The sequence below is a fragment of the Neolamprologus multifasciatus genome, chromosome 1, assembly GCF_963576455.1.
Source record: "Neolamprologus multifasciatus chromosome 1, fNeoMul1.2, whole genome shotgun sequence".
NCBI lineage: Eukaryota > Metazoa > Chordata > Actinopteri > Cichliformes > Cichlidae > Neolamprologus > Neolamprologus multifasciatus.
The window spans coordinates 14,560,618-14,632,706 of NC_140439.1; the positions used below are offsets into that span (position 1 = coordinate 14,560,618).

General features: G+C 38.0%; 1 long non-coding RNA gene and 1 pseudogene across 2 annotated transcripts; both read left to right on the plus strand.

Annotated features, from left to right (window-relative positions):
* The first annotated feature begins 28,880 nt into the window (after positions 1-28,880).
* On the plus strand, positions 28,881-34,587 carry LOC146525484 (uncharacterized). The gene is made up of 3 exons (XR_014874909.1): positions 28,881-29,516; positions 31,209-31,293; positions 31,769-34,587. It is a non-coding gene; the product is annotated as an uncharacterized LOC146525484 (long non-coding RNA).
* Positions 34,588-43,567: 8,980 nt separating this feature from the next.
* On the plus strand, positions 43,568-45,022 carry LOC146525485 (E3 SUMO-protein ligase ZBED1-like; annotated as a pseudogene). The gene is made up of 2 exons (XR_014873008.1): positions 43,568-43,842; positions 44,000-45,022. The product of XR_014873008.1 is annotated as an E3 SUMO-protein ligase ZBED1-like (transcript).
* The last annotated feature ends 27,067 nt before the right edge of the window (positions 45,023-72,089 follow it).

Genomic DNA, 72,089 nt, shown 5'->3' on the forward strand with positions numbered 1-72,089 from the left:
AAAACGAATGTCAGAAACCATTGTGAATCCAAAGGCTTCCTCTTCCTGCTTTTAAAGGATTGAAGTTTTGAACACAGACAGCCACATTTTGTGGCTGTTGCATCTATTTACTGCCAGCAGACTTAATGACACATTTATAGATGCAATCTTGTGCAACAGCCAAGAAAGGAAACTCTAGCTTTGTTGTTTAGATAATATTTTCTGTTGACTTGCTAGAGACATGTTGATTCAGTTGCGGGGTAAAACATTAATCTTTAGAGGAAGTGATGGTGGAAGGGATGGTTAAAATACAACATTTAATCAAAATCAACCATCTGTAAATTCAAGAGACACTGTGGGTTTATCTAACACCGTGGCTTCACAAATAATACTTACAGTTACAGAACTTATTATGATTCAAAAGGAACAAGGCATAAGCTCAATGATGAAAATGTCCAGTCTGTTCATTAAAAGCTCGTTTACTTCCAAAAGAAAATGAGCTGGATCATTCAAGGTCTGCTAAGCAATTCAGAGACAGAGCAAAGAAGACAGAACATTCAGCCCTTTGCAGAGAGGTCTTTATTAATATTTTAATTAAGAGAAAAATGCACCCTTGAAATCTCCCACACTCTAAGATACCGCGTGTTCGCATTCCAGAAGTATTTCGTGAATTATGAATCTAATTAACAATTTTGATGTAGCAACTCAAAACGAAACCTGAGAGGATAAACATATCATCGCTCAGATGAGATTTAGTAGATCTAAAAATGTAAGGTGACATCAACTTAATGAGAGTTACCAAAAAGTTATTGTTGAACTAGGGTGACTGTGTTGGAGTTGATGCTAAGGATACAACCAGTAGCGGTCCTAGCCTGTTTGGCGCCCTGGGCGAACACCCCCTCTGGCGCCCCCCCCTCACACACACGAAGAGAGAGACAGAGTATGCATTGTATGCAAACGTTGTATGCAAACGGCTACTAAACAGACATCATAATTCGTCATACAATGAGAACAGGACAAATCAACAATTGACACTGACTAATTAATATTATATTATTGTATATATTGTTTGGAGTTTAGTCTGTTACTGTTACTATTTTTACCATTTCTTCTTGGAGGAACTGTGACCCAAATAATTTCCTTAGGGATTAAGAAAGTATCCTGATTCTTAATGTTTTAGGATACATGACCTGCCATTATCCAATGACACATCTGCTTATCTGTATCTTTTGCTCGTTTCTCCTTGTAGGAGTCATAATTAAATGTATTGAATTTTAATGATCACTCGGTTTTTATTTGTTTGGTTGCTATGGTGATGTGTAACGGGAGTCACGTGGGTGCTAGCGGCGACATTAAGAGGGCGTTGTCAGTCTGTCTTTCACTGGTTTGATTTTGACAGAGAGGAGGGCTGGGTAGCCATAGTTTTTGTTGACCGCAGCACAACGAGTTTCCCCTTGTTGCATTAGAGCCTGTGATGTTTTAAGAGTTTGAATCGCGAGCCGATCACATTGCTCTGTAAACTTTTCAAGCACTTTAATAAACAAGCAAGCAATTCCACCTCTGGCATTATTGCGTAAAGTTGAGAGGCAAATAGACAGGCTCAGTCCCCGGCCTCTAGCGACTGTGGAAGTCGCTACACTCCTCCTCTTCTTTTCTCATTTAAAAAATGAGAAAAGAAGTTTAAAAACGGGTTGTGTGTGAGACTTTAGATCAACAAAATATAAAATATACATTTTAAATTGTTATTGATCCCTTTACCCCTGGTCCTAAAGTGTATATTTATTTTCTTACTCTTCTTATATATATTGTTTGTTTACTTGCACTGTTGTAACTGGAGCCTCGTCGTCTCGTCTCTCTATATACTGGACTGTATGTAGCGGAGATGACAATAAAGTTTACTTTGACTTCAGCAGCGAGCAGGCGCACCGAGGTATGAGGTGCCGTAAGGGACATTATTACTGAAACGCTCTCACACACACTACTGAAATTTTAGCTCTCACACACACTACTGAAACGCTCTCACACACACTACTGAAATTTTAGCTCTCACACACACTACTGAAACGCTCTCACACACACTACTGAAATTTTAGCTCTCACACACACTACTGAAACACTCTCACACACACTACTGAAACGCTCTCACACACACAACTGAAATTTTAGCTCTCACACACACTACTGAAACGCTCTCACACACACAACTGAAACGCTCTCACACACACTACTGAAACGCTCTCACACACACTACTGAAACGCTCTCACACACACTACTGAAATTTTAGCTCTCACACACACTACTGAAACACTCTCACACACACTACTGAAACGCTCTCACACACACAACTGAAACGCATTTCCGCTGAACAGGAAGTTGTTTCCTGACAAGGAAACTGATGGAAAAAGTGGTATATTTCAAAACACTATAAGGATGTCTACTCAGCAACCTGCTAGTACAGCAGTTCCCAACCTTTTTTGTGCCACGTAAACAATATAAAAATAAAAAAAAATGATAAATACCATGAAAACCATAAATTTTAAACTCAAGCCTCAACTCTTGCGACCCGGTACCAAACGACTCACAGACCGGTACTGGTCCAGGACCTGGGGGTTGGGGACGGCTGTGCTTGTAGCCTAAGTGAAGCAGCCGCATTACTTAACAATATTTTAGCTTCCTTGAATCAAGGAATGGATTCAAGGTGCAACAGGGAATTCGGCAATTATGTCCTGTTTCCCCTAAGCTTTTTATATTGGCAACTCAGTTGTTAACACTATTAATCAAAAATTCTAACGACATACAAGGAATATCAATTTTTAATAAAGAATTCAAAATAAGTCAATTCACAGATGATACATCTATGTTTTTGAAAGATAAATACATGGTAGAGAAAACTAAAGCTTCTCGTTTATCTTTCAGTATCAAAAAATGTGAACTTCTCCCGATTCATACAAGCTCTGACTCCTCAATAGCTTTGGTTAGAGTTGAATCTAAAGTTAAATATATAGGGCTGATAATATCTAAAAAACCCAATTAGCAGAAAAGACACCAATATTTCTAACTGTATCATCGAGATGAAGAAATCACTTAGCCACTGGTTAAGCAGAGACCTCGCTTTTTTTGGCAGAAACATCCTATCTAAAGCTGAAGGCATCTCCAAATTGATTTATCCTTGTCACTCTCTATATATCTCCTCTAAAAGCATTAATAAGGCTAACACAGTTATTTTCGAATTTTTGTGGAGGAATAAAACCCATTACATAGAAAGATATCAGCTTGTGAAGGAATACAATAAAGGTGGTATCAAAACTCCAGAATTAGAATTTATGGATGGCACCCTTAGAATTAAATGGTTAAAATCTTGTCTGTCACAGCCAGACTCTACATAGCTCCACATCCTATGATCCTTGTTTAATAAAATAGTATACAGGATTAGACTTTATTTTGAAATGTGATTTTGCGGTAAATAAAATCCCCATAAAGATATCAAACTTTCCAAAACAGACTGTGCATTTTTGGGAAAATGAGATTTACCCACAACTTCTCCCCATAATTCAACCTTATGGAATAATAGGGTAATAACACTTAATCAAAAATCAATTTTCAAGAGTGACTGGTTTGAACAAAAAGATTATATTCAAGACAGATTTGTTGGATGATAACGGTGTAATTCTAAGTTACCCAGACTTTTCAGAAAAATATTGTCTAAACTGTTCTCAAAGAGAATATAACAAATTTTGTGAACTGGTCCCACTGCCTCTGCTTCATTTGATTAAAATTTTTATGATATACAATAATTTCTCATCAGTGCTCCCAAATTTATTGCTAGGGCAATGTCAGCTGTTTGATAAAAATGCAATAAGAAATTTGTTAGTAGTTTCTTCAAAGACAAAAATATTTCATAGTTACAACAGAATGGTTACATTGCATGGTTCTAATTTAGTTATTTCATATACACTGGATAAAGCATACTAAAAATTTATGAAATAGCCTATTCTACCTAAAGTTAAAGAAACACACTTTAAAAAAAATTAATCCTGTGGCAGAATTTCTAAAAAAAAGAGATTTGGCTTTGAGGTGGATCAGTGTTCTTTTTGTACTGATGAAAATGAAACCCTAGAACATCTTTTTTTTTTCTATGCCCTATCACACAATGTATTTGGTGCAACTTAAAAAATTGGATTTTCCTAAATATTAATGATGTGCCACTATTTGAATTACATCATAATTTTTTTTATATGGATCATCTGTCTCAGACATTATTAACATCATCATACGTTTGAGTAAATATCATATCCATTGTGTTAAATGGAGGAACGCTAAGCCTTCTCTCCCTGGTTTTATTGATGATTTTAAGATATTTTTTTCTTTGCTAAAAAAGACGAAAAGCACATATGCCAAAAAAAAAAAAAAACAGGATAATGCCCGTCTCCTGCTATTCTAAATTTTGACTTATGCTGAGGCTAATATATTTTTAAGTAATGCAGCTGTCTCACTAAGACTAAGCTGTCTAACTTATCGTTCCATGATTCGATTCAATTAGATTCGATTCAATTCAATTCAATTTGATTCTGGGAAATTTTGACAGTCAGCAATATTATAATTCAGATCAGTACATTTACATATTTTTGTATCTAAAAAAAGGAAGCTGACACAAGCAAGACTTTATCAAAGGTGTAAGCGTCACAGCAGATGCCTTTGTGTAAAAGTAGCTGAAGATAAAACACAGAAAAACATGAAGGTGATTTTTCCTGGCCTGGGATTTTATAAAAAATATTCTGCAGTACATCAAAAACGAAAGAAAACCATTAATCAACATATGAACGTTACCTCTGACGTTCCAGCGGTTTTATTAGAGACACGGCTAAGCGTTTTGCATTTTGCATAATTTTTAAATGTTTAAATTTGTTCAGTATTGAAAGGAAGAAATAAGATTTTCTTTTCGGAAGTATGTAAAACGAAAAAAAAAAAAACAGCGGCCGACAGCGCTGTAAACAACAGTAGACTTGTGCGTAACAAGCAAGCGAATAATGCAGAAAACAGATTTTTAGACGGGAAACAGTTCTTGAAGTACAGAGAGAGAGAGAAAGAGAGAGAGAGAGAGCTGTGCATGACGTGTGATTTTATTGTGGTGGAAGCAAAACAGTAAACGTCAGAGGAAATTCATGACGATGTTTATGTGAAGCGCAGTTTGGATCTTCTTTTGCTGCTGGTTCAGTCAATATTGTTTGGAGAGAGATCAAACTAGCAGCTTTAGAATCTGCGCAAAAACGGTGTGAAAACAAAGCGCGGACCGCCGACAGATCAGAATCAGCCAGCTGTTGGCTTTCAGCCCCGACCGTGTCTGTGCTGTCGGGTGAGAAAGGCGACATCCCATTGATTCTGATCCGCAGGTCCGCGCTGTGTGTTTACGTCTTTGTGCAGAATCCGTGTTCCTGCTCTCATTTACTGTTTTAGCTGTTTGGTGGTTGTTGAAATTTTGTGCGGTTTCACCTGAGATCCGGGCAAAATTAATTTATATTAAAAAATCGATTCAGGATTTTAATGAATCGATTTTACGTTATCCAAGCCAGAATCGATTTTAATTGATAAATCGATTATAAAAACCCACCCCTAACTAGCAGGTTGCTGAGTAGACATCTGTGTAGTGGTTTGTTTGAAATCTACCACTTTTTCTTTCAGTTTCTTTGTCAAGAATTAACTTCCTGTTCAACTGAAATGCCTTCCTGTTCAACTGAAATGCCTTCCTGTTCAACTGAAACGCCTTCCTGTTTAACTGAAATGCCTTCCTGTTCAACTGAAACGCCTTCCTGTTTAACTGAAATGCCTTCCTGTTCAACTGAAATGCCTTCCTGTTCAACTGAAACGCCTTCCTGTTCAACTGAAATGCCTTCCTGTTCAACTGAAATGCCTTCCTGTTCAACTGAAATGCCTTGGTTTTTCAGTAGTGTGTGTGAGAGCGTTTCAGTAGTGTGTGTGAGAGCGTTTCAGTTGTGTGTGTGAGAGCGTTTCAGTAGTGTGTGTGAGAGTGTTTCAGTAGTGTGTGTGAGAGCTAAAATTTCAGTAGTGTGTGTGAGAGCTAAAATTTCAGTAGTGTGTGTGAGAGTGTTTCAGTTGTGTGTGTGAGAGCGTTTCAGTAGTGTGTGTGAGAGCTAAAATTTCAGTAGTGTGTGTGAGAGCGTTTCAGTAGTGTGTGAGAGTGTTTCAGTAGTGTGTGTGAGAGCTAAAATTTCAGTAGTGTGTGTGAGAGCGTTTCAGTAGTGTGTGTGAGAGCGTTTCAGTAGTGTGTGTGAGAGCTAAAATTTCAGTAGTATGTGTGAGAGCGTTTCAGTAGTGTGTGTGAGAGCGTTTCAGTAGTGTGTGTGAGAGTGTTTCAGTAGTGTGTGTGAGAGCGTTTCAGTAGTGTGTGTGAGAGCTAAAATTTCAGTAGTATGTGTGAGAGCGTTTCAGTAGTGTGTGTGAGAGCTAAAATTTCAGTAGTGTGTGTGAGAGTGTTTCAGTTGTGTGTGTGAGAGCGTTTCAGTAGTGTGTGTGAGAGCTAAAATTTCAGTAGTGTGTGTGAGAGCGTTTCAGTAGTGTGTGAGAGTGTTTCAGTAGTGTGTGTGAGAGTGTTTCAGTAGTGTGTGTGAGAGCTAAAATTTCAGTAGTGTGTGTGAGAGCGTTTCAGTAGTGTGTGTGAGAGCGTTTCAGTAGTGTGTGTGAGAGCTAAAATTTCAGTTGTATGTGTGAGAGTGTTTCAGTAGTGTGTGTGAGAGCGTTTCAGTAGTGTGTGTGAGAGTGTTTCAGTAGTGTGTGTGAGAGCGTTTCAGTAGTGTGTGTGAGAGCTAAAATTTCAGTAGTATGTGTGAGAGCGTTTCAGTAGTGTGTGTGAGAGCGTTTCAGTAGTGTGTGTGAGAGCGTTTCAGTAGTGTGTGTGAGAGCTAAAATTTCAGTAGTGTGTGTGAGAGCGTTTCAGTAGTGTGTGTGAGAGCGTTTCAGTAGTGTGTGTGAGAGCTAAAATTTCAGTAGTATGTGTGAGAGCGTTTCAGTAGTGTGTGTGAGAGCGTTTCAGTAGTGTGTGTGAGAGCGTTTCAGTAATAATGTCCCTTACGGCACCTCATACCGAGGGCTCTCTCGCGCTCACTTTTTGCGTATAGAATTTTGAAAAAACATCGGTGCAAATGATAAGTCTGTATCATGATGTCTGGTGTTTTCGTGTTTGTTGGTTTGTTTGTAATTTGTTTTATTTTGCGAGTTGGTAATTTTTGCTGCTCCAGCCAGCCAGAGCATCCCCCGCCGCCCCGCCCTTTCCTCCCTGTACCGCAAGCAGCAGGCGCACCTCGCAAACGGAGGGCGCCCTTACTCCCAGCAAATGGGCGATAGAAAACCAATGCCATTCCCAATATGCGCTGGCATGATGTCGGGGCAGCATGAGAACGAGCCGCGATGCCGCCCCCACCACGATGCCGCCCCGGGCAACCGCCCGTGTCGCCTGTATCTAAAACCGCTACTGGATACAACCATGCCAACTGATGTTTCAATAGACGTTGGTCTCTGTACAGATCTTTTTTTCATACTATTAAACTTTTAATTATGCTTCTTTCACCTGTTATGATATTAGATCAGACCTTTAACTCTCTGTAAATTATGTTTCCATTTTATTTATTTTATCCTCTCTTTTTAATTTAAATTGATGCCATGTCTTTACATTTTTTAATGTTCCTTAAAGGAAATTTTTCAATATTATTTTATGTACCTAATTATGAATTTTCGGTCTGTTGGTATATGACTTTGTGGTTTGAATTTTCTTCATTTTTACAGCAGAGAACTAGGTTTGACTCATAGATGTCACATTTTTTCACACATTTTAGGTTTTTAGCTGTTATTAATTAAAAAGTTAGTTTAAAAAGCTGTTTTTGATTTGTTGCTCAAATCAAAAGATCCCACAGGAGATTTAGCACTCTTGACCAACACCAAATGTAGGGATATCACAAAGTGCACTGAGGCTGATCTCTCATGTTTTTTTATTTATTTTAGTTTCTTTTATCTAAATTGATAAACTTTCCATACCACATTGATAAAGGGCTCTATATTTAAAATTTAAGAAAAGTGATTTTCTGTATAAATAAGCCTTAATCATTTTTACTGTCATTTCCTGAATCAGCTTCTTGCTCTTTTTGATTATTCCAGTCCCGTGTAAAACAAAAGGGATCTACTTTGCCTTTAGGAAAAGAAGAGTTTCCCACTTCTTAAACATATATTTTTTGTGAATGGATTGAGTAGCAAAATAGATGCTTTGTCTAGTACACAAGGCATCCACACAAAAAGACCCATGGCTTACTTGTAGTTCCTACAATTTAAAATGTATTTAAAAGTAGAATGGGAGGCAGAGGTATCAGCTTTCAGTGCTGTCTTCAGTAGAACGAGCTCCCAGTTTGGATTTGGGAGACAGACACTCTCTCTTTTCTGTCTATTATTGTAGGCTCTTTACCTTACAATATAAGGCACATTGAGGCAAGTGCTGTGTGTTGCTATATAAATAAAATTGAATGGAATTAAAGTGAAATGAATTGAAACATGGAATTGAAACAATTGGTTTCAGTGCTTTCAACTTTTATTCTGAAAGTAAACTTTCTTCATTTCTGGTTTGACTCACACTTGATAGACTTGTTCTACCATTTAGCTAGTACAAACATAGAAAACTACAGGTAACTGTGGCAATATGCTAACAACCAAAGTAACCACTATTACTTGTTTAGGGCAGTGCTTTCATTGCAACCAAAGTACCCCAGCAACATACAACAACCTCCAAAGACCACTACCAACCAAATGGGGAATATACATTTTACTAGCAACCAGTGGCTGTATCATGTCCAATAGCTGGTGGACAACTCTCAAGCTTTGTCTGTTTGGCACCTGAGTAGTTCCACTTTGAATAACAGCGATAAGTTATCGAGCACAACTAAATTTGTTTCGATAAGTGTAACGTTTCACATTCACATTTTTTTCTTCCACATACTCCAACACATTTGAAAAACTTAGGAAATAGGTATTTTCAGGGTATTTTCCTGGATGTGGTGATCTGAGACACGTAAAGTTTCAAGAATTTGGGGTGCTGGTGAAAACATAACTGCCAAATATCACAATGTGAGAATCCAGTCATTGATCAAGAGTCCAGTCCACTCATTGAATAAATCTGACTTCTTAAGTTCACATGTACCACCCTACTGTCAATGCAGAGTTATTAAAAAAATAGACAGATTTCTATGCGGGCTGAGTTTAATACAGCTGAGAACACACTTAACTCCTCCCACTTCTTTGTCAAGAGTCCACTGGTATGCCTTTACATAGTAATACCTGTCAATCTTAAAATAAAACAACTCCACACAGTGGCATGCTGCCTCCTTGATTTTTTTTAACACTCTGCTGTTTCTGCCTAGCACGTTCATGACCCCAATGATCACTGTGCCTTCACGGCTTTTCAAGTGTAGCTCCAGCTATGTAATCATATAGTCACCCTTTAATTCCAATAGTAATAGCCACACTAAATAACAAGTCCTTCACAGGTTTATTTTCTTGGACATAGATAAACCAAACAAGTTGTTTTTATGCACAATCTGATATCTGTCATCAGCTCCTTCTTATGTGTGTCATTAATTGTTCGGGACACAATGTTATTAGTCAGTGGCATGCATTTTATTTATGTATTTTTATTTTAGGTTGAAATTTCATCAGTGATTGATATATTTCTGTGAAGTCTCGAGAGTCGATCTTCTTCTTCTGTCAGAGTTACTGTTACAATGTATTGTTTTGGAATATATGCAATACAAACATCTTAGTAATCTAAAGGATGTTAAAAGATGACATTATGGGAACATTGCATTTGCCATATTAGTGATACAGTCAGTAAAACTCCATCGGACCAACACAGAACAGTCTGGTTTTTGAAGACTGTTCACTCCTTTCATGATCAGCTGGCAACTTATGAAGTCTCCAGTAAAGCAGTTTGGCCCACAGGCTTTCATCTTCACCTGGCTAGTGATTTATCACTGCCTTGCAGAGCAGAAAGCAGCACCCCTCCCTCAAGGTACTGAAGAAAACACACATAGAAACTTAACACTGTAGATTTGCAGGATCTATATATAGTGCAGCCACTGGTGCACAGATATTGTAAAGTGTAGTTTATATTTCGAACAATGATCCAGACAAATTTGTTCAATGCAACCGCTTCTCTTTGTTCACCTGTCAGTTGCATAATACCCCCATTAGTCATGTCGACTACAAAGCTAATGCTTGCAATAAGGTTATAACATTACAACAATGTTCAACAATGTCCAAAGTTATTTTTAGTGTAATTGTTTTAACTACAATAGTGATGGGTTACCACATGATTGAACAGTCAACTCATCTAACATTGCATTAACATCACTTGCTGCTATTGCGTTAGAATGGGGCCAGGCACTATGCCTTGTAGATTCTTAATTAAAGTGCTGTTCTTCTCAGTCTGCTATGTGTTAGCTCAGCCAGGATGAAGTGAAGCAACATATAACCAGATGGAGTTCCTTTTAGGGAGGCTATTTTATTTCTATAAAAAAAAAAAAATCAAAAGAATGATTAGTGAGAAACCGTGGGATAAAGTTTAAAAACAACAGAGTCAAACAGGATTTGTAACGGAGAAGGAGGAAAAAAAGTCTGAACCACCTGTCCGCTGAAGCCTGTACGCCCCCCAGAAATCTAACTTAGACTAACAATCTTCTCAACATTACCAAATGACAAAAAAGTAAACCTCCCCTCCAACACAGTTGACACACACACAGCCATTCATCACCGTTTTTGCATATAAATAAATGCAGATAAATATGATCCATATGATATTTTACAGACTTAACAGAACCCAACACTGTCAAAAGACAAGCAACCCTTATCTTCCCAAGAGCTTTACCCCTGCACTGATTTTTAACTAACTCAATGGCTGCTTTGAGTGCCCAACATGTAATGGCAATGAAGGTCAGTATGACCCTTTTATGTACAGGATCCTATGGAGAGCTGCTTTCCCACTTCATAGATATAAAAGTTACATTTAAATACCAGAAAGCAAAAATAGGTACACCATTTTTTATTCAGCGTTTTTTGGTAGCAAAGACGATCTTCCTGATTTTACCACGATTTTAATTTTACAATAAACTGTTTAAGTTATGTGTTCTAAGAAACATGCTAACTCTTGTTAAGCCACTTTCTCAATTTTGATACTGACTCCTGAGAACCTAGGGCACTAAGACAGCATTTTAGCCTAAGGTAAACACAACTGCTGTGTGTTAGTATCCAGAACAAGACATATTAACTCCTACAATCTTTGGGGTCAGAAGAAGGGGTCGACATGCACATCCAACCATCTTCCAGCTTAGTTTTGAATGGTTGGATGGTTCAAAGGTTTGTTAAGTACGTCCAAATGTGACCCAGAACCTCAAATTTTTAGAGTAGTAATGTGTTTTTCATATTATATCCGTTTGTGCACATAATATCTGAAGTACTGACTTGTGAACATCATTCATTATTCTGTGTATATTAGGGTCTTAACCAATGTTCCCTCTAATTTTTCATGTGTCTGAGCGAACACACAAACTCCCTGAGTGGTCCCTTGGACCACTGTGAGCGACATCAGACGTGTGCACTGTGGTCACGCCACCATCAAATCCATCAAAGTTACTAAAATTATTAAAATAATCAAATTACAGCATTTACATTTATGTTAGACTACTTTTAATTAACTGCTTTAGCCCACTTACAATGAAAATGTAAAAAAATCTAGTCATTGACCTGTGCAGTATGTTAACACTATTGGAAGTAAAAATAACTTGAACTCCAATTTTGAAAACACAACTTTCTTTTTTTATTTTTTTTTTATAAAGCTCTGACTTGTATTATGAGTCTGTGGTCTGGGAGAGAGTCCTGTAACTCTCTGTCTGTAAAATACAATATATAATGACCAATGTTGGGCAATTAATTATATAGTTACTTCTTCAAAAAAGTTACTCAGTTTGGCAAACAACAATGTTTTTTGCAGCTATTTTTTTAAATGCAGCCAAGGCATTTTTAAATAAACATTTCAAACTATTTACAGAACAATCAGCTGTTCTGCATTAAGTTTGATGCCACACAAATTACTTGTGCCACTCCAAAAAATAATTTCTGTCCACTATGAGATAAAGGAGAACAACAGCCTGATACCTGCAGGCCTGACAACAGGAGATGTATCGCTCCTGTAACACCTGTAACATTCAGTAGTCGCCTCATTGTTCTGACACACACAACAAAACTATTGACTACACACTAACTACACAAGATTTGCGCTAAACGTCGCAAATCTCTCACATCTCAAAACACCGCCGTCACTCCTAAAACTTCCCCCCGTTTCTTAACAACTAGATGCCACGTTGCCATATCATTTTTTGATTGGTCGACATGGTCATTTTTTGGACGAATAGGAAAGTGAGAGGGGGGTGGGGTTTGTTTTTGCTCACAGGCGGAGAGTGCTTTCGCGCCTTTTTTCTTATAAAACACAGTTTTTACCGTTTCTTCCCGCACAACAACAGTATTCAGGAAGAAAACCAAACATTGCATATATTTTTTTATCACAACTCTGGTTTTACGTGGCCTATCAACACAATTTAAAAACTGGTATAAAGTCCACACTGTCCTGCTCACATCTCCAATTGTTGTTCACGTTGTCATTAACGTGGCTTCACTCCACATCAGCCACGCCGCTTTGCTAGCTAAAACACCGGTGTCGGCACATAAGGACACTGTAGCCTGTCAGTGACGTAGATTGGCTGCGTATATACGCATTATTGGCTGAACTATGGGATAAGGTGGCATTGTTGTAATCCCATATGGGAGCAGCCAGTCACTCACTGACTAACACTGCAAAACAGAATTGTTAAAGTATTAATAATTAATTTCAATTCAGGTTAGATTTTTTTTTGTGCGCAACGCAGATTTCCTGTGCGCAGAGACCGTGCCAGCAGTGTGCAATTGCACACGTGCACAGCTTAGAGGGAACATTGGTCTTAACCACCTGGGTGCTTGGAACCTATCCAATCTGTCGTAGGGCGAGAAGTGGGTTACACCCAGGCAAACCATTCACACATTCACACCTATGGAAAACTTAGAATCACCAATTAACCTGGCAAACATGCTTTCGACTGTTGCATGAAGGTGGAGTACGCAGGAACTTCCTGTGCAGGATACAAGCTTGCAAGATGCAATCTTCACACAGAAAGGCCAGGATGCTCTTTCTGTGTGACAGCAGTGTTAATCACTTCTCCACCATGTTGGTGTCGTGGTAAAGACTTAAAAATAGGTATTTTCCTCTACCTTAATCACATTATAATTTTTGAATGGTGGTAATAATTGCTGATAACTGGTAGGAGATTCAACTTTCAAAGCCATGTTAAATCTCTTTCAACACAAAATCATATTACTCAAATTTCAAATTAAATTAACCTTTCTTAATGCTCGTATTTCCCCTCTCTTGTCTTACATTTAGGGAGGGTGTTTGTGTGTTTCCTCCTCATCAACATTTCCTAATTAATAGCCAATCCAGCTCCAGGATGACTTTGAATGGTCATTCAGTGGTTGTAACCCCTTCATTTAAATGCCACTCAGCACAGTCATTTTTCTCAAGAGTGATATACTGCCCAAAATCAAAACATTAATTAAAAAGCCATTTTCTCACTCCTCACCAGCATGACATTTTCCCTCACCAGTTTGTTGATTGCCTTGCTTGGCAGAGCGCTGGCTGCAGCTGTTCTTCAGCTATACAACTCAACTGAGTAGCTGAAGACCTGAGGGAAGAAGACAAAAAGAACAGTGGGTCTAAGACGAAAACGGAAGAGGGGTGGGAGCTGTATGTGGATGAGATGTGTGCAACATTCTGGTATCAAGGTATAGTGCACAATGAGCCTGTGTGGAATTTGACTGCCCACTAGTGTTAGAGATAGATATAAAAGGATAAGTGTAAAGACAAACAGCAGCTAAAAATAATAAAGAATAAAATATATATTTAAACAAAGAAAAGAGAGAAAACTGCATTTAAATAAAGACGCAATTCATTGATTTAGAATGAATGATTTAAGTCTTTGTGTTTAAATAAAGGTTTTCTCTAATGTCTGCCCCTTAAAACTGTAGGTTTTTATGTAGTTTATTCTAAAAACAACAGAAAAAGAACACGTCTCATTAAAAAAAAGTAAGTCCCTGCACCGCAATGAGAGCGTTAATTAAACTTAAAATGGCTTTTGGTGGTAATATTTTGTGAGGCAGGTATGGAAAAAAAATAAAGAAAACAACTGCATAGTACAAGGTTAAATTTAGCTCTCATCACTTCCTTTGCTTACTCTCTATCTCACAAAAAAAACCAAGCAAACGTGTCACTGGGTTTTCATGGGATCCATGATTATTTCTATTCCACTATGGAAGTGCATTCGCTCGTCATTATAAGGAGAAAATGGCAATGCAAGCCGCCAAGTTCTGATAAACACATGAATACATGAATATATGAGTGGGAGCCTTAGCGAGCAAATGTGTTGTTGAGTAGAGATGTTTGGGCCTGAGCTGTTTACACTGTAGAGAGCATTTGTGGAGATCTGCTCTTTTATGGTTTCTGTTGAAAACTGTGTGTCTAGAAGAAGAGTCTCTGTCAGTGAATGCCATTAAACCTCTCTTTTTCCCCAACCTTTGTTGCTATGTACAGTTTTTATGAAATAAAGATGGAAATCTCCTCATTGAGGTGAAAAGCAATCAATATGATAATTTCTATATTTTCCATTCACCTGAAAGAACTACAGTGGTGTACTGTGTTTATGTCCCCCAAAAGAGTAATTCATTTTAATGTGTCCACTGAAAATATTTTTCATTGTTTCTCCATCCTGACTGACATAAGACAACACATATATCCTTTCATTGTTTGCAGCTATGCTGAAATTCATTACCCAGTGAATTGTAGACAGTATTTCCAATAGGCTTTTTTTTTACAGGGGTAAACATTTGCCTTGTCAATCTGACTGCATGTTGTAAAAGAGTAGTATTAAAACAACAACAAAAGAAACAAAAAAGAAAATAAAACGATCGTGATGATTTATAAACTCTCATGAAAGCACAGTAAAACCTAGAAGGTTACTCAAGGGCATTCAGCCTTCCTGCCTGGCTCACTGTTTGAGGTGAGAACACTCCTGTCCCTAAACACACACACACAACCTTCCATCATATCACATTTTACAAATATCCCATGATGCGAGGACTCTATGACCCCGATGTGCAATGTGCTGGTGTGTGAGTGCTGGCAGGTGGGGGGGCTTGGTGATGTGTGGAGTGCATTTGCAGTACTACCGTTTGAGTAAGTTTTATGTCACCATGTGGTTGCGCATACATGCATTTACATACCTCTATCCTGAAACTTCAGAGGACATTTTTAGGATAAAGGGTGTAGCGTAAAACATTCGAACATGCTCTGCCTATTTGCACGTAAACTCTGCAGTGGAAATGCCTCCTGGTGACTATGATGTATTACATGTCACTGGATCGCATCCCTGTAGAATACTAATGCAAGCATCTGTGAAAATTGTAGCAGCATTTGTGTGTTGGTGAATTTCTATCAAGTTATGAAAAACAGAGATTTCAGAGGAGGACATCACTCTTTGGTTTTGTACTTTCCTTTAGATGTTAATTGAGGAATTAGAGTGATAGGGTCACATTTCTTGTAATATGCCTTTAAAAGAGGAAGGCAATGGTAAAAGTTAACCTGGAGTTTCTGGATTTAAAATACTGTAGGAGGCTGTAAATTACTTGACTACAAAGGCTGAAATTTGATGTTAACAGGAGCCTATGGCTGCGTTCAGCCTGTCATTTCTTTATCTTCTTCTCCTGTGTGAGCAGCCTTAGAAGGACATTGAAAGGATTTGTGGTGGTTAAACTCCATCTAACCGCCAAACCCACCTGAGAAGGGTCATTGAATGTTTTTACATTCAATAAGCAACTTGTGGTGTATGCTGTTGACAGTGCTGGGGCATTAATCATAGTGAAGTAACAGAAAGAAGTGGGAGTGCAGTGAAGGATGAGAGAAGACTGAGATCTGCCAGTCCAGTGATTTGCAGTGCATGTCAGCTGATGTCAGAATAAGCCTGAACTTACTGGCATCATGAGTATACCTTTGTGTCTGTCGGCATCAGCTTGGTGTCTAAGACAGTAAGGGCCACAAGATTTTGGAAAATTGCAAAATTGCAGAAAGTGCAGAATTTCAGTTTTATTTTAAGTATAGCGTTAACTGTTTAGGAATTACAACCCTTTTTATACAATGAGCCTCGTTTTCACAGGCTCAAAAATAATTGGACAATTGGATGGCAAGCAGTTTTATGGCCCTGTGAGGGGTGCTCTCTCATTGTTTCATGAATTATCAAGCAGACAAATGATTTGGAGGGATTCAAAGTGTTCGTCTTTTCGCTGGAAATCTAAATATGAGGTCAAAAGAAATGTTGATACAAATGAAGTAGGACATGATGGTGGGGCATGTATGGCTGCAAATTAAGCCTGGTCAGTAGTGTTTATTGATGATGTAACTGCTCATATAAGTAGCAGAGTGAATTCTGAAGTGTTCAAGGCTATATACTCTGCTCAGATTCAGCCAAATGCTCTAGAACTGATTGGATGGTGCTCCACTGTGCAAATGGACAATGACCCAAAGCATATTGCAAAAGCAACCCTAGAGTTTTGCAAAGAAATTGGATATTCTTCAATAGCCAAGTCAACCACCTGATCTCAAACCAATGGAGCATGCTTTTCAGTTACTGAAGACATAACTGCATGTAGAGAGACCCACAAACAAGCAGCGAATTTAAGTGACTGCAGTAAAGGACTAGCAGAGCATCTCGAGGAAAGAAATATGGTATTTGGTGATTTGGTGGTCTTTGGTAAATACTAATTTAATTACTAAAGCAATATTCATTTGAAAATTATGTCCAACTACTTTTGAGCATTTGAAAGAGAGGATCAAATGTAATTCTTAAACAGTTAATAAAGTACTTTCCCAGCTCTTTAAATCCAAACTAAAAGTCTTGATTATTTAATCTGCATTCCCAATAAAATATTATGGTGGTGAATAGAGGCAAAATTAATATTTCTTTATATTTTGCTCCAAAGGAACAAACTGTCTTATAATAAAAGAGATCTTTAGAAATAAGTTCCAAAAAAGCACGGGTTTTCTTTGGAGTTTTCCGACTGCTTTTTCACTCAGTTTTTGTGGAGACTTCATCAGGGCTATTGCTGCTCATATTAGCTCTTTTTCTTTTCTTCCCTGTGAAAAACAAAATCGTGGCAACTGCAACTTACTGACATCTGCACTCGTTCCGGTGTTGCACCCAAAAAACACAAAACAGTTGTTTTTAAAAACCACCAACCCACTTAAACCCCTGACTATGCCACACAGTTCGTCCTCTTTCATCTCTTTTTATGCGATATACCCTGGTGATTATTAAACAAATAGATTTGCCTTTCACGTGTTACTGTTCAGCCTCAAATCTGTTTGATGTTTGAAGGACCGCAGTGACATGGAAAAAAATATATAAATATATATATCTTTATTTTAATAGTTATGTCAACTAGTTGCTTGGAATTAGTTGAAACACTTAACATTTTGATGGATTGATTTTGCAGTTATTGACTATGATGACAGCTACAACTAGATTAACAGACAGTGTCTGCATTAACATTACTAATAATTTTACTAACATTACTAATCAGTTTATTGTGCCCCTCAGTTTTTTTGATTTATTTCAGTTGTTACAGCTAGTGAAAAAACAAAATTTTGTAACGTTTCATTTTCACCATAGATAGTCAAAGAAATGAGAACAGGAAAAGGGATATTTATAGTCTATACACATTTCAGTTAGAACATATTATTGTGTAACGTAAACCAAATTGAATGCAGTATGTTGTATTGTTGGGATTTTCTAGGACACTTTTTTACATTCTCACTGCTGATTCATATAGATATGTAATGTTCAACTGCTTTCTGGTCACCCATATTTAATATTTATACTAAATATTACAGATAGATAGATAGATAGATAGATAGATAGATAGAGTACGGCATCCAGATAATAATGATAATTAAAATGAATGGTGTGACATGCAATTGTGAGTAAAAATAGAAAAAAGGGGGAAAAGCTGTAATTTTTTTAAATATTTTTTTAAAAAACCTTTAAGCTAAATTTAATGCAGATGTGTGCCTTGCTCAGACACAGTGTTGTTTTATTTTATTTTCTTTACAATGATGGTAAATAAAATGGAAGCAACCAAAATTTGATTAAATGGTTATAATAAAAAAAGTGGTTGTAACCAATGATGTGCTACAATTTCCATAAAAGGAATGATAAATCAGGAGAGCCAGCTGGAACTTTGCTGGGCGGGTGAGTTTGTGGACTCAGAGGGTGTGAAGGAGATAACAGTCCTATAAAATGACCAGCCTGATCCATGATCTAACAGAGGCCGGTTTTATATTGTTCCAGTTTCTTCTTTTTCATGTCAAGTAGTAGTTGTGTAAAATTGCACATGCACATTGTGTGAAGACACTTTTAAATGCATCACAAATATTTAAATTAAAAATAGTGGCTCTGGGCACAGGTTTCATTTTATGTGATTAAAGGTGTGAAAATCATTATTAAGTTGTTCTAAGCAATCACCTTTATTCTATAAAATATTTAAATATTGTTATAACATTTCAGTAATGGTTCAGGTCAGTAATAGTTTGAGCATGACAATGACATCACAACTACATGGTGTCTTGCCTCAGTGGTAACCAGTTGTCAACCTAAATAAAGGCTTACGGTACCTATCTTACGCAACACTCTTAGACTTCTCATCTGGAAATTACACAAGGGACTATATTTTGAACAAATTGTGTTCCACCCCTCCAACACACTTGTAGAATCAACACCAACATACTTTGGTGGTCTTCCAGTGAAATGTGGTGGCCCAACACCTTACTAAAATGTATATGTTGTTCATCCTAATTTACTAATGTGAATACAGTGCAACAGTGATATTTCTATCTAATCTCTGACCTAAACCCTCCCCGCATTAAAACATATTGTTTAGTTCAGCCCAGCAGGTAGAGCGACATTACTAACCTTCCCTCCAGGAATAAACCTGGACTGGGCTTTGGCATGAACATAGTATTCTATACCTTCATACTGTGGTTTGTTGCAGATGAAGCAATCTAATGCTAGCAAAGGTTTCTCTGTTTGTATTAAACCAGATGGCAACGCTTTAATTTTTTTTTTTTTTTTTTTTAAGTTTGCATACAGCCTAGAACATATTGGTTGAGAGTCTAGACTAAACATGGCTGCAACGAGACATAGCAATGTAACATTGTAACATTTCTTGTGGTAAACAACATTAATCTTCTCTGAGCCTTCTTAGAGTGGGGATAAAAACATCACATTTGTCCAGAGGGTTGGACATGATTTATGCCACCCTAGCCATCATTAAAATTTGAAGGGCTCCCTTTCTCCACTTTGGAGAATGAATGTATTGCAGACTGTCACGGATTTCATCTACTTGTTAGAGAGTTTATAAGATGGACATCTTCCGTGCAAAACTCACATTTTGGGCTGAGCATGATGCAAACGGAAAGCTAAGTCAAAAATGGAACTATTTTATTCTATAGGGAGACTTGAGATCAATTTAATCCTTTTGACAGATATTCTGATGACAATAAAAGAATGGCAGTATACCTAGACCTAAATTATACCTCAATTTTTACTTTTTGTCATAATCTGGTCATATTAATTTGCTTTGATTGAAAACAGATGTATGAACCCTGTATGAAATTTAGCAGTGCTCCATTAAGTAGTGCCATCTTTTTAAATGTTTGTCTTTCAACAGCTACTCATCTACATCAGTTGTTCCCACACATCCACAATCATCTTATGTGTGCAATATTTTTTATAGAACTACTGTGGCCAATTTTACAGGCGTAATGTCTGTGTGTGTAGCACAAAGAATTAGAAGGCTCAAATTCACATTAGTGGAAACAACTCCAACATTACAGGCAGGAAAGTACAGAAGTGACCCCCTGGCAAGGTGACATCCTGACTTTTACCCTCCCTTGATAGCCTAGGATGAGAAGGTAGTGGGACACAACAAGCCTTTCAGCCACAGCCAAGGTTTTGATGTTCTGAGCCAAACACCGCTGCTTACTAAAGATAGAAGGCTCTTATCAATTAGTGGCTGAAGACACCCCACTCTCAGCACCTTGGTCAGATAATTCGCCCTTGTGCTGGGCGATTGGATTCCCACCTCCCTATTTGTCTACCCCTCCTACTGTCCTTCAGAGTTTGGCATTAGCACTGTGCAGTGTCTCTCTTTACCGCAGATACCAGAGGTAACCTTAAAAGTGCAGTACATAGAAATAGTATAGAAACACAGCAATTAAGAGTACCTGCATGTGCTTATTAATTCTGGCAGATCTGTTAAAGTGTGGTAAAGTTGGAGATCTTGGCAGAAGACATAAATTTAGACAAGTATGAGGAGCATGTAATTTGCAGTATGTTGCTTGTTTGAGTGAATGATTTAGGCATGTATGGCAGAAATATGTTATCTGTTTGTTTTGTTTTCATTTTTTTATGTTTGTAACCAGACCTGATGCAAATAAAACTAATGTTTTTGGTTGAAAATGGAAAAAAAAATGAAAGTGTAACATCTAAATATTTTACACGATACAGCGGATAGATAAAGATCCATCCATTGAAGAGGCTTTTGCAGTTTTTCAATAACAAATCCTTAGAGAAGTTTTCATGTTCTTTCACAGTTTTAATAAACATCACAGCCTGCACTGCTGGCAACTTGATCCAACTCCAGTAGTGTTCATCTAAAACCTATCCTTTATCAGGAGTACAAATCCAATCCACTGGCTTGAAAGATTTATAGATTCATGCAAGTTTTACACCACTGGGAGCACTAATGGCTTTTAGTGCAAGGGCCCTAAGGAGTCATTGTGCATGAAAACCAGAAAACGCAAAGCAGCACTTAAGCTTCCCCACAATGTCAGGTTTCTGTCAAAAGTTTCTGTTGACTTGGAATACTGGTTCTAACCAGTGGTTTCTTTGACTGAGAAAAGACACAGACTTCATAGGCTTGTGTCGTATGCTATCTCTTAATTTGTCAGTCAGGATTCTCTAACTGTTTATTCCTGTAGAAAATGACCAATCTCTTGAAATAGTCTTTTAAATATATACGTATTAAGTACAAGTAAAGTTAATAATAAATGTCTAGGCTGTATGGTTGAATTGCTTCTAAGAGCAGATTCTTTTGCACATAGTGTTTTATATAAACAAGTTATACTCCTCGCTTTTTTAGAGCAGAACCTGTGCCAAACAACACGTGAGAGGGTGATGAGAAAGTGCTAAATGTCTCTAAAAGAAGATGCAAGTCAGATATGCACCAAAAGAACACAGTGCAGCCAATAAATCAAGCAAGCATCTCCTGTCACAAACTTGTCACCTTATTAGGGATAGACAACTGCAATGACAGAAGGCGTGTATGGCTGAGATGTGGCAGGGAAGGAAAACGGCGCAGGGCACAGGAGAGGTTGGATGCTTGAAAAAGAAATAAAAACAAACACAAAAAAGCAAAGATTTCCTTTTAGCCAGTTGCTACCTGAGTGCTGAGTGAAGTTGTATACAAGTCTAGAAAAAGCATGGACATGGAATAAAAAATGACACTGCTTATGATTAATAATTCAGTGGATCGCAATGGCACAAAAATAACGGGAAAAAGCACTGGCACTGGACTTGACATCACAGAAAAGCTGTGTTTTATCATGTTTGAATGTTGTTGGCTTGTAGTATGTCGGTCAGAGTATTTCAACAACACAAGTTTTCCTTTTTTTCCCAAGATGTCTCCCTCTCATATCCACCTTAACCTTTTGTTACAGTGCACTCAGACTTCGGAAGGATATGTCAGCTCATTGCTTCTCCCACTGTGACAGGTACAACACATTTCTGTTCTCAGATTGAAAATTCCTCAGAATTATATTTTCAATTATGGAGATAGAGTAACACCCACACACTCATTCCATGTAAAACATTTTGACCTGACAAAGATCCAAGGGGCACTGAAATATCTGGCTGAAGAAGAAAAAAACTGAACTGTGGGTTTGGAGTCAGTGAGTGGGCATTACTCTAATTTAATTTTTCTTCTTTTATAATATCCCTTTAGGAAAAATAACACAAATATCTTATTTTATTGTGGTAATTAAAACATATATAAGATTTTTTTTTTTTTTAAATCACTGTGACAAGATTACAATGTATTTGCTAACAAAGACATGACAGAATACATGAAAATGCATGTAAAGTAATGAACTTGCTCTTTAAGATTCTCAGAAAATACTGCAGCCAGAGAGATTTTCACGGAAAGTGTGTGTGTGTGTGTGTGTGTGTGTGTGTGTGTGTGTGTGTGTGTGTGTGTGTGTGTGTGTGTAGGTGTGTGTGTGTGTGTGTGTGTGTGTGTGTGCGCACGCTCATAAATAGCTCATAAAATCTTTTGATTAAACTTTAATCAAATCTCTGTTTTGACTCTTTCATAATGCTGCCAGTCAATAGATACTTGCACCCTGAATCTCAAAGTCTTTAATTTTGTGCTTGTGAGCAGTGGAGATTTTAAAAAAAGAGCTTCATCTATTTCATGAATGTCTTTCAACTCCAAATTATGTATTTCAGCACAGGGATCCAGCACACGTGATCTCACATATACACACACACGCACATTTAAAATCAGATAAAAACATACTTCACATGACCAAAAGCATGTTTTTACATTCAGACCAAAATTAGTTGTTTGGTTACGTTTTTTTGCTGGATTTTTAAAAAAGGAAAAATGGAGAGTGCAAAGTCATCGTGTCTTAACTTCAAATACCTGAACAGTCTCACATGAGTTGATCTATCTGACTTGGAAACACAGCTAGAGTACACAGCTAACTTTTAAGAGTTCACTGTTGCTGATAAGCAATTAGCTTCCAATAATCCCCAGGAGCTTAGAGGCTAACAAACACAGTTCCAGTAACTCACTGACCTTGCTCCTGCACACACAAATACCTCCCAGCCTAATTACTGAAATTAGTTGGGGAACTCAATCAACAAATACCAATTACTTTCTACATGCCAATCAAGAAACTGCATTTGAGCTTTCAGTTCTTATTTCATTTACAAATAGATACCTTTGATACTTCATCTTTTACACTTTCTACATCTACATCTAACAAAATTTTTCTGACATTTGCTATTAGAATTCACCAATTTGATCAATATGATAATTAGTGAAATGAGCAGAAAATCAAACTGGATTAGTTATGATTATTAGTTAATTAAAAAATAGGGCTATACAATACACTACCTGAATTTGTGTTTGGGTGTCTTTAGAATTGAATTATTTTTGTCCAATCGGCCTATAAGGCTAAATTAAGAGTCGTGCATGCAAAGCAAATAAAATGTACAGCCAGTAGGTTTGTGCAGCAGAGTAATCAACAAAGCACTTCATAAGAATTTGTTTGGAATCAATTTGCTTGATAAAAAAAAAAAAAAAAACAGCAACTGGGAGATACAGTTTGAGTTGGAAATTGAGAATAGGAACCTGTACTGAAGTTACCAAGGCAGCAAGATTTTTGCACATGCTTTTTTACATACTGGTATGCTGTGCTAAGCCCTTCAGTGACAAATAACTACACTTTGTAGGAATACAGGTTAATCATAAGAAACAATTACAGCAAGGTCATTATAACTGACACTTGCAGATTGTATTATTTTGGAACAATAATTGCACTTTTAACGGTTGGAACATTCACTACGCTTCATCAGCCATGAAAAACAAAACGCTTCCAAACTTTTGCCAGATAAACCTCATGTCACCTTACCTTCATAGCAGACTTGAGAGGAATCAAAAACACAAAAATAAACATTCCAAGAAGCATCTGTTAAACATTCTTTGAAAAGCTGTACTTTCTGGTAAAAACTAAGCCAAACAGCTTATTTTGACCAACAATCAGTTGTTGACAGAAGATAATGATTGTAAAGGCTTAATCGCCTGCATTTGGCAAACCAAACACAGGTATTTATGTACTGGTAATGGTAACGGCTAAATTTAACATGTTTTTAAATTGTTTTTCATTTTAAGAAGAGTTAGCCTTGCAGTTTACCTCTGTAACTAGTTCAGTTTATGTCAAATCAGACATGCATAATTTTTTATGGACAATCTTTTATGGGGTGAGTAGATTAGCAAATGTTTCCTAAATTGCTAAAGTGTTCCCTTAATAGTTAGATTTTAAAGCCATTTTCAAAAGGATAAGTAGCAAACATTTTAATCACATTTTTTGTTATGTGGTTTGCAAGTCCCCACCCACTCCGCTCGGCTCCGTTTTGTGCTTAGACCCTCTTTCATTTGTGTCCATCAACAGATACAAATTCACGTGGGAATCTGGGAGTGAGGACCCTCTGATGTGTTCCACATTGCTGCCTCCCTGATAGCACTATTTACAGCACAGACAACTGCTGCTGAGTGCTGTGGAAGATAATTAGACCTATGCTACGACCTGCTTGTTTTACATGAATAATCTGCTCAGCTGAAAAGGCAGCAAACCTATAGATTTATTTACCTGTGGGGTGCAAAAAGCATATGTGGACATACAAGGATTGTATGTTTGACTGGTTCAAGACATTTTGAAGATTTGTGACGTTTATTTGATCATTTCTGACTTATTTCTGATTAAGAGATTAGTATTTATGTGATAACCGAGACTCTGCCCAGGTTTGTTTCTATTCATTAAGTGTTTGACATGTGGTTTTCAGTCATCCATTTCATGTATGTCTTCTATTTAAAACAAACCAGTTTTCCACAAAAGGTATGTAATCACTAAGATTTCACTTGAACAGGCACATCTGGAAAGGCACCATCAGTTCTGAAAGATACCACATGTGGTATCACATGGCTTGGTTGTAGACTAATTAAAGCGCTTAACTGGCCTGCCGGAAGTCACCTTTTGCCAAACATTTGTGTTACGGAGCAAAAAATGAGCCAGGAAGACATTTATGTTCTGATGTTAAAAGAAGAGGGAATTCCACACAGTGGTAAACATGGCTCTGATACAACTTTTTTTACAGTATGTGTTGCTCCCATCAAATTTAGTTCAGTTCAAATCAAATTTCTGTCCATTACATTAACAAAAACAATAGCAGTTATATTTGAAAATGTGTTGTCTGCAGCATTTTAGCTGACTGCTGACTAATGTCGATGAAGCAGGTGCTTTAGACCAACCAAAACTTAACTACACACTAAAAAGAACAGCAACACCAAAGACTTTGTGAGAGATAAGCACAAATGACTAAAAATCGGTGTTCTTAATCCTGTCTTAAAGCCTTTAATTTCCAGTGAAGTTATTAGCAAACACAGACACTACCTGTACAAACACAACATTAAACTTTCCCTCTGCAGTGAAGTCAGACTTCTTATACAGGCTCTTAGTAAGTTCAGATTTAAATTTATCATTTAATTTATTTAAGAATAAATGAAACTATATCAAAATCAACTTCAGTCAATAGAATTAGCTTTGGTGAAGCTGAGTAGACAGATAAGGGCTCCAGCAGCCGCTGTTAATACAACTATATTGTTGCAGCTCCAAGTGGATATTGCAGGAAATGCAGTGTCTGACACTGTGCTGGCTTCATTATTCAGCCCCAGAGGTTGCTTCTTGGGGGGCCAAGACTGTCTGTCCTGGTTAATCGGTTTATAAAGTACTAATTAATCAGTGGCACTTGTAACAGTTGCTCTTCTAAAAGACAACAAGGAGGAACTTGAGGACAACTGAAAATGATTAAACGGAGACATTTAATGTCCTTATATAGCTGCCTTTTCTGAAGGACATGAAGGTCCAAGCAATATACATTCATTGCCCAGTAATACCATCTTTAGGCAAGATGTTGTACCTGTACTATACTCACAGTATACATATTATTTTCACAATAAAAAATGTATGGCATTTTCATGAAACTAACCTGACCAGTGAACACCAGGAACTGTACAGTATGTGCCACTTTTGGGGGAATTTTGTATCTAAACAATTAAATCACAAACTGTGCATCATTAATTTGTCATTTGCCATTATTGTTTCATGGTAAAAGCCATGCTACCCTACTCCTTCTGTTGCAAACTAAATGGACCATCTGCGTAAACACTAATTCTCACTTAACTGCTTAAACACAGACATTCCGACCGACATCAACCTTAATGGACAATGTGTAGTCTCAAATAACAAAAGGATCCCGACATGCAGGGGTTAGATTACTGGCTTTATGGTGTCAAAGTGCACCTCCAGTGTGCACTTACATGTGCACATCAGCAAAAGTGACACAATATTTTGACAAATAAAGGTCAACATTTGTACTAAAAATACGTCATAGACATTAAAGAGTAGCTTATTGTCGACGTAACTTGGCAGACAGTGAATAAACTATAACACAGTTTAAAATTCTCTGAGAACCCTCTGCTCTGACTGCTTCGGGGTGCTAAAGGACCAGGTAAGGACAATAGAAACCTTTCTTGCCTCTGCAGAGAGAGGTCAGGAACTGAGGTCTGATTTATATGTAGATGTCACAAAGATTAGGTATCATGTTCAAGAGCTTTTTAGTCAGGCAGATGCATACTGGCATGATCTCACTGGAGCACCGACTCACAAGTAGAGACAACAGTAACAGTGTTTTCTCAGTTTTGCTGTACATAAATAATATTATCTGGGAACTTGCATCTCGATGTGTTTTAGAAACAATCTTTAAAGCAATTATTTCCAAACTTCTCTGACATAGATTGTAACTGTTTAAATTTGTGAGTAGCCAAACATAAATTAAAATGCCATGTCACACTAGTTGGTGGTATCAAACAAGGTATTACTCGCTTTTACAGTGAGACATGTATGGTAGACAGAAGCACCATCTATTAGCAGAGAGCTACCTTCACTAGTCGCATCTTTGAATACTGATGTAATTTATTCCCTACCTTCCCCCTGAGTTCTGCCACATCAGCTGCTGAACGGTTCTTTGATGTTTCTTTTGTAAAAGCAGTACAGTCTCAGGACCTCTTTGATTGTTTGAAATGTGCTGTGTGTTCACTATTAAACATCTGTTAGCAATTTTACTCTTTTAGATGAAGGTTGTGGCACCATTGTTGACCTGCTGACTCACTTCCTTTTTCGTTGGATGACTGTCTTAACTTTCATTTAACTAAAACATTTGAACAGATATATATAATACATAATATAAGACATTTAACCCAACATGAAACAAACAGAGACTATGGGTCATTTGAGACATGACAGATAAACTTTGTATATGTTTATATATACAATACTAGTCAATAGTTTGGACACGCCTTCTCATTTAATGTTTTTTCCTTATTTTCACTACTTTCTACATTGTAGATACAAACTGAAGACATCAAATATATGAAGTAAGATATATGGAATTATGTAGCTAAGAAAAAAATCATAAATAACTCTAAATATGTCTTATATTTTAGATTCCTCAAAGTAGCCACCCTTTGCTTTGTTGACGGCATTGCAAACCCTTGGCTTTCTCTCAGTGAGCTTTATGATGTAGTCACCTGAAATGGTTTTCACTTCAGAGGCGTGCCTTGTCAAGGTTCATTTGTGACATTTCTTGCCTTCCTAATTGGGTTGGGACCATCAGTTGTGTTGTACGGAAGTCAAGTTGGTACACAGCTGACAGCCCTATTTGACAACTGTTAGAATTCATATTATGGTAAGAACCAGTCAGCTAAATAAAGAGAAATGACAGTTCATCATTACTTTAAAAACTGAAGGTCTGGAAAATTGCTAAAACTTTGAATGAGCCCCCAAGTTCAGTTGCAAAAACCATCAAGAACTATGATGAAATGGGCTCACACGAGAACTGCCCCAGGAAAGGAAGCCCAAGAGTCACCTCTGCTGCTGAGGATAAATTCATCAGAGTCACCAACCTCAGAAATCGCAAATTAACAGCACCTCAGATTAGAGCCCAGATAAATGCCACACAGAGTTCCAGTAGCAGACACATCTCTACATCAACTGTTCAGAGGAGACTGTGCAAATCAGACCTTTATGGTCAAATGACTACTAAGAAACCATTACTAAGGAAAAGCAACAAGCAGAGGAGATTTGTTCGGGTCAAGAAAAACAAGTAATGGACATTAGACCAGTGGAAATCTGTGCTTTGGTCTGATGAGTCCAAATGTGAGATCTTTGGTTCCACTTGCCGTTCCATCCCAACAAGTTTGTTTAGTTGGACCATCATTTATTTTTCAACAGGACAATGACCACAAGCACACCTCCAGGTTGTGTAAGGGCTGCTGACCGAGAAGGAGAGTGATGGTATGTTTTCCACAGTCACCTGAACTAAATCCAGTCAAGATGGTTTGGGATGAGATGGACCTCAGAGTTAAAGCAAAGGGCCAACAAGTGCTCAGCATCTCTGGGATGCAAACTCCTTCAAGACTGTTAGCTCATCAGGAGAATGCCAAGAGTGTGCAAAGCAGTAATCAAAGCAAAGGGTGGCTGTTTTGAAGAATCTAAAATATAAAACATGTTTTGAGTTATTTCACACTTTTTTTGTTTACTACATAATTCCTCCATATGTGTTCATTCGGAGTTTTGATGCCTTCAGTGAGAATCTACAATGTAAGTAGTCATGAAAAAAAAAACATTACATGAGAGGGTCTGTGCAAACTTTTGACTGGTAGTGTATACCTAAGTGTTGAAACTTAAAAATATATATACTTTTTTTTTCAATTTACATCAAATAATTAAGAGATAGCGTGAAGATATAAGGTGTAGGGATGGGTATTGAAAACCGATTCTTGTTGAGAACCGGTTCCCACTGTTTCAATTCCTTGGAATTGTTTGCCATTTTTGCAAACGATTCCCTTATTGATTCCAGTCGCCCCGAATGACGTCACCACATTGCGGAGCGTCGCTTACCTGGCAGGAAACACGGCGCCTAAGCGGCTCAAACGCTCAAAAGTTTGGTCATACTTTACGAGAACGGATGAACAGATATTTCATTTAAGGGAGGAAACACTACGAATATGCAAAAGCATTTGCTCACAAAACACACGATGACCTTAAATGAATGTCGTGTTTTTAATTCCGCTCCGGACTCGTGAATCTCAACCCAGCAGCAGCGGTAACGTTTGCACGTCCTCTCCCGTTAATGTGGCAGGTAAATAATCAACTAACAGTGCATATTATGTTAGCGCGATCTGCCTTATTACAAAACCTGCCATTACTGTGCATTTAGGTGACCATGATGAGAGAGACAGAGTCTGTCTGCTTCAGATGCTGGCAGTTCTCGCTGCAGTCTACCGGTAGCGTCTCCTTTCAGGCCAGGATAGACGAATGTCACCGAGCAGTGACTAAGTTTGTGGTAAAAGGCTTGCACCCATTTGCCACAGCAGATGCCCCCGATTATTGGTAAGTGAATGTTTTTAATTGTAGGCAGGGACATTACTGGATATTCTTGTGTAATTGCTACTGAATAATTTATGTTATACTTTGTTATTGCTACAGAAGAATATTTATTTTATTATTTTACATTTACATTTTTTTTTCCTGGGGACCCTGTGACACCCCATTGAAGAGCCATAGGCTGGATCTCTTAAGATCTCACTGTTGGGTTTGTAAGGCCATGTTACTCCTAAATTTCTATAATGTTCAAAGAGAAGATATAAAACAAAGTTCTAAGCTAATCGATCTTAGTATTCTCCATTTTTAAAAAGAAGCAATAAGAGAATCGATAAAGAATCGAATCGTTAAACAGAATTGCAAATGGAATCGGAATCGTGAAAATCTTATCAATACCCATCCCTAATAAGGTCTCTAACAAAAATACTATGTTAACTATTTTTATAAATCACTTATTTTCAGAGAATCAAAAGTAATTTTACAGTTAAATGACTGACAGTTTTGGGGCCAGATAAGGCCCGGTCCCTCAATATTCCATTGTAAATTACGACTAATATGTGGTGTTGGTGGTGTTGAACTTTTTGTGGCTTTGTAGGTTTTTACTGGAACCCTAATATGAGATCTAAAAAGATGCAAGTAAATGAGGCCATCATTAGACAGAAAAGCCAAATAACTCTTATCAGTTATCAACAAAACAAGGCCAAAACAAGAGGTTAATTTTTCAAAACAAGGAGCACAACAACACCAAGGGCCTGGAAGACTCTAGAAGAAAACTCAAAAAGTGAATGACAGAACTTTTTTCTCCTTATTGGAGGAAGATATATCATAAGTCTACAATCAAGAAACACATTCATGCACGTAAATACAAAGGGCTTCCAATAAGATACAAACCACTGGTGATATTCAACAGGAACAAGAAAGCCCAATTAGACTTTACCAAGAAACATACTTAGAAACAAACTCATCACTCTTCTAGCTCCTTGTTGGAAAATTGTCAAAAACTGATGCGCTTTAAAAAGAAATAGAAAAGGAAAAGAAAAGAAATGTTGGTTTGTCAAGACTGCATTATTTTTTTCAGTTTAGGTTGAGTTACGTTGCTTTAATTAGCTGCTTGTCTCACATGCTGCCTCTCAGATGTGGTAAGGTGTATATTGTGTGTGTGCAGTTTGTGTTTGACAGTGAAATTATCCATCTCTCTGTTTGCTGTGTGTGTGTGTGCGTGTGTGTGTGTGTGTGTGTTACCCGATTAACAGACTTTTGCACGATAAAAGCAATAAATGCAGCAGCAGTGACCCACTTGCCCTTGCAGCCAACAACGTAACATTTAGATGCTTTCTTTTCTTTGAGACATTAATTTTGTTTTATTTGCCAGAGCTGCTCTAACTTGAACAGTTCTGGGAAGTAAAACAAAGAGCACGCTGTGAGGCCGTTGGTCATTCTTTGATTGAGGGCATCTAAAACAAGCCGCAAGGTAAGTTTCATTCCATCAATTTGGATGAGAATGGCTGGATGGATAAATGATGTTAGATTTGAAGGATCACAACAATTAGTCTATGATGTAAAATATTAAACTACTGTCAACTGATGTGATTATCTATAAGCGAGCTTTTGCTCAGTCTGTATCTGTAGTCTCTCCCTGCTGCTTTCTTTTTCACCATGTTTTACGTCTTCGCTGTTTGTTTTTTTCTGTCTGTTTTGCAGAGAAAACACATACATGAAGTGAACTGGAGCAAGAGACTGAAAAACAGCGACAGATGCTCTCGCAGTAAGCTGTGCTGAAACAAATGTACATAACTTGGGTTAACAACAATCTTTGGTTTGTTTTAAATGTATTACTATTATTATCATTAATAGTTTTCTGGGATATTGGACTTTCTTGCTTGTTTAGATTTACTTTTAGACTACTCTTTATGCTAAAGAATATTGTGAATATTTAGTATTTAGTATTTTAGTTTTATGTAATTGAATGCTGTATATCGTTTGTGCATGTCAAACACAACCAGGGACAGGAGACTGAAATTAGCAATAGCTATAAACTCTGTGTGCAGCACAACAGTTTCATTATTTGCACTGGAATGCTGTCAAATGGCATTGTCCCTTTTAAATAAATAAATAGAAACAGAACAATATGTTAGTTCATTTTACCACAAACCCTGTACTACACCAATGTCAGTACAAACAGAGATTATGACTTCATTTTCTGTTGCATTCGCTATTGCTCTTTGTTCTTGACTTTACCTTTTTTGTCTCTGTTTGTGTAGGATTACGCAACAACTCTAGCTGGCGAGGAATTTGCAGGCAAACTATGTGGGTTGGATTTAGAAAAAAAAACATAAAGTCATAATGTTGAAGACAAAATAAAAGACGAATGCCTCTCAACTGCAACAAGCTTCTTTAATATTTTCTTAGTTACCATGGCTACTTGTGTTGTCACAACAATGACATCCAGAGAACCCGTGGTTTCATTATGTCTATTGGATGCGTTGATGGACTCCTGTTGACGCTTTCAGACTGCTTTGCATAATAAAAAATTAACTTTAACGCGCACCCTCTTTGTTATGCCGCGACCAAGCATCAGTATGTGATGGCTATTCCATATGATGCCCATTAAAGAAAAAAAATGCTCTATTCCATTAGTGGAGATAAAGGAAATCCTGTCTTATTTTGATAAGCGTCATTAATTTAGCATCATTAATTTAAGTGAGAGATACATTCCACTACTATGAGCCACTATTATGGCGTACAAGACTGCCTGCGCAACACTTAACGTGCTAAACTTATAATTGTTTCATCTGCATAACTTTCCTTCCAGGTGAACATAGTTGTAAACTATAACCTAAAAGAGGGGGATAAATTCATGCAGTTTTCATATGCTGCCCCTGTTTAAGTAAGTTTGTTATTAATTTCAGAATAAGTGACACCAGACTTCCTGAGAAAGATACAGCTGCTCCTCCACCTTTCTGTCTAAGGAGAAGACTATGAAGTCAGTGAAGGAGAACATCCTCAGCTGTGTTTGTGCATAAGCAGCACATTACTGAAACTTTTAACAGACTCTGCCTGCACCAAAAGCAATGACCTCTCCCGCTGTGCCTGTATCGCCAGCACATCTGCCGCCGTTGCAGATGATGACAAAAGTCTCTTTGATCAGCAATAACAGTCTGAAAGACTAAACAAACTCAGCAAAGATCAACCTGTTGGAACCGGCTTCAAATCAGTGATTAGCGAATCTCCTCCATCCCCACCAGATTAACTAGTTGAGCCATGACCTGATGTGTCCATCACTGAGGTGCTTCAGCTCCGAACAACAATTGTGTGACAAGAAATAAGTATTTCTGCAAAAAGTTGGAAACCAGGACTCGTACAGTTTTTCTTTTTTTCTTTTTTTTATGTTAGGTTGTTTCACAATTGTATTTTATGATTGGATTTTTTTCCATTGCAAGTGACTCAATCATTAACTTTCAATCTATGCATTTGAGAAAGGAAAGATATTTTGTAACACTGAGCATACAAAATGTAAGTTTTTTTTGGAGGTTTGGCTCCAGTGAGAAGCAACATCATATAGCAGAACCCCAGATGAAGGTAGGTGTTAATGACTGAATCCCCCTAAACTCTGGATTCTGGTGGAGATGGGGCAAAGTAAAATAGGAAAATAGGAAGTAAGAAAATAAAGCACGAAGAATAACTCAATAGAGGGAATAAAGATTTAAAATGGGATAGTAGATTTTCCTTTTTTTAAATATTACTCACTGATGATTTTTATCCTGGGATGAAAGGTTGAAATGTGCTTTTGGTTAGATCTAGTACAGTTGCAGAATTGGACATTATCCCTATTAAAAAATACATCAGATCCACATTTATTCATGATCTGTTGCTCATTATGACTTCGCCGCATAAGGTTTTTAAAAAAATGTGTTTTTAAATCCATCTCTATCTCCCCCCATTTCTGTTCCGCTCACACACATTACACTTTTTATTGTTCTACTCTCCATGTGCAGCCCTTGCAGTGATTTTTGCACTAAGCAACTTTTGTGCAGTGTACTGTTCAAAAGAAGACAATGTGATTGTAGGACAGGCTCAGCAGCAAATCCAAGCAGAGATCAGGGAAAATGCTAGGATGATAAAAATAAATAAATAAGTAAATACATAAATCAATAAAAATGCTCTTTGGTCTGACAGTTTTCAATGATGATAACTAGGACTCAGGGTGCACCAGACAGCATTTTGTTTTGGCCCTGAGTTTGATTGACAAATAATGGCCCCACAGTTGTTGTTTTTCTTAGCTCGGCACATAGTGTGTAACGGACACCCATTTCACCAGTTTGTGGCATTGGGGAATAATTACAGGAGGCCGCCTGAGGTAAGGCCTGGCAGAGTTTGTTCGTTAGTGATGAGGGAGAAGGGTGGAGGAGAGAGGGCTGGGAGGGTAGATATCTTCACTCTGCACAACAACAACACAAAAACGAGAGGGTTCTTGCTATAGCTGAACTCAGTGCAAACTAAACACTTTCCTTAAGCAGAAGCACTTCTCTCAGCCATATTCCACACGTTGCAGGCGTTCTTCTGGCTCTTCTGAATAAATAAACAACATAATGCACATGAACAACCTGCATCCATTTGATATTTACCTTAATTGTATGGAGGTTTCTGGGGGGGGGAAATGCCACAAGGGGTTATGGTTACTTCCACATGCATGCACACTTATACCATGCAGTCATTTAAATTAACAAATCCCCCACAATAAAATAAAATGCACAGGTAGGCATCATGTAGCAAGAACGCTGAATGAACCGAAGCAAAGTAGTATTCATTCACCAAAGTATGCTGAGCACAAAACAAAGACGAATAGGACAACTGTCGGCTTAACTGACAGGAGACATTTTTGTTGCTGCGTTAGTGTGCTTGTTCCATCGTCTGTTATCTGGTAACAGAGGTGGGAAGTAATGAAGTACAAATACTTTGTTACTGTACTTAAATAGAATTTTCACGTAGTAGTACTTTACTTGAGTATTTATTTTTCTGAGAACCTTTTATAATGACTCTGTATATTTTTAAACATATATTTGTACTTTCTGCTCCTTACAATTTCAAAACAGGTTTGTTACTTTTAGTTTAACGTACTTCAACATAGTTATTATTTCACCACTGAAAACCAATTTCAGCCTAAACAGTAATGTATGAAATGTAATCCTGGTTGCATATTAATCACCAGTGGGATAAATTTGTGCCTCAGTTGGTGGTTAAAGATGGCTGCTGTTTTTGTTTATTTATTTATTTAATTATTATTTTTTTGCCACAACACGGAAATGACTGCAGGTGTACTTCAGCTAGCTAGCGCTACAGAATACGAGCGGGCATAAAGGGAGTAACATGTTGTAGCAGGTAATTTCAAACTCTGCGTTTCTATCAACTCGACAGACATCAGTAAACATACAAACAGTTTGTATGCAGTTTGTCTCACAATGTGCGGCTAGCTAAAGGGAAAGAGAAATAACTCCACTCAGAGATGGAGAAACATGAGATAGAGGACAGGAGAGGGAGAAGAGAGGTTAGATTCACAGGTAAGAACTACTCAGACCCAGCCCATCAAAAAATAGCCAGAAAATTCTGATTTTTTGGAACCGTGATGTTTATTAACCATTATAACAAAATCAGTTTTTTTTCCTATATCATGTTGTGAATGATATTTTGTATGATATATTTATTATATAAATATATCATACAATGTATCATATTTGGTACATTGGGCATTTTTGGCAACTTTTTGTTAACAACAATGTTAATTTTAGACCAAAAAAAAGAGCTTTGTCCATAACATTTTGAAATGATTCAAGCTGAGTACATTTATTAGAATTTAAATTTAGACTAAAATAAAGTTTGTATTCCCACCTACAAGTATTATTTTATTACTACATAAATATAGCGCATGGTTCAATTAGCTTTGCACAAAAATAGCTGGCGCCTCGACGCAACTGTTGTTGTGATTTGTATATAAATAATAAAATTTAGTTGAATAGAAACATCCTCCAAAGAGTTACTTTTTACTTTTTTACCTTGAGTACATTTCAGAGCCAGTACTTTTTCACGTTTACTTGAGTAAAGAAGTTAAATCAGTACTTCAACTTTTAATAGATTAATTTTTACTATTAGTATCTTTACTTCTACTTAAGTACTTTCTGTACTTTTGCCACCTCTGCCTGTGAATGATTTTAAATCACATCAGAGAATATTATATGGCATTAAGCTAAAGCTGTGGTTACAACTGTAGCTTGCCTTCACCAGTGTATGTGAGAGTGAATGAATAGTGGTATTGTAAAGCGCTTTGAGGGTTCTTGCTTTGAGAGTATAGCAAGAACCCTCTCGTTTTGTCTTGTTGTTGTCCCGAAAAGCGCTATATAAATGCAATCCATTATTATTATTATTATTATTATTATTATTATTATTATTATTATTATTATTACAGATAACATTCTGAGAAAGTAAGATTAAAAGAACAAGAAAATAAAGAAAGAAGTTCCTTGTACTAACATAGCTCTCAAAAGTTCAAGGATTCACCAGTCCAGTGATGACTTTTTATGTTTTTATGATAGCTTTTTATCATTTTAATCAAAGACGGAAGGTGTTGTGCTTTGTGTTCACTCTAAAGTCCTTTGAGGCCAGTGTGTGTAGTTAATATCGTTTAGATGGAAAGTACACAAATACTATTTACATTTCTAATAAAACAAACAAATTGAACATTGAACTTCCCTGATTTTCTGATTGTCACTTGTGTTTCCAGTTCCAGTGGGTAAGGCTGATAGATCAGACGACAGGTATAAGGGAGCCCTTAACTCATGTAGCACAAGTAAGTTGAGTGCCTGCAGTGATTATGCGTTTGCACTGCAAGAATTGTAGATAGGCATTGGATACAAAAGTCACCAGCTGGACAGCTGGGGTTAAAGGGCTTTTGTTATTCAGACATACAGTTAACAGCAGGAAACCAGTTAACAGGCAAGGCAACCTCAGAGATAAGAACACTAAAAGAAAAAATAAATGCAACCCATAGCATCTGACAAATGACTTATATACTCCAACACTAATGAGCTGAATCAACACAGGAAACTGTCTAGAGTGTGAGAGCAGGGCCTAAAAGGAAAATACACAATACTAAACAAAAAACACATAGACTGGTACACTACTGAACCACTTGTGACAGATGTTAACAATGTAAAACTCTGAAAAATAAAATTCTCCTAAATGATAATGTGGCATTATAGCAATATAACAGGATTTAAGGACAGGTCAACCTATACAGACTTTAATACAAAAGCCTGACAGTTATTTGTAAATGAATTTTGCAGCATGAAGTCCTTGTATATGGCACTATAGCCTATCTTTTCTTTTCTTGTCTTTTTCTTTTCATTTCTTTTCTTTTCTGCCCATTAGTAATTTTAATAGAATCCACATTTTCCTGCCAGAAAATGTTGAAACTGACACATAATACACTCGTGCTGATAGTGCTACTCTTGAAAACACTAAATTTGCATTTCATGTTGCCCTCTTTTCTCTAGCTGCAGACTGGCTTCCAGCATCATATTTCTAGTACGTGCATGGAAGTACCATGCAATTGGCCTAACACATTTGCTTTGCTATATTTTTATTAAAACAAAAACTTAGCAGCACAGGTGGATTGAGTTGATGAAGTGTTCCTTCTTGCATCTGTTTTTCAGTAATGAGTCGTATAAGAAGCCACAGATGGAGTCCTAGAATTTACACTGGAGTGTGAGATGCAATTAACTTGTAAAATTGTTGTAACTGCACAACAATAAACACTATTTTACAACAATAAATAAATATTAATTTCAATATTTCTTTTCAATAATTTTTTTTTTTTTTTTTTCCAATTTCAAATTTAACTCTTGGGTTGTCCAAAACTCTGCAGACATGATAATCCTTAAGGTCACCCAGTGCTTTATCACCTTGGTGGCACCGATAGCTAATCACTGTATAAAATCCACTGTTTAAAAACTCATCACAGCTATATAATATGCATTATATAATCAGATGGCACTTACCAAACATGACCAAACATGACCAAACATGAGGGTTTCTGTAGTATGGTGGTATTGGCATCATGCAATAATTGCTATGTGTTATGTAGCAGCCATTGCTACCATGTAATTTTCTCCTTACAATATTTGAAAACTGTGTTTGACTTTTTGTGTTTTGGAGGACAGAGTGTGCAGGCAGGAGAGTGTGGATGAATATTTGATGTAGTAGCACCACGCAGTCAGGTAACACTATGCACAGACCCCCTCATCAGAGAATACTGGGAAAGGTATAGTCAGGATCAAAGGGAACGTGGAACATGGCAGAACGAGGGATCTCAGGGCTTAAGGGCTCATTAAGAATATTACGAAGGTAAGGCTGGGAATTAGGAATCTGGGTATTAGTGCCAAGACAGTCTTAATACAAAACCCTAGAGGGAGGGCTTATGCATGTTTTGCAGGTACAGGTAGGAGATTTAGCTGCAGTTAAAAAGTACTGACCATGTGTCATCTTAGAGTGTGTATGCTGTCTAACCTTGAATTATAAAGATTGCATTCAGGGGGAACACATGCAGTGCTTTAATGTAAAAAAATAAGAAAAAGCGATGTTGCCTATTGCCTGTCATGTTAGCAGGTGTTACCTGGCACGTCCTCTGCTGTAATGTTCTGCCATAACAGACGTGAATAGTAATGCATTTTTAAGTGTCTGGAGCAGTGTTAGACAAAATCATAGTTGGCATAACAACCATGTATTCAGGTACTGAATTAAACTTCCTCTAAATTTAAAGGTGGAAATATGGAGTAACCAGGACAACCAGAGCCTGGAATGTCCACTAGCGATCAACCAATGAGCGATGACACTTGGAGGTTTACTGCAATCTGAATAGGCTTTCTGTGAGCATTACATTTGCTGTTGTACACATATATTTTAAAATTTATTCCAGTTTGTGCAAATAAGTTATTATAATATAATATAATAATAATATAAGTTAGTTAAATAACGTATTGATTCCGTGTAGCCCCACGCACGGGGCGATCCGCGGTAACTCGTTAACAGAGATTTGCCACGTTAATGCAGTTATAGTGTTATTTTAACGAGATTAACGCTGACAGCACTAATTTTTAGTGCTAATTTTTACCAAACCTGTCTTGTTATAGTTTATTATGTCTTTTTTGTAATATTTTGAATGCTGTTTTGAAAATACAAATTAAGTGTATAACCACAAAATGTTATGTAAAAATATAACATAATTTCTGATGGTCATTACGTGTTAACTAAGGCTATTATAAACATGATTGGATATAAAGACACAAGGAGAGATAAACACTACAAAGTGATGGGCCTGCGGGAAACTTGCCCAGTTGCCCGCTGTTATTCCTGAACCATATGTTTAGTATGTTTTTGACACCTGCAGAAAAAAGTAACATCACTGTGTTGTCAGCTGTCTTAGATGAAATAATTCACCATAGGGGCATAGAACTGAACTCCTGTGAAATCAGTACTGAACAGTTTAAACACTACTTTCAACTCTTGGTCAATGGTGAAAACAGAAATCAATCTATCAATTAGACCAACCATTAGCAGAGTTTTAGATGAAGTGAGGATGGCAAGCCAGCTGTTCGCATAACATGTTTCCTCTCCTTTGTTATGAAGTTATGTGTTTTTTTCTGTTATAATGAGATCAGGCAGGTATTCATGGTGTCCATATGCACTGTCAATGCCCAGGGGCAACACTCATTGGTGTATTTAGCAGGTGGAGAAAAAAGATAGAGGGGGTTAGACTGTACCACCATCTGGGCATCGGTGTCAGAATGCAGCAGTGTATAGATGGAGAGCTTCATCCACAAACCTTGGGGGTTAGCAATAGAGGCAAAGCTCTCATTAACATCAAAGCTAATCAGATTCTGAAACATGAGTCTTTGGCAACCGTGGCTGTGTATCAGTGTTGTGTTCATTTGTAATGAGGTGACGATGATTGAGTAGACCATGCAGACCAGGGGTGAGGCTTTGTCATGCAAGAATGTTTCTAAAGTAATGCATCGTCTTGGTAAATTGTTGTGAAGAAAGGGGATTTAGTCAAGAAAAAACAATCCCAGTTGTTTACAGTCTGTACAGAAACAATTACATTTCATACGTGGCCAAATTTTAGATGCACCCCTTTCTATCACCCTAACAACCAGGCTCGGTTCTCCTGCAAGTCAAACACTGATTTTCAGCACTTCAGGATCTCGCTAGCTCCGCAGAAGACGAGGAACCATGAAGGGAGTGACTTTTTTTTAAGTGGCAGGTAATTTCAAATTCAACATTTCTATCAGCTCAACAAATATCAGCAAACACACAAACTGTTGGTGTGCAGTTTGTCTCACAGTGTGTTGCTAGCTAAAGGTCTAGCTGCTGTATTTCACAGGGAGAGAAAAGAAAGAGAGCTAACTTCACTCAGAGATGGAGAAAGATATAAGATGACAGACAGAACAGGATAGCAAGAATTATTTTTAAAGGTAAGGACATCTCAGTGACCCTTGATAAACTGCAAATATAATGAATGTAATGGCATCATTTTAATCACATACTGGATCTGTATATAATGTGTTTTGATACATTTTCTCTTTTCATTTTGTGAAACAAGGATTTCCATATGCAGAGAATTTCAGATGCTCAGTACTCACTGAATATGTTCACAGATTTTTACACTCTGCAAAATTTCAGAATCAGAATACTTTAATAAGCCCTAAGGAAATTATGTGTTTTACAGGGCTTTGCATACTGTTCAGCTCACTTACAGTATAAGAATGCAGATTTTGCTTTAACAGGCCCATAAATGTGTATACTGTTTTTATGCATGTAGTCCTATGAGTTACACAAGAAACCCATTACAGCCAGTCAAGCACACACAGTCATAATAACACAATGAAGACAGAAACTGAGGAGCGAGATACTGTGTCACTGTGTGTTCATACTTAATTTAACGAGAATGATATTACTTGGTAAAATATAGAATTCCCTTTTAAAGGAGTACTTCAGCAGTTCGGGAAATACACATTTTGACTCACATGCCGAGAGTGTGACGCCCACAGACTATGACCACTCATGTTTTAAGGCTATCAGAAGGGGTTTGTTGGCTTAGATGGCAATAAAGACTACAGTTGTAAGAAATGAGCAGTCCAAAGAACATTAGCTCTCTCTAAAGACAATCAGAATCTGAATATTTTATTAATCCCATGTCATTGTCATTTCATGCAAGTCAAGTCATGTTTTCACAGCCAGATTATAGCCTGTTTTCCTTTGTTCTTTTCATTGCAATATCTCATTCAGAATACCTTCCATCTGTCTTTTTATTCAAAAAATAAATAAACAAAAAAAGTATAGACGCCAGTAAAAGTACAGTATAAATCAGTTCAGTGGTTTTAATCAGTTCAAACTAACACAAAAGCTTACCATTCATAAAAATTATTTTTTGTTTGTTTGATTGTTTCTCGTATGTTAACCCTTTAATATCAATGATAAGAGATTACTGATATTATTGTTGCTGTTTTTATTTTAGTTCGTCATTTCAGTAACAGTATACAAAATACACATTCTGCTTGTCATGTGTGCCTATTTTATGTCATTGACTGATAAGGGTTAATGTTAAATGGCACAGAATAAGGTTAGGTCAAGGTGAGGTCAGAAATGTGAGGCTGTCTGTGGCATGAAATGGCATTCAAAAAATCAGAAACTCTGCCTGGATAGCATACATAATAATCTGATGTAATTCATATTACATTTCTTCCATAAACCTCCTTTCTATAAAACAGGGACAAAAACTTTTCATATTCTTTATTATGTATTAAAGACTTGAGGCATATTTTTATTCTTTTATAATACTCTGCTTCTTACTCTTGTGCTCAAGTTGTGTGGGATGTAGGGGAGCAGGTCCCATTGGCATTTGTTATTTAATTGTTAATGTTAAGCATAAGGTTATGTTACTTGTATTTCATGTTGGCCTCACTCTCCTTGTTAACATGAGTCCCAGGGTAAACTTTGTTACAGTGCTGCATGATTCATCAGTGCACCCAGGGTCGGGCAATATATGCTCTGTATTTCTCAGGCATGAAACTAAACACTTAAGGCCTCTGTCAGGAGAATACTAGAGTAGTTGACACTGTTCTTGGACTCCGGAATATTGTTGGAAACACAGTGGGACATTTTATTATATTAATGAAATACTTTCTTCTATTAGAAATTAGAATTCTTAAAAACTGGATTTAATTGTGTCATCATTATTACTATTAATGTAATTATCTAATTAGGAGGCCTGCATTGTGACTATCTTGGCTGGACAGTGAGACATTTAAAATAGAAATAGCTAAAGCATATTTGCACATGATGCCATAAAAATGAAAAGAATTAGCATCGGCCTTGTGGGGGGTAAAGTTGACAAAAAGCTTTGCTGATGTTTCCAACGCAGCATTTGAAAGGGAAATGTTTCTCTCCAAAGTGGAGAAGGGTTCAGCTGGAACAACTGTAGTTAAGCAGTTCCCGTGAAGAGTGTAACAGATGGTTTACTGTCACATTGATGCTGGCAGCCATAATCCTGCATGCAGTCTGTGTAGTTTTTTCCTCCACATTATCTTGAAACTACAACATTAAAAAGAGCATATTCTACCTTTGTGATTCTTTAATTGTTTAATGCATTCAAGTTTTATTTTTCATTGCGACAACTTACTAATGTCATGATGAAAATCTAGGTTATTGTTACTGTACACAGAGCAGTGCCGAGTCAACCATGTAGGCTGCCATTAGTGACATTTTTCCATCTCTATTGAAAATGCTGAGGGCTGCTACAGCTTTTTATGAAGCCTTAAAGTATTTCTCATGAACACTGTAGCTGGCAAAGAACTAAGGAATACTCTATTTAGCATCTTTAATGATATTGGAACTGAGGTTGTTATGCTAGTTTGACATTGAGGCTTCCAAGAAAGAAAACAACATTACACAACACATACCTTTCAGTTTTTTATAGACCACGGGTGTTATCCAGGATTGTTTACATTGGGTTTCAAATAGTAAATGTTTTCAATTTAAATGTAATGTAAAATTTTCAGTAGCCTTTCATTGCACATAATATGATTTAACATTAAATAGTTGTATATTTAAAGTGATGCACCGAGGAGAACAAAACTGTTTGGACAAAACTGTGATCTGTTACTTGCCATCATCCCCCCACTGACTTGACATACTTCTGGGATTGTACAGGGTGGGCCATTTATATGGATACACCGTAATAACATGGGAATGGTTGGTGATATTAAAGTCCTGTTTGTGGCACATTAGTATATGTGAGGGGGCAAACTCCTCAAGATGGGTGGTGACCATGGTGGACATTTAGAAGTCGGCCATCTTGGATACAACTTTTGTTTTTTCAATAGGAAGAGGGCCATGTGACACATCAAACTTATTGGTAATGTCACAAGAAAAACAATGGTACGCTTGGTTTCAACGTAACTTTATTCTTTCACGAGTTATTTACAAGTTTCTCTTTGTTCACAACCATTGACATGTCGAAGAGGTTAACACGTGAGGAGCGGCTCGAAATTGTGTTGATATCTGGTGAACGCAGTAACTGGGTCAGCAGATTTCAATGCAAGACATCCTACGAGACCACCCATCTCCCATGCTACAGTTAGCAAACTGCTTGCTAAGTTTCGTGAAACTGGTTCAGTGTTGGATTTGCCAAAATGTGGACGCAAGAAAACTGTCACTAATGAAGAAACATCAGTGGCTGTCCTAGCTTCATTCAGCACTCGCTGCATGTGACTGGAGAGTAGCATTAGTCGAACATCCCTTCGGCTGATATTAGCTACTCACAAATGGCACCCTTACAAACTCCAGCTACTGCAGCATCTCAACGAGGATGACCTAGATCGGCGCACAAAATTTGCAGAATGGGCAAAACAAAAATTGGAACAGGACCCTCAGTTCATGCAGAAGATTTTGTTCAGTGATGAGGCAAACTTTTACATGAATGGTGAAGTTAACAAACAAAACCACCGCTAATGTCGGCCAAATGTTGCAAGATTGTTGGACATTTTAAGCATAGTCCAGCAAACGCTCAGGAATTAAAGGCACAGCAAGCTGCACATGGACATAAAACAGAACCGCTTGTTCAGGACGTTCCAACAAGATGTAACTCCACCCTAGAGATGATCAAGTGGATCCAGAGATCTGGGCTGACCCCCATCCTGACTCAGCAAAACAGCAAGGTGACCATGTTGACTGACCAGTAGCTTGACAGACTGCAAAAGCTGGAGGAACTACTTGAACCTTGCAGGTAAATCATTTCGTTTCTCATGATTGTGTGTCTATCTTTGTGTTCTAGCTTTGTTTTCAAGTATGTTCTCCACCTCTCTGTGTATTTTCATATGTGGTATTTATGTTTGTCTATGTGTGATTAATAGAAAAATACAGACTTGATCTTTCTATTGCAGATATGTGACCGAACTGCTGGGGGGAGAGCGGTATGTCTCCTGTTCCATGGTGTTGCCAGCCTTGTGTCATTTGTTCAGGATTATGGAGCCCTCAGATGATGACCCAGTCTACGTCTTGAGGTTTAAGAAGGTTTTTACCACAGATCTAGCTCAGCGGAGGGACAGCAGCAATCTCACATGGCTGAAGATCGCTACTGCCCTTGATCCCAGGTTTAAAGAACTTAAGTGCCTTTCCAAAGATGAAAGAAGAGAGGTATGGGCTTCAGTACATGACCTTCTGGTGGCAGAGACGCATGCACACCAACCATCTGCTCAGACAACAGAGGAACCATCACCAAAGAAGAGCAAGCTGTCCATCTGCTTGCTGGGTTCTCCTGATTCAGATACAGAGGAAGAGGAAGATGCTATAGACTGCTGTCTGAATCTGTACAAAGCAGAGCCCAAAATTGACACAGGAGAGTGTCCACTATAGTGGTGGTTAAAGAGAGAAGGAGCACATGCCAGGCTGGCACCTATTGCCAGCCTAGTATCTGTCAACACCTGCAACCACAGTGCCTTGTGAGAGATTGTTCTCACTCTCAAGTCACATCATTCAAAAGAAGCATGCTTCTTTGTCATCAGACAATGTAAACAGAATAGTCTGCCTCAGTAACTGGCTGAGTGCAAAGAAGGACTAAGCCAGATTGCTCCTTTGAAGTGAAAAATGTTCTTTTTGTGTTTTAAATACTGAGTTTTGTGCACCCTTTATTTTTATGGTATTCAATTTAACCTTTAGGCCTGGGTTCGGTCACTGTTGATGGCCTTAAAAGTTTTTTTCTAAGTTTTAACTGTGTTAAAGATTGATGAAAACTATTAAAATTCTATTTGAATTTCAGCATACATTATTTGTGTTTATTCTGCATTTACGTCATTGTATTGCATAAATGTCTGTTACAATCTTAAAATATAAACTTGAAAAAATGTAATTGGAGCCAGGTTATTGATCAAGTAATTGCGATTAATTGCGATTAATAACAGAAAATTGTGAGATTAATTAGTTATTTTTTTTAATCTATTGACAGCACTAATAATAACAAAAAAAGATAGTTTATTAACTTATTCATGTTATTCAGAGACACTGCTGTGAAGACGTTTTATTATTTTCTGACGATGTAGTCAAATAAAACACATGAAAGATGCATTTTTACAAACTGATATTTGTATCCTCAATATTTTATTGTTTATTTAATGTGATAAGTTGCACTACAAAGTAGGTGATTCTTTTAAATGACTCTGTTAGTGATACAGCGGTTACCTGTTGTTTTCCTCCAGGCATTCTGATATATTGTTTGATCTTGTGGCAGCAGTTGTAAAGATATGACACTTGTAATGTTCACTTTACTTTCTTACAGCTTGCTCCCCCAGGGAAGTGTTAGAATTCCTTTATTTCTACATCTTAACCTGTATTAATAGCTCATTTAGCTCAAGCTCTGTCCACCCACTGTAAAAGTCAGTTGCTCGGCCATGCCTGAAAAAGCCATTATTGAAGCCTACGATTCTATATAATTTGAGAACGGCTCTGGGAACATGACAAAACTGATTGCACCATTTTTTAAACCCCATGTGGAGATCTAGATTCTGGCCTTATCCCAGTGTTTGCGTGGGTTCTCTCCAGGTACTCTGGCTTCCTCCCACAGTCCAAAGACATGCAGTTAGTGGGGTTAAGTTAATTGGTAATTCCAAATTGCACATAGGTGTGAATGGTTGTCTGTCTGAAAGACTGGCAACCTGTCCAGTGTGTACCCCGCCTCTCATCCTATGAGAGCTGGGATAGGCCCCAATCCCCTGTGACACTGACAAGGATAAGTGGAAGACAATGGATGGATGATATTAGAAAAAAACAGAGGTTTAAGTGATAAGACACGATACAGTAGGGCTCCATCCTTGACATACATCGACACAAGAAGAGATTTAAACCAACATGACAGAGACAAAAGTGACTATGGGTCACTTGAGACATGATAGATAAACTTTGCATATCTTTATATATATATATATATATATATATATATATACACCAGTGTTGGTCAAGTTACTTGAAAAAAGTGATTATTAATTAATTACTGATTACCTCTCCAAAACAATAACCCCGTTATGATGCATGCTGAATCATCCAGGTAAGTAAATCTCCAAAAGTTGATTCTGTTCATCTGGACGTAGCATTTTGTGGGAGAAACATTTTGTCACTCATCCAAGTGACTTCTTCAGTCTCAGCTGACTGCAGGTTTCCCCAATCTTATAAACAGTACATTTGCATAATGACCGAAACCAACCCAGTGAAAGAACAATGGGCTGGGAGGTCAGTTCCTTAATCTTAATTATGCAAATTCTCATGACCATTGATCAACAGCCACTGACCAAAGACCACTGATCAAAGCCCATTGATCAATGGCCATGAGTACCATTCACAGAGAATTGGGGAATGGCTGCAATCACAGCATTGTAAGATGGTGAAAGATGTACCCTTAGGTCCACTAAAACAGGATTACTCCTCAAAGTTTGCAAAGAGCTCTTCAGTTAAAGGCTTCCGGGCAACAAAAATCCTCCAGAAGGCACAGCACCAGTTGCTTAATGAACGGGTGAGGCAAACAAATTTTACCATCGACATGCTAAAATCTCAAGAGGAGCGGATCCGACAGAGACATACAGTACAATGCTTCTAGATGAGAATACTCTTAAAAAGGTGTTTGACTTTACCGAGAAGGCTCGTCTAGCGCAACAGAAAAAGTCTAAGACCAGAAGACCAGGCAACAAAGGAAGTTTGACTTACTTGTTGTACCGGAAACCACCGCAAAATACGGAAAGTGTCCTCAGTGGCCAGAAGAGAGAAGGATGCAATGCCGAGGATGTGGACAAGTGGGTGAAGAATTTGTCTGACAGACAGCTCACCCAAACAGAGAAAAACATCCTTGCTAAAGGGTTGAATTTTGCTGTCACACCGAGACAAATCCCGCTAGAGGAACTGATCACAGCCACAGAAACAGCAATTCGAAACAACAATATTGCAGAAGTGGAAGCAGAGCAACTACGGATGAAAGTATTGGCCTGTCTCAGCAATGCAAAGCCCCCAGCATCCAACATCACCATGGAGGAGAGGAAGGCACTCACATCACTTAGTAATGACAACAACATTATCATCCTTCCGGCAGACAAGGGTAGGTGCACAGTATTGCTAAACCAGAAAGACTATCATGAGAAAATTTGTCACTACTCAGTGATGAAAATACTTATGAGCCCCTCAAACGAGACCCAGGAAGTGGCTACAGGAAGAGGATGATAGATTGTCTGAAGCAGTTAGAACAAGACAAGGCTACTGACTAGAGATGGACCGATCCGATATTACGTATCGGTATCGGTCCGATACTGACCCAAATTACTGGATCGGATATCGGCGAGAAATAAAAAATGTAATCCGATCCATTAAATATTAAAAAAGCACCTCACAAAACTTGCTACACGGAGTAACTCGGCTCATAACTGTAGCACGTCGCAGCAGTATGCATCACGTGATAGAGCCGCTGTGTGTATTTGTAGCCTTGCTAGCAAACCAGCATTTCATCTCCGAGGAAGTTTTCCCAGAGAAAAGTAAAGCAAGTGTGTAAGTTCATCTCTGAATGTTTGTAAAGCATTCCCACCTTAAGCTTAACTACAGATATATGGAACGACTGCCTCTCTCTCTCTCTCCTGCTGCTACTTCAATCGTGAAACTGCTTAATGATCAGCTGATCGGCTTTTCTGTCGCGAGTCCGCCTCTCTTCTTTGTTTTTGGCCCACTTTGCACCAGAAAGAGGAAACCAGCGGCTGAACAACAGCAGCACTATTAAGCTTGATAAGCTGTTGTTAGAATTTATTTAATATTACTTTCTAGACCAGGATCGTTTTCTATGTAGCTGACGGCTGGTAACTGTGCAGGGGCGGATCTAGCAAAGTTTAGCCAGGGGGGGCGATAGGGCATGAACAGGGAAAAGGGGGCACAAAGACATACTTTTCTTTCTTGTTCTCATTTAAAATGTCTAGCTTTTAATAAATAATTATCTGACTCTTACACCCAAAGTTTTAATCTGATGTAAAATACATAGAAGTCCATTACTGTATATAGTAACTGTTAAGTCTAATATACCCTAGTAAGCTATACTACTTTTTCCTTTGGGAAGATACCATCTGTGCAGTCTGCAATTCTGTTGAAGATGTTGAATCTATTTAATTATTCTTGAAAAATAATTTCTTTCTGTGCATTTTTCCCCCTGCATCAAATTAAATTTGATTACATCGATTAAGCATCATGAGCTGGAGGGTGGGGGGTGGTTCCCTATTTTTTTTTTTGCTGGGAGTTTGCAACCTTATTAGTTAGGTTGCTTGATATTTCTGCTAAGTACTCTTTAAAATACCAGAATAGGGAGGATGGAGCAGGTTTACGTTTATTAGATTGATCAGTGTTGCTGAACTATGAAATATTTTGGGCGCAGTGTATTTTTTACATACAGGTATAACAGAATAGCTTTAGTGTTGTTATTTATTCAAACTTGAGTATAAACTTATACAAAATGCAGCAAGATATTAAAAAAACGTTTTATTGATTAAAAAACACTATATCGGATTCATATCGGTATCGGCAGATATCCAAATTTATGATATCGGTATCGGACATAAAAAAGTGGTATCGTGCCATCTCTACTATTGACCAGACCTCATAACACAGGCTATACCCAGGGGAATCTACACCAAGTCTGTATGGTTACATAAACAGGATGCACCTTTAAGACCGATTGCCTGTATGATCAACTCGGTCACCTATAACATATCTCCAACTTTCTGGCTTCAATCCTCAACCCACTGGTAGGCAGCTCTGAGCACCACATCCAGAACACTTTGGATTTTGTTGAGAAGGTGAGAGATGTCATTATGGAGGCAGGTGAAACCATGGTCTTGTACGACATTACATCTCTCTTCACTTGCATCCCAGTCACGGAAACGTTGGAGGTAGTGCGTAAGAGATTACAAGATGACCCCAACCTCAGCAACAGGACCACTCTCAGCATCGACCAAGTGTGTTTGCTCCCCATTTTCACCCATCGTGGCCAATTTGTACATGGAAGAAGTGGAAAAGAGGGCTTTGCTATCCTACCCTGGAACACCACCAAGCCACTGGTTCAGATATGTGGATGACACCTAGGTGAAAATCAAATCTCAGGACGTTTTCACGGATCGCATTAACTTGGTGGACCAACACATCAAACTCACCAGGGAGGATATGAAAAGTGGCAGGTTAGCCTTCTTAGACTGTGAGATTTCCATCAGTAATGGGGGACATCTAAAAGCTGATGTGTACCGTAAACCTACACATACAGATCAGTATTTAAGGTTTGACTCTCATCATCCACTGGAGCACAAACTGGGTGTTTTCAGTACGCTACAACACAGAGCGAACACCATCCCCACAGACACAGCAGCCAGGGAAACAGAAGAACAGCACATCAAGAAGGCCCTGAGTAAATGTAGTTATCCCAGCTGGACTTTTATCAAAGCTGGGAAAGCGCCAAAAGAAAGCTCCAGCCGATCCAGGAGAGAAGGACAACCACTGCCTAAGCGAAAACCTGTAGTGATCCCGTACATGTCAGGAGTATCGGAGCAGTTGAGACGCATTTTTTCTAAACACCGAGTCTCTGTGGCTTTTAAACCCCAAAACATGCTGCGCCAAAAAATGGTCCACCCCAAGGATCCGGTCCCCCGACACAAACAGAGTAACATAGTGCACGCTGTTAAGTGCCAGGAGGATTCCCGGGATTTATGCATCGGGGAAACCAAACAACCTCTGGCGAAGCAGATGGCACAACAAAGAGCTACCTCGACAGACCAGGACTCTGCAGTCTATTTACACCTACAGGCCAGTGGACACTCTTTCAATGATGAGGATGTACACATCCTGGACAGGGAGGAACGCTGGTTTGGTCAAAGAGGCCATTCACGTGAAAATGGAAAGACCATCTCTGAATTGAGGAGGGGGCCTAAGGCTACATCTGTCACCATCTTACAATGCTGTGATTGCAGCCATTCCCCAACTCTCTGTGAATGGTACTCATGGCCATTGATCAGTGGGCTTTGATCAGTGGGTTTTGGTCAGCGGGTTTTAGTCAGCCCATTGTTCCCTCACTGGGCTGGTTTCAGTCATTATGCAAATGTACTGTTTATAAGATTGGGGAAACCTGCAGTCAGCTGAGACTGAAGAAGTCACTTGGATGAGTGACGAAACGTTTCTCCCACAAAACACTACGTCCAGATGAACAGAATCAACTTTTGGAGAGTAATCCCGTTACTTTACTGATTACTTATTTTCAAAAGTAATTAGTTACTTAGTTACTTTTTTTTAAACATGATACACAAGCTGAATAGGTAATAAAGCAATAGACCTTTCAGTCCAATTCTATTTTTTATGCATAATCCATCATATAAAATGTAATCAAATGCAAAAGTCTCTTTTTAAAAATTGTTTTATTAGTTTTAATCTTTTAACTTTATGCACATTGCATCAAGCAAAAATTAAATTATATACAACAGCCATTGACTTGAAGAAATTGTTGACGATTTAAACCTATTTTGAACATTAAAGCATATAAAATAAAATAACTTTTTGTGTTTACACTCACGCTTTCAAATAGATTCAAGTAAAACACAGCAGAAAATAAATAAAATCAAAGATTCAGCAGTACTAAGTCCTATCGCTCCTAAATCTATTTTCACCTGTTTAGCAGGAATGGAGCAGGTGGAGGTTTGCCCTGGTGCAGGTGTGCCACAGGGATGATCTGATATCCTCGTGTTGGTGTTGTTCCCACATCAATATAATAAATGTTGTTCCAGGTTCAACATTGCAAGTGACCAATCACATTGTTGTGACGTCCCCCTTTTTTGCCTTTGAAAAATACTGCCTTAAAAAAATCGACTTAACTTGCGAGAAACCGCTTCTGTCCGCCAATCCAGGAACTTGAATTCTTTGCATTTCAGATACCTTCCTTTAATAAACGGTAAGCATTACATATTGTCCTTACAGAGGCGGTTTCTCTTCTCGCAAGTGAAGTAGGCGTTTGTTTTTTTCGAGGTCGCGGATGACGTCAGGAGCAGGTGATTGGTCACTTGCAATGTTGAACCTGGAACAACATTATTTATGATGACGAGAGAACAACACCAACACGAGGATATCAGATCGTCCGTGCCGCAGCGATCATGTCAGTGTCTGAGATCTGGGGGTTTCTCTGTGAATTTCACATTCCCATGGCAGCGTGCTCAGTACCTAATCAGAAGTTTAGGGGTTTTTTAGCTGTAAAAATTAGTTTGCTTCCCACACAGTGTACAGCGGACGCTATTGTTTTTGTCACTTTTTACAGAATCAAACTCAAAGTAAGGTCAGTACTTCCATGCTTTAAATGCTGCATGGAAGTACTCTCTACTGCACTCGATATATTATCCATTGTTGATATGCACACGTCTGTTACCACGAACGTTGCATGACCTTACATCATTGTCATGAGACACTCTCACAAACAAAATCACAGTTTAGTAACGCAGTAACGCAGCGTGCTTACGGGAAAGTAACAGTAATCTAATTACCTTTTTTGCAACAGTTATCCCTTACTTTACTCATTATTTGAAAAAAGTAATCAGATTACAGTAACACGTCACTTGTAAAGCATTACTGCCCATCACTAATATACACTACCAGTCAAAGATTTGGGCACACCTTCTCATTTAATGTTTTTTGTTTATTTTTTACTACTTTCTACATTGTAGATACAAACTGAAGACATCAAATATATGAAACAAGGTGTATGGGTTTATGTAGCAAAGATAGGAAAGGAATACCGAGAGTCTCCTCTGCTGCTGGAGATAAATTCATCCAGGTCAACAGCCTCAGAAATTACAAGTTAACAGCACCTCACATTAGAGCCCAAATAAATGCCACACTTAGTTCCAGTATCAGCACATCTCTACATTAACTGTTCAGAGGAGACTGTGCAAATAAGGCCCTTATGGTCAAATAGCTGCTAAGAAACCACTACTATTAAAAGCCACAAGCAGAATAGATTTATAGAAACACAAGGAATGGACATTTGACATTGACAGTGGAAATCTGTGCTTTGGTCTGATGAGTCCAATTTTTGAGATCTATGTTTCCACCTGCCATTTCTTTGTGCAAAGCAGAAAACGTGAACAGATAGTCTCTAAATGCATCACGGAGGTGTGATACTGTGGGGTGCTTTGCTGGTGACACTTTTGGGGATTTCTCAAAATTGAAGGCACACTGAACCAGCATGGCTGGCATGACACAAAAACGGCAACAAGTGCTCAGTATCTCTGGGAACTCCTTCAAGACTGTTGGAAAACCATTTCAGCTGACGACCTTATGAAACTCATGGAGAGAATGCCAAAAGTGTGCAAAGCGGTATTTAAAGCAAAAAATGGCTATTTTGAAGAATCTAAAATATAAAACATGTTTTGAGTTATTTCACACTTTTTTGTTTACTACATAAATAAATAAAAAACATTAAATGAGAAGGTGTGTCCAATACTTTTGACTGGTAGTGTATATATTGTTATTTTAAATTCAAAGGTTCTTTAGAGCTGTAATGATTGATTTCAATTCATGTGCAGGAGGGAGGTCAATGGTCAGTTTACAACTTTTGAGAAGTGACAATATAAACATTACTTTTATTCTTGGTGAATGAAAGGACAACAGAGCAATTGTGCAAACTATATACTATATACCAGAGAGAAAAGACTGCATTATACTGGGTTCTTTGGAAACATTTACATTTACACAGATGGTAAAGCTGAATGCATGCTGACCTCAGCCCAGCAGCAGTTAACAAAAGCAGTGATGAGCAGAAGGGCTTTCAGGATAGTAGCCTCCATTTTTACCTGCACATGTTTCTACAATAGTGGAATAATTGTTTATATTGTTAAATGGTAATCATGTGACAATGCAGGACATGTTATAAATTTGTTTCTCTAGAGAGTAATTAAGTAATTTAATACATTACTTTAAAAAAAGTGAAATGTAATGTATAATGCAGTTTTTTTGAGTAATGAGCCACACTGGGTCTAACTAGCCATCCTATAAATTATCTACATATACTACAGAAATTTCTGTGCGACGTGGCATATTTCACTCAAGATTCCTAAAACACTGCCTTTTTGTTTATTTTTTTATGTGTTTCGTGTTTCACTAAATCAAGCTCAAGAAACAATTAAGATTTTATTGCAGTGTCTGTATAACTGTATCTCATTACACACTGCATGTGAAAACATAACCTGACCTGCTTTAAATCAGTACAGAACCCTGGTGCTCAAAGCCTTATTCCCAGCAGGAGAGAGCATATTGCACATATTTTAGCTGAGCTACACTGGCTGCATCTTCAGTTCAGGGTTGATTTTAAGATTCAACTATTCATGTTTAACACACTTGCTGGTCTGGCTCCCAGCTATATCACTGAGCTTTTAAGTACCTATGAGCCAACGGTTGTTGCTTGAGATCATCAGGAAGGTCACTCTTTGCTGTACCCAAATCTAATTTAAAAACTCAGGGTGACCTTGCTTCGCTATCAAATCTGCAAAGGCTTGGAATGACCTCCCCGAGGAGACAAGGTTTCACTAATAACTTCCAAATCTACTCTCTAAATTTTGGACTAACTTTTTTGTAATCTAAATGCATCTCATGAAAACTGCTAGTTTAATAGGAATATCTGTTCAGTTTTCTTTATGTCTGTGATCCAACTATAATTTATTCCTTTATCACTCTACATCCAAATGTCCAAAAAGGCAATGTCTTAAGAAAAATAAGGGTAAACACGGTAAACAAGTCTTAATCTATTCACAAAAGGCAGGCATTAAGAACAATAAAGAACACAAAATGAGTTTTCAAATGGCTGCCACTTGGGTTAAAATGTATTTTATGCTTTGTGTTCTTGATACCACAATAGCCTAAGGACAGGAGAGGGAGAGAGAAAGAAAGAGAAAAATGTCTATGTTTATGGGCACTAGCACAAATGCACAAATCTGTTGACACTTCGATCATCCATCTCTTGAAATCACAATCATTAGGTCAGTAATCTCCTTACTTTCCTTACTCTGTTTGCATTCCCTATTTTCAGTTGGGGGTGGGTGACACCCTTCAATGATTGAAAATAAATCTGTAATACATTTTGGCAAGGCAATTAATATTGCAACAGGGGAAACAGTTTCAGAGGTCCATCAAAAATGCACTGAATAATTAATCCTGAAAGCTAAGTTCAAAACCAATCCATGCTTGTAGTACTGCTCAATGAGTGAGCAGCCAGATTCTGAACATACGAGATATACACCGTTAATGCCCTGATTAACGGGGGAACTCACATGCATAGTCTGGCAACAAAACTTCTTTTGTTTTAACATACAAAAATAAACATGAAAGTTTATCATTTAACATGCAAAACCTTGAAAGACAAAATAGGTGAACGGGTGATGTAAGAGGGCATTAAACGATTTAAACAGGACAAAAGATGTAAGAACTTACCACAGTTCATATTTTGCATAGCTATTGTGAATATTTTGATAACAAATAGTGCAATATTAAGTGAGTGCAAAACAAATCAGACAGTTTTTTTTAATCAGCATAAAGTTGCATCAGTTTTGTGGTTTAATAAACTCTAGAGCTTTTGCTTTTTGCCAAATGACAGCTGGACTTTCCTTAATTTCACGGAACATTATATTTGTTCAGGAAGAACGTGCTGTTATCAGCTGATCACTGTGTACACAACCCATAATCCATCCCAAAAACATCCTTGCTACACCAACTGCTGTGCACTCTGTTGCTTGTTAAAGCTTTATGCCACCTACCCAGTTTCCACCTGTGCCAGCATATCTACTTGAGCCAATGGTAGCTCTTAAAGTGATAACACAGCACAGTGTTTCTATCCTGCTCATTATGACTCTTGGCTATACCAAGGGCACATCCACTGGATAAGCAGGAAATATCTTAATGCCAAGAATAAATCCATCACCCTTTGCCCTTAAAAATAGTCTATTATTAGTAAACAATGTTTGGTGGCAAATTTGTTTTAAATCAAAGAGTGTACCCACCATCCAACTTTAGTTCATTTCTCCAGCATTCACTCGCCATATAATATTGCCAGCAACAAACTCAAATTGAATACATTCAGAGAAAAACAGGAGCTCTTCTGCAAGGTCTGAGCAATCCACTTTTCTGGGACCTTGTTTGAATTCAAATGTGTGAAAAGAAATGCGTAGTGTGGCGCAGCTGGAATCAGACTCACTAGAACTGTTTTTAGGCCCACTCACTTCCACTACCTTTGCTTAGAAGTCATACAAATTGCATTACATGGTTTCTCTGATGCATTAATTTCAAGGACTGACAGTGCAGTTTGTCCTAACAGTTTCTCCATACAAACATGCGGCTTTGCAATACTCAGGCAAGTATGTTTGTTGTCTGCTGTCAACATACGGTATAGTACATGGGGCCAAATGCACTTTGAGCTTTCATCTGTGTCTGTATATTTCAAAAGGGCTGTTGAAGCACTCAACATTCAGCACACTTTTTGCTTGTTCACATCCCCTGGGAACACAGATTATATATAACTTTCAAACAAGTAAAATGCATTTTAATTGCAAAACAGTACATTATTGGCACCATACCAATTTTCTGTGCTATACGGCAAAATACAGCGCCTTTATCATTGGTAATAGGTTTTCTGCTGCTCATCTTAGGGGATTTTTAGGGTCATAAATGTATCTAGTGTGGAGGGGTGGGGGAAGAGAAGAAGAGTGGTTCATTAGTTAGGACTGTCACCTCTCTGCAGGACAGTTTCTGCATTAGAATTCAGAAAAGATCCACCTGTGTCTGTGTGGGCTGCCTTCCATGATAATATATGTTAAGTTAAATGGTGATTTTAGATTGGATTCTAGTATTGATGTGAGCATGAATGGTTGTCTGTCTTTTTGTGCTTGCACTGTGGTAGACTGGCAAACTCGCCATGATGTACCCTGCATCTCACCCAGATAAGCTCTCACTAACAAAGTAACAATGGCTTGGGTAAGCAGGTGAGAAAATTAATCGATTGATTAGCATTTTATCATTGTTAATATTTCATATGTTCCTTTTTAAGTATAAAAAAGGGAACTTGCAAAACATCTCACAGTCAACATTTGAATCAATGTTGAATGTTGAATCAATGAATAAATGAGGGTTAATCTATCCATCTACTTTAGTGCAGACTGTACATTTTTAACACATTGTCATTTAAGTCATAGATTCCATTATGTTTGTTTGCATGGCAATTAGTTTCACATCTGTTCATCCAAATACTGTAACATGAATTTCATGGGTATCCGTGAACTTGTATTACATGCATAGACCTTGTGCAGCCTTTATAGGTTCACTGCTGCTTGTCATTCAAAAATCTTTATTTCTTATTCCCATTCTACTTTTAAATACTAAGTAAGCCTGCATGCATTGCGAGAGTGCTCTAATGGGGTGATTTGGTACTATAAAGTCATTAAGATAAGATGGGGCCTGTTTATTCAAGACCTTGTATATAGGGAGCAAGATTTTAAATTCAACTCCAGATTAAACAAGGAGCCAATGAAGAGAAGCCAATAAAGAGAAATATGCTCTTTCCTTCCAATCCCTGTCTTGCTGTAGCATTCTGGATCAGACCCAATTAAGTTTCTTCTCAGGGATTTGAATCCTTATTGGGTGTCTGTATGTATGTACTGACACCAGCCGCTCCATTCAGGTTACACAAATATGCTGCTTAGTTATGCAGTCCTGCACATGCATCCTTGCAAATGTGAAATGACAGATTTAGCCAAAGGGATGACCCACTGGCAGATCACTGTCATTGGCTTTCCCCTGTGGATTAATTTGTCATGAACATTAGGGATATCATCCTTCAAGTCAGCCAATGAAAGTCATGGGATTGGCAGATAAAGGGCATGGGGGGTTTCAAGAAGGCAGATTCATAGGGCTTTGTATATATTATCAGCTGTGACATATAGCCCGGGGCAAGTGTGAATTGCTCTGAGTTAAGGTAATGGATACCTGTCTGTTTAATCATGCCCCAATAAAACAAGAAAAAGAAGATACAAGGATACAAGTTATATTGTAAAGTGTTTCCAAAGCAGGAGTGCAATTATAAGACTGACAAATATTAGCATGAATATGTAAACACATATTATATTATGCTATATTACTTGGACAGCATGGTTATGCAACAATTAGCATGTTAAATGGTTATATGTTTGAGGTGTTCTTCTGGTGTTCTACTTTATTTCCACAGTCCAAGCATGTTTGGTTAATTAGTGATTCTAAATTAACAATGGATGCAGATGTGAGTGTGGATGGTTGTTTCTTTATTAGCCCTGTAATGGACTGGGTGTATCCAGGTGTACCCCCCGGATCTTGGGTAGTTAGATATACCAGTGGAAGCATTTAAGAAAATGGATATATGGATAAAATGTGTGTTGTATAACTCAGCCACCTATTAAAATATCTTTCATTGTGGTCATTTCAGATAACATTTTTACATTTATGTTTTCAACTGAAATCAATGCTGGGAATTTTTATTAGTCATTTATTTACATTTCAGAAAGAATAGAAATAAAAAGAATCACACATACGGCTAGGTGACAAATCGTCAACATATTACGTTTTCGGCTACCCACCACGTTCCTGAATGACGACCTCGGAAAAATGAGGAAATATGAGAACCGTATGGACTCAATCTACACATGTTCCCTCTTTTTCTTCAAATCGCTTAGAAACACGCTATTTAACATAATTAAACTCTTGGTTAAGGTCAGGAAAAAGGTTATGGTTAGGGCTAGGGATAAGGTTAGGTTTAGGGCTGGAATACAGGGCTGGAACATCTATACCCGCGGGAGCGTCATTGCACTGGATTTCAGCCATAACCCGCCGCGTACCATAAGAACGCCGAAGGTCTCCTTTCGCGTTCCTCAGGAACGCCGCGGGACGTGACAAAACGTCGGCATGTTACGCCTCGGGAGTGAGAACGGGCCCCTCATATGTATATTGTGCAATGTCATCTTTTATTTTATCCATTTTTATTATTTCATTTTTATTTTTGTATTTCTATATCTCTGGGTCTCTGTTAGCATTATTAATTGGTATTATTTGTGCCCTTTTTTGACATACGTCTGTGTTAAAAAGTCACAAATACAATTACCTTGCATATTTATATCAGGCTTAGTTTACAGAAATGCTCTCATTATTTTAGGTGTTTAGCTTTGGTAAAATAACCACGAATCTAAGGTTAATCTGATACACTGGACCTGCAAACTGGAGAACACACATCCTTATGTTGCGCCTCCTCAGAAGGAATACCGGCAGAATAAACAAGACTATCTTCTTTTGCAACAGGTTCACGGTTTGCCACCACTGACCTCCCTCGGGAGGAGATCAAGTGAAAACGTATGAAATAAATAATGAAATATTGTAAGCCTATAGAAATCAATAAAGTGGAGGACTGGTTATTTTCAACAGTGTATGTTGTTCTTTGCATTCTAATTCATCTTTCATCTATGACCATAATTCTTTCTTCTAAAACTAGTAACTTCTCATTTTGCATTGCCATTTTGGAGACTATAATTTTGCAAGAAACGCAATAATGCTGCCTTCATCATTACCCCCCCAAAACACACACACACACACGCACACACACACACACACACACACACACGCACGCACAAACAGTGCAGCTTCTTGCTCCTGCTCCAACTCCAGAAGGAGTTGCTCCCTTTTCCTGCGCTTGACCACTGGTTGTAATCTCGTTTTACTGAACTCTAAGGACCCAACCGTCTTGTTAGCTCCAGCGCAAAGAACAAGTCCATTCATTATCCGGAGCCTGATGAATGACTTGGTCAGACAGTAAGGGAAAGCCAAGGTGTAAATGTTCAACCTCTCATAAATCACATTGACGGGCAAGTCTAGACCTTAACCTACATGTACTCAGGAGTGATGATACCTTTGTATATTCCTACCCAGTTGTGTAGAAAAATAGTTTGAGAATAGTGCTGTGCTTCTGTCTGTCTTTGTGTCAGAATATGAATAGCAGAAAAAACTCATGTGCTGAGACTGCGGAAATTCCCTTTATAATACAGTGTCAAAAACTAGGATAAAGTGGAATGATGTCAGTCAAAGATTCTGATTTTTCTTAGCTTTTTTGTGGTTTTTAGAAAATCATGTTTTTATATTATGTTTCTCAGGTTTTTTGCATTTATTTTGTAGAAACTTGTAGTTTATACATATCTAGCACAGAACAAAATTCTTAATTTAAAATGTATTAGCTCGAATTAACATCTATCTTAGCATCTATCTATGTCTTAAAAAAAGAAATGACAAAAAAAATCTCATTATCTTTATAGTGGTAAAATTATTTGGGAAAAAATGTCTTCTTAATTTTTTTTGTGGTTTTCTTGGTTAACAGGCACCAAAACTTGCTATAAACACATCAGCACTGCAGCTGAACAACCTTTTCACACTATCTATTTCAAAATGTCATCATACTTGTCAAAATAACATCACACAAAGGTCAAAACCCCAATCTACCACCTCCTGAGACCACCTACTATAGTGGTAACCAGGTGCAAATTGCAAAGCATTACTCCTGGACATCCATGTGACACTATATTTCACTATAAATATGTAGTTGTGTATTCTATACTGCCACTATATAATTCAATGAAGTCTTCCTTGAGACGCATTTCATGACCTTTTTTGTGGTCAAATATCCTCTGCATTTTTATGTACACAAATGAAATAATCAAACCTTTTGGAAGATGTCAGTGAAGAACATTTTCCTGTGTGGAATGATCTAAATTTCTTAGAAAGCTGAAAATATAAGTAGAAGTTATTTGATTCAGTCAGTTTTTCACCATTCTCATTCTGAAACATGTACCATGTAAAAATCTTTAATCTTGGCCAGGGTTTAAAAACAGCTGGAGAAAGTGAATGGATGTTGTTGAAATTAACCAGATATAATCCTAAATGAAACATCTGGTTGCTTAACATTTTTCTGTGAGCTTTACCTGTAAAATTAGACCAAATCCTTGTACAGCTGTTGTCTTTAACCCTTGTGTACAAAAGTAAAAGACTATTATGATTATGTTTTCATGGTCTATTACTTCTTTTTTTAAAAATTTGAAACTAACTGTTTGTTTATATTTCAATGCATTATGTGCAGACTGAGAGACAGCTTTTTCCACCAGGCCATCAGACTGCTGAACACTTCATAGACACCTCTCCTTCACTACTGGAACTTCAACATTATGCACTCCATACTGTATATAAATGCCACTTGTTTTGCACAATATTCAACTACCAACCTCTGTATATTTTATATATGTATTTTATTTTTACTCTATTTAATATGTAAAATATGTATACACACACACACACACACACACACACACACACATACACACACGTTCAAGGTTCAAGGTTCTTTATTTGTCACATGCATAGTTATACAAGTATAACACACAGTGAAATGTAGCCTGACACGCTCCTCGACATATGCAAAAATGGGGGGGGGGGGGGGGGGGGGGAGAGAGAGAGAGAGAGAGAGAGAGAAACATCATACATATATATATATATATATATATATATATATAAAAACACCCAGCACGCCCCTGCGGGCGGTTTATCCTTCAAGCTCGGGTCCTCTACCAGAGGCCTGGGAGCTTGAGGGTCCTGCGCAGTATCTTAACTGTTCCCAGGACTGCGCTCTTCTGGACAGAGATCTCCGTTGTTAGTCCCGGGATCTGCTGGAGCCACTCGCCTAGCTTGTGAGTCACCGCACCTAATGCTCCGATTACCACGGGGACCACCGTTACCTTCACCCTCCACATCCTCTCAAGCTCTTCTCTGAGCCCTTGGTATTTCTCCAGCTTCTCGTGTTCCTTCTTCCTGATATTGCTGTCATTCGGAACCGCTACATCGATCACTACGGCCATCTTCTTCTGTTTGTCTACCACCACTATGTCCGGTTGGTTAGCCACCACCATTTTGTCCGTCTGTATCTGGAAGTCCCACAGGATCTTAGCTCGGTCATTCTCCATCACCCTTGGGGGCATTTCCCATTTTGACCTCGGGACTTCCAGGTTATACTCAGCACAGATGTTCCTGTACACTATGCCGGCCACTTGGTTATGGTGTTCCATGTATGCCTTGCCTGCTAGCATCTTGCACCCTGCTGTTATGTGCTGGATTGTCGCTGGGGCATCTTTACACAGCCTGCACCTGGGGTCTTGCCTGGTGTGATAGACCCCAGCCTCTATGGATCTTGTACTCAGAGCTTGTTCTTGTGCTGCCATGATTAGTGCCTCTGTGCTTTCAGTCCAGCTTTGTCCAGCCATTGGTAGGATTTCTGGATATCAGCCACCTCCTCTATCTGCCGGTGGTACATACCGTGCAGGGGCCTGTCCTTCCATGATGGTTCCTTGTCTCCCTCCTCTTTCTTGGGTTTCTGCTGCCTGAGGTATTCACTGAGCACGCTGTCAGTTGGGGCCATCTTCGTGATGTATTCTTGGATGTTCGTTGTCTCATCCTGGACTGTGGTGCTGACACTCACCAGTCCCCGGCCCCCTTCCTTCCGCTTAGCGTACAGCCTCAGGGTGCTGGACTTGGGGTGAAACCCTCCATGCATGGTAAGGAGCTTTCTTGTCTTTATGTCAGTGGCTTCTATCTCCTCCTTTGGCCAGCCTATTACCCCAGCAGGGTACCTGATCACGGGCAGGGCGTACGTGTTGATGGCCCGGATCTTGTTCTTACCGTTCAACTGACTCCTCAGGACTTGCCTGACCCTCTGCAGGTACTTGGTGGTTGCAGCTTTCCTAGCGGCCTCTTCATGGTTCCCATTCTCCTGCGGGATCCCCAGGTACTTGTAACTGTCCTCTATGTCTGCAATGTTGCCTTCTGGTAGTTCAGTCCCCTCAGTTCTGACTACCTTCCCTCTCTGTTACCATCCGACTACACTTCTCCAGCCCGAACGACATTCCAATGTCATTGCTGTATAGCCTGGTAGTGTGGATCAGTGAATCGATGTCTCGTTCACTCTTGGCATACAGCTTGATGTCATCCATGTACAGGAGGTGGCTGACAACTGCTCCGTTCCGTAGTCGGTATCCGTAGCCAGTCTTGTTAATGATCTCACTGAGGGGGTTCAGGCCTATGCAGAACAGCAGTGGGGACAGAGCATCTCCATCCACACTTGATGGTGACTTGTGCTATGGGCTTGGAGTTGGCCTCTAGTGTTGTACGCCACATCCCCATTGAGTTGAGTGTACCTCCTCAAGCGGCTGGCCTGTGAGTCTTTGCTTGGCAGTTTCCAAGGCCTCAGGTATGGACAGATTGCTGTATTTCTTATGCACCTTCTTTGTCGTACCTTTCTACAACTAGTTAGTTAGTTGGCTAACCTCCCTCCCTACCTACAGACGACTGTAGGTATCGTCTGTAGTGCTGCATTATCTTCTGAGGGTACTTCACGTAGTCTTGGTAACCGGCTACCGGGGATCCAAGTTTCAAGCTTGAAACTTGGATTCAAGCTTGAATCCAAGTTTGGCCATGATTTTATCTTTCAGGTCAGTTCCTCTCGCACTCAACGATCCTTCTCCTGTCGCACTTGGGGCTATGTACCCAATCTCGGGTGGGGGTGATGATATCTGCTCCCTGACCTGGCATCCTGACTCCTCCTTGCCGTAGCATTTATGTTGTACCTCTAGCTGTGAAAGCAGTCCCTTCTTTCGAATGTTGGAACACTGAGCTACTAGTTGTTTCGCCGTCATTGTGGATGTTGGGTATCGAAGAATCCATAGGTCCCTCATCCTATTCATGTAGCCCCTTCCGCCGGGGTTATTTGCGTAGTAGCATTCCAACAACGCCCTGTTTTCGTCTCTGCCTTCTTGTTCCAGTAGCCCACTTCTCGTCAGGGTGCCCTGGTTCCTCAACACCTGACGCGGACCTTGTTGATCCGGGCGACGTCCGAGCCGGCATGCCTTCATATTTATCTATCTCGCTCATATCTGCGGTAGGCTCGCTTAGCATAGGGGGTCTAGCCTTAGGACCCTTACTGGATACAGACGCCCCAGGCAGGAATCGAACTTGTGATCCTCCTTGTGATCTATCTGTTCTATCCCCAAGCCCGGATGGCTTGGGGATAGAAGCTCCTCTTGAATCTCTCTGTTCTTGCCCGGATGATGCGGAACCTTCTACCAGATTGCAGAAGTTGGAACAGTTTGTTGCCAGGATGGGACGGGTCCTTCAGTATCTGCGCTGCTCTAGTCCGGCATCTCCTGGTGTAGGTGTCCTGAAGCGGGGGGAGAGCAATCCTGCAGCAGCGTTCTGCTGTACAGATCACTCTCTGGAGAGCTTTTTGGTCCTTCACACAGCTGTTCCCAAACCACAATGTCATGTTCTGTGTGAGGATGCTCTCCACAGCTCCACAGCGGAGTCAGGACGCCACAGCGCCAGATTCTTCACTTCGTCCATGTAGGCCGCCTCATCGTTGTTGGAGATGGCACCCGTAGACATACATATGTAGTATACACATTCAGTAATATGCATACACTCTTATATTGTACATATATTTATTCATATAATTCTCAGATTTAGCCATTCTTATATTTGCTTGTTCTTATGTTATTGTACTTTGCACACCTCTGTTGCTTGTGAAGCTCACACACAAGAATTTCACTCACATGTACTGTACCAGTGTACCTGCACATGTGATGTGACAATAAAAGTGATTTGATTTGATTTGATTTGATTCATGTCAACATGCCATTACTGGTGCACACAATAGATAGCATTTCAATTTTCTTTCCAGCCATTTGGAGATATTCTACCGCATTTAAGGAGCACAGCTGAATAATTGTAGATTATACAATCTATTATGAATAGGTAGTTTGAGTTTAATATTTTAACTCTAAATATTTTTTAATGTTAATTTAATGCCAGTGTTGTGTAATTAGATGCAGAATAGCCCATCTAATCATCAACATGTACCATACTCTGAGGTGTTTAAGTGTAGATGTAATGTAGATGTAAGTAAGTATGTAAATGAGTTTAATTATTATAAAACGTCTTTGTAAAACTTGAACGAAATATAGTTATTTCAACTTGGGAACATTTCTGAGAGAACAGAAGGATCTGATGCCAGAATCATTGGTATAATGTACAGAGGATATTAGTAACTAACAGCATAGTTTTTGTAAAAGAGGTAAAGCAAAAGAATCAGTTATTAAAGCTTTAATAGTTTTTGTAACTAGTTTTTTTATTGGCTTATTTGTTTGGTTAGTTGCTGGGCGCATTGGCAGGTTGGTTGCTTTTTGTGTGTATGTTTGTGTTGTTTTAGCATTTTTCCTTTTTTAAATTCAGTTTGGTTACAGTTAGTTTCTAGAGTCAGCGTGCTCTTTTCAGTTTGTCTTGTATTTTTTTTTTAGAAATGTTCATTTCAGTTCAGTTGTTATTAGTTTCAGTGTTAGTTTTAGTTACATTATTGTACACTGGGCATATGCCAGAGGTAAGATTTAAGAATATTAGTGCAGATATTACAACACAAAACAGTTGACTCACATCTTTTTTGACACCACTCAATAAGCATGTCCATGAAAGCCTCACCAGGCAAGGTAAACTAAAACATTTGACCAAATTTAACAAATACTAAAACTACGAATACGCATATTTTCTTTGATATTTTTATTTTTATTTTAGTTAGTTTTCCATGTTCACAATTTTTTTTTACTTTTCTTTTTTTTATTTCAGTTAACTAGAATGCTATTTTTCATCTTCATCTAGTTTTAACTTTTAGTTCAGTTTTAGTTCACTATAATAATCCTGAGAAGAACATTTCAGAATGCACAACCTGTGAACCAAGAACAGAAATCAATTGCAGTCATGAAGGCAACAGTTGGACAGCTAAAAAAGTAAACAAAAAAAAAATACATAATCCTACATAATCATTTTCTATTTCAGACATGTATCCATGCATGCAAGAATCTACCGTTACTACTTGATTCAAAACCTGCCTAGCTTCAACAAGTCGAGCTGCTGATGGTTAATAAAGTGTGAAAAAATTTTTTGTCCCTTAATTTCAACTAATTATGATTCTAAATGATCACTGACCATGTGCATCTCTTTATGGTCACATCTGTCACAACAGAAGTCCATATAAGGTTATTTTTACAGCGATGAGTAGGGATTGGTACCCAAACCCCATATGAATTTTCACCCTGAAAAGTGAAGTAAAAGTAGTAAAAGTGAAACTATGTTTGAATTTTTTCTTTTCCAAAAACAATCTCTGTCCCAGAGTCCCTGCACAAGGAAAAGAAAAATGTTTGAAAAGGTTAAGACTGACAAGTTTTGTTTAAAGATTGATGTATTGTTCTTTTTGTCTGTTGCTCTACTTTTTTAAAAAAAAAAAAAAAAGTGCAGTATTGCAAGTAACTCAGTCTGGTGTGTGATATAAATAGCTTGCGAAATCAGGTTCTGGATTAAGTTAAGAAGATAACATCATCTATTTTCTGCATTACACGCATGGTCATTTATTTTTCGTGTAGATGGATAACTCTACCAAGTCTAGTTGGCAACTTTTAACCCTCAATCAGTCACTTGTGGACTCAATTGATGGAATGACATTGAAACAACAAGACTTTCATCAAGAGTTAAAAAAACAAACAAAACTTAAATCCTTTGCAAATTGGGTTGCATGTGTTTTCCTTTCCAAATACCTACAGTCTGCACTGCCTATGGTACAGTTATGAGATCATAGCTGGACAAGTGCTTTGTTGTCTTTATGCACATTAGTTGATGCTTAGTGGATATTTTAATTAAATGCTATGGAGACATTAAAATAGACACATTTTTACAGGCATTACATAAACCTTGCTACTGGAGAGTGTGACTTTGGACTCAGTGTCATTTAAGGAACATTGTGTTGGTCTCTCCCAGAAATGGTGGCATGTTACTGCCTTGGGTGCATATCCACCTTATCAGTTTAATTGGACAGCTGCTCCGAATCAAGATTCAAACACACATGCCTACTTCCTTGAGTCTGATGGCTCCTTTATTGTGACAAATATGGGGGCAATTTATTGGTCTCCCTGGACAGTAAATAGAAGGTTACATGCAGCACCAGAGCTTTAATTGCATTGTCAGGAGAAGGTAATGTCTAGCCATGGCAGCTCTGATGTGCATACATAAACTCAGATGAATGTACACACCCACACGCAGCCTAGAGTTTCTATGCACACTGTTGTGTAGTGTTTAAACAATATGCACTAGCAGGCACATGCATTTGTGTTTTCAAGAAAATAGGATATTTTGTAAATGTCCTCTCTCTATAGATTCTCTTTTGCTTTGGTTACACTTCAGTGCACAACATGAGACAGATACCAAGATACAGGCACACAGCTGTTTGCAAGAGCTTCATTCTGATAACACAGTCAGGGCATTTTTTAAACTGCTTTCATCAGTAAATCTGGTGTTCTAGGAATATTAGGCTGACATGTGAAACAAGAATGGTGAAACTAGGACAGAAATCAGATTAGCAACAATGTCACCAATCTTATGGCAATATTGTTGTAAGTAAGTTGTGTTTTATTATGATTCCCATATGGTCAGTTAGCTAGGATTCACGGTTTTCACTGGGTTTGACTCCTAGAATGGGAGGAGTCAAACCCAGTGGAGACATTAAAATAGACAACACATTTTTACAGGCACTGGCATATCAGTTGCCAGCTGTGATCATATAGTGGTTAGTTCTCTGTATTGTAGCCATAGAAACCATGGTTCAAATCCAGGTCATGGCACTCTTTTTTTTAAAAAAGCAAAGATTATCACACAAGTCTTAATCATTAAGGGCGCATAGACAGCTTTTGTTCGAGCAAAATTATGAATTGGACATAAATTGGTTTGGGTACCTTGGCAAATGGCTCAAGTGTTTACCTGTAGCTTATGGGTCAGACTAAAGCTAATATTACACTTATATAATATTTATATAAGTGAGTATAAAGTGTAGGAGAGAAGCAAACTTAGTAAACTGCTAAGAGAAAGTCTAAGGAGCTTCGAAAGAAAACTGGACTTCTTGAAGTTTCCTTGAAGACGTTTCACCTCTCATCCAAGAAGCTTCTTCAGTTCTAAGAGCAATTGGTGGAGAGCCCTTCTGGGACCAAAACATCTTCAAGGAAAACTTCAAGAAGTCCAGATACTTTTCTTTTCAAGTTCCTTACTCTACGATGACCTGGATGACTGAGAACCTTCACAGACATATTGCTAAGAGAAAGCCACTTGAGTTTAACTGTACTGAAAAATGGAAAGCAATGCAAACACAGTAACACAAACCTATTAATTCTCTGCTAGTTTTAAATCTGTCCTTAAAGTTTAAACACTGCATGGTTGTCTATCATCATCATCATCATGACCTGGGGGCATATGATCAATGGTAACAATTTCATTAGCAATAGGCTAAGAGCAGGATGCCCAATCCCTATAGGAACACTGTCATCCAAAGCAAATGACTGAGTTTTCATTTCTGCAGGTAATATGGAAAAATAATGGAATTTGAATTAGTTTATTTGCAGGAAATATTTACAGTATTTCATTCATAGCTTTTTTTTAAAGACATTTGTTAGGAGATGTTATTTTTCTCTGGCTAAAATAAATATAAATAAGTAATAAAATATAAATAAATGCACTCCATTTAGCTCAGAAAATGCAGAGTTACTGTACAAGTCTAATGTTTAACACATTAACACATTAGAAGTCCCACATTGGATTAAGTCACTGTTCACAGCAGTGGATTTATCGTCTGTGTTAACAGTATGCTTTAATTCTAGATCTACTAGTGACCCAGGAAGCAAAGAGTTGGGGGCAGGACTATGGACAACTTTGAGGTAACTACCTATTGGTTGCTTGAGACAGGGAAATTCAAACTGGTTTATAAGGGTTTGATATTGTCTTAATGCTGGGGTGCTGGAAGAACACCAGTAGTAAACAGCTTCAGATTTTTAGAGCTCATAGCACCTAGCACGTATAGTCAAGTCTGAGAATTTGGCATGCTGATTGGGGACAGTTACCTGATTCTTTTAGTCAACTTTCATGAATGTATCTCAAGTGCACCAATCTACCATTAATGCGATAGAAAGTATGTTTAAGCGCTGAACCTTTGATGAATATACCCAAATCTGACTTGAATTATATTAAATTCACACATCACAGTCCTTTTATCTTTGAACAAATTTGGCATGTGTTTATCATAGTTAATTCAAAACTGGTGGGAAAACTGCCAAATAGGTTTAGAGCTGTGATGTATAAAAAATAAACTTAGTGTAGTCTAATCGAGCTTCTCTTTTTTTGCATTTTACTAGTGGGACAGATGAAAAAAAAAGATTTTTTTTTCTGTCCATCCTTGCAGCCATGCTTTTACCGTGATCAGTTCAAGTTGCCATGGTGACTGTGCCCTGCTAAACCGCTTGCCCCTGCTCACAGCTATATATTTAAAACTGTTCTTTTCTCTGCTGCTGTCAGCTGTCATTTCAGTGTCAGATTAATGCAACCCTCCTCCACCCTATTCACCTCCAGTTTTCATCAGGACCAGTGTCCATGAATGCTTCCACTAAGCTCATCAGTAGTCCTGCAACACAATATATCCATTCTGAGATCAGTCTTCAATCTTGTTCCACTATCAACAGCTCAAGGCATCACCATCCTCTGGCTGATGGTGGGATCTATGGCGATCTTGGGTTGAAAAAGAAAAAGCAAACTAGGCCACAGTTTACTCTTATTTGACTACATTGTGTCATACATCCGAGTCCTTTCCTTTGCACGCAGCTTTAACTGGAACAAAGCTGGCAGTTAAGTTAAACTGCTTGGTCTAGATAATGTTTCTCATTATGCACTCAAGCTGCACAGCAAAGTGTGAGGAAGGATTTTTTTAAATTATTTTTTAATCAGCAGTTAGCATTATCTTTGGTACCTTTATTATAAGTTCTTCACTTATTAGCTAAATACCATTATCATATCTTTAACATACTCACTGGGTACTGAAACGGAAAAAAATTAATATGGCATTATATGTGCCAGAAAGAAGTGAAAAGTCCAATGCATAACTCTCTAATTGGGGTCTGGTTAGCAATGAGGGTGGAAGACCACCAGAAGGATGGAGCACAACTGGGGATAGAAGTACTAAATAGGAAGCAGCAGATGGTCTACTCTAGAGGACAGACACCCAAACACATGCAACAAACTGGACACCATAAAAGTTGAAAGTAGGTGCACATTTATGTGTGTGTGTGTTTGGATCTCTGCATGTGCATGTGTGTGTGCAAGTGTAGGTCTGTGTGTGTGTATTTCATATATTTATTCCAGGATTTTCTCAGTGATTACTGCGCGATCAAGTATATATATATATATATATATATATATATATATATATATATATATATATACTTGATTGATAATGTATGTTTATTAATAATAATTGATAATTTATTTTTTTGATTGCTTTATATATAGCAATAATAGAATGCTCTTTGTAATATTAAAAAGTGCCTTTTCCACATTTTGCTTGTTTATTATTTTCTTACATTTTCTTTAGGTTTTATCATTACTTTAGGGAAGTGCAGAATTAACAGCAGCTTTTAATTTTCTCCATTTTCTCATAGGCATTCTAGTCACAAGAGAACCCTGATTGCAATGTTTCTCAGTGCAGCTGTAACTACATTTAGGGCTTTTGTTGTTGCCAATGACTGTCCCATTAGAAGACTGTTAGTGTAACACATAGATTTAAAAACTACCCAGCTGAATGACTGGGTTATGTTTGACAGGTAGCCAAGCAATAAATTGTGGAATTTACACAAACCTATAATTAGAGTCATTCAGTACTACAGAAGCTGGGTGTTAATGGGGTTGGTACAGCTCCTGATAAATAATATGATCTGGAGACAATACTATGGATTAACCCTCTCAAGGCAGGCGTTGCCGATTTGCAACCGTTAAAAACTAACAACCTGATTACCCCACATACATATTTTATGAGTTTTCTTTACTCGGAAGTACCACTGCAGGTTGTGCATTAGCAAAAAAAAATTTAATTTGAGCCTGAGAGGGTTAAAGTGGTATATTCCATCCATGGCTTCAGTAACACTTAAGAATTTTGCTGTGTAAGAAATTTACTTTTTTTATTGTTGATTTTTTTCTGCTACATGTGAGGATGATTTCTGTTTGCTTTAACACTGTATTCAGTCTACACACTGTGTGGGAGTGATTGAACATAATGGGCTGTTATGTAAATTAAAAACGTCCAAATTGCAAGTACATTGTGGATGGTTTTTTTTTATATGATTTCAAATTGAGAGGCGCTATAATTTTGATGATAATAGCTGTGAGCTTCATCTGCAAATAAAGTGAGTACCAAATCTATAGCAGGGCGTGTGGGCAATAAGGTGAAGGACAGACACTGGTAACATTATATTGATGTTATGCAGCCCATTTACTGTTTTGCATTCAGAATTAGTGGACTTTTTTATAATACATACAAGGATAGAATGAGTAAAAAGTATCAAGGCCAAAGGTGTAATCATGACTTAAGGTTTGGAAAGGCAGGCAGTAGCTGTAAACACCTCCCTGGATGGCAGAGCCTCTGCTTTTGAAAGAAAACAGACAAGTTAAGACCTCAGTCACACAGGCCTGGAGACCATTTACCAACCCCTGACAAATTTTGGACACTAAGAAGTGAAGACTAGAGAAACTTTACCAGTGTAAAGTTTGAATGGATTAACCCTCTGTGAGTGCTGTGAATTTATATATGAATATATTTTTTTCAAATTTGGTTTATCAATTTTAGGCCAGTTTTCTTCTTGGGTTTTTCTATTTTGCACACTGAAACCTGTGGCAATGTTTGAACATAGATACCTCCAAAAGTAAAACTAAAAGTTTGGAATTTTCACTGGTCTTTCTTACCATTAAAATTAATCAGGACCTGTAGTCTGGGAGAAATACATAAAAAAATGTCAGAGTATTGGCTGGTTTAACTTAAACATATATTTGTTTTCTTTATTATTGTACAATTTATCATATTTCCTCAATCCAGCATGAAATACGGAAGAAAATAGCATTTTCTTCATTTTAAAGCAGTTATTGTAAGTGTTCAGATTTTCTATGCTGAAAAATTTCTATGCAAAGTGGAGATGCCTGAACAGAAGGCCTTCTATGTGTGCACCACAGTCCAGACCAGAATGTGCTAGGCTGATGTGACGCAATACAGACTAAAGCAGGAATAGACAGTAGATAGATCTCTAGATTGCTCATCCTCATTATTCATGATCTTAACTACATAATTGGTCTATACTATTCAGGTTTAATCATGCTACTTGTTAAAAAATAAGGAAGAACAAAAGATTTTGAACAAAAGATTTTTAGTAAAAAGGGATTTTGCTTTTTACAAGCCAAAAGACTCTATCTTAGAGTCACTATATAATCCTTAGAAAATATATTATGTCCAAACCGTCACTGCAGTGTAGCATTCCTGATTGATTTTCTTGGGTCTGCATGCAATTGTCCTCTTATCCCTGTCTTTCTACAAGGCATTGCAACCTGTTGACACATGAGATTAAAATATATCCTTCATAATCCAATTTTCCTTGCTAACGCCACAGCTTGTCTAATTCTGTATGAAACAGCTAAAACGTGTCTTGTATCAGTGGTGTGTAAAATTACCTTTGGGCTCTTTCTTGCAGCCCACTGACATTCTAAAGGAATGAAAACATGTTTCTCCAGTTGTGATAAGCATGAGGTTGCCATTTGGTCAGTGGTGGTGTCATGTCCTTTGTTTTGGTTTAACATATTTATATCTCACATTTGAGCAGAAGCAAAATATGAGATATAAATATGTTTGGTGTTATCGCTCACATTTTGCGAGTGAGAAACATTTGTTCCTTAAGTACAATAATCTATCAAAGCAACATACATTCACAGAAAATGTATTCTGAA